This window comes from Nuphar pumila, chromosome 8 (assembly GCF_984573655.1).
Source record: "Nuphar pumila chromosome 8, dmNupPumi1.hap1.1, whole genome shotgun sequence".
Taxonomy (NCBI): Eukaryota; Viridiplantae; Streptophyta; class Magnoliopsida; order Nymphaeales; family Nymphaeaceae; genus Nuphar; species Nuphar pumila.
In genome coordinates, this window is record NC_143256.1 from 22898229 (window position 1) to 22957267 (window position 59039).

The 59039-nt window shown below is 39.0% G+C and overlaps 1 protein-coding gene across 1 annotated transcript; it reads left to right on the top strand.

The window, feature by feature from the left end:
* The first annotated feature begins 13249 nt into the window (after nucleotides 1-13249).
* On the top strand, nucleotides 13250-20218 carry LOC149829789 (two-component response regulator ORR26-like). The gene is made up of 5 exons (XM_090015626.1): nucleotides 13250-13730; nucleotides 15412-15564; nucleotides 15664-16050; nucleotides 16544-16620; nucleotides 18867-20218. Exons 1-5 carry the CDS (start codon nucleotides 13607-13609, stop codon nucleotides 19881-19883), a joined length of 1758 nt encoding a protein of 585 aa, XP_089871752.1. The 5' UTR covers nucleotides 13250-13606; the 3' UTR covers nucleotides 19884-20218.
* Nucleotides 20219-59039: the final 38821 nt, after the last annotated feature.

Here is a 59039-nt window from a genome sequence, read left to right on the forward strand (position 1 = left end):
ACCCTCCTATTTGTTTTCTAGAAAACCCTAAATTTTAAGAGTTTTAGTCAAATTAAGACTCTGTTTTAGAGTCCCAGTTGGATCAGGACTCTAATTCTGATTTCAGTTTTTACATTGTTTTCATCTGTTTTTGCGAAAAAGTTCTAAAACCTCCTTGTTTGTATAACAACCCTAACTCATACCTCTTGAAAAATATGGATTTTTTTTAAAATAAGTGTAGAAATAATCCCAGAGATATGGGGCCTTTACAGTTTCACTCTCAATTGGATAACCACACACACCACAATAGAGCTTACACTTATCATTTATACCAAACCAAACCATTATTCATTTATCTGGAAGAAAGAACGTTTAAGAAATAATTGCAAGAGACATATCAGAGTTATTTAGATGACATAAAAGTAAATAACGAAAAACTCAACCACATTGTCCCTCTGTGAACCGTCCAGCAAGAATGTGACACTTGTAACTCTTCCGAAAACTAGTCGTTTCATTGATCATCTGCAGCTGCGAAAAACCATAGAAGTAGGGTATCATAATCAAAATCCTGAGCACATGTACTTCTAATGAAACAAGTAAGTATAACAAATACAAATAAGATTTCATGCAATCATTTAGAGGGAAGTAATTATGACAACTTCATAACTTCAATTAAGTATCCATGCAATAGAGAATAATTTCTAAGTATGAAGAATCACTAAACAACAACATGAATCACAATTTAAGTAAGCAAGACATTAGAGATTAAACATCATGCATCCACCAACATGTAACAATTAAGAGAACAGGTAAAATATGCATGTTCTAATGCATAGCAGAATTATGCATGATTTATGTGCAATGCATGAACATTTCATTGTCTTTTATTAAAGTTTCTCTTTCCATATGCATGCCCTATTAAATGCATATAATTTAAGTTTCTCTTTTTAATTAATTACCATTGCCCGCGGATACGCCAAACAGGTAAAATTCTCGAGGTCAAGTTAGGTTCTCAGGGTAGCTTAGCACACAATTTGTATTTTATTAATGAGTAACAAACTTAGCCCTCAATTGATATCAGGAAACAACACCATCCATTGAAATATTAGACCTTCACATCTAATGTTGGGGACACCAGGGGCACCCCAAGTCCACAAGTGTCACTTCCTTGGTACCAAAATAACAATTGTGTCAAACACACCACCCCTAGGTAAAGTGACAGACTCTTCCTAAAATCGTGGCGAGGAGAAAGAACCTCAATATCGGGTTCAAGAGACATAAATAAAACACACAAAGTTTTTGTATCCTCACAATCTCTCAAAAGACCGGATCTGTAAGATCCCCATTCTCCAGATGGTAGATCCGAAAACGTATATTACACTGTTCTTATTCATTATCTTTTTATTAAAAGCCAATTCTTGAGTTTTATAATTCAGTATGCAAAAACAAGGCAAAAGCTCTCATCTACCTCTGCGAAAATCATCACGGGACTCCTGCCCGTGGAAACACATAGAACAGTGCAACATAGTGCAAATAAAAATAAATATGATTTTTGCGATGCATTTAAACAATTAAAGAAAGAGCAACCAAAGCTCAAGGCTCTCCAGGCCTGTGATGATTCATTTAGACCATCGATGTATCATACGCAAAAACTATAACAACTTACAATGTATGAAATGATGTCAACATGCTTCCAAATGCATATTTATATATGTCAATTTAACAATGTGCATGATATGTCACATTCATATGCATGTGTTTGTCATTCATGTGCATGTGCCTTTACAAAATCATTTCGCATGCATGCATTCACTCATGAATCATCTCAATTGGGACAAGTGAACAACTCATGCATTTATGTACATGTGAAACACACATCAATGCATGTATGCACATGCATTTAAAATAAACTTCATATAGTATGATGCTTAAGCACGTCACATCAAGTCAAAGCATATAAATAATTTCAGATCTTGACATTTCTCGAGAACTAAAAATACATGCACGCCACACATTCTGGAAAGTTTTATGCACATTCATAAATGCAAACATGTATCATGTATTTGCCACAAAAATATTCATAAGCACAAGATAAATATGATTCTTTCCTTGATTCACCTTTACCAAAATATGCATACAAGTATATAAGCATGCGAGTGCAATAACAATAAACTTTCATGATCCATGTTTTTAATACATGCACATGTTCATACATTCACATGCGTAGAAAGAAAATCTAAATCTTTAACACATGTAAACTAGGGGATAACATGAACACTTTTCATATGAGAATCTGTATATATCCATATGCAATTTGCTGAGTCAATGAACTTGGAAACAATTTTGCAAACCTAATCATCACCTAAGCATTGATCCTAACTATGCCTACAAAAGCCAGTTTTATAAGCATCGATCAAGTCATTCAAACTATATCCAGCATGAACCCAATTCAAGAACAGAAAATGCAGATTAAGGTATATATATACAGGCATAAATCTTGATCATAACAAACAGAAATAAATCTCAATCATAACCCAATATGAGTCCATTTTTGTATAAAAACCCCATACACAAAAATTTTATGTATAAAGAACCGAAAACACCCATATAAAAGATGATTTATGGATCCTCATCCATGTAATTTAGAGTGAACACATAGAATCACTCTTTAACCATAGATTTACACTAAATATTGCATGGAAATCGAATCATTATTTGATTTCTCACATGATTCAAAAGAAAAAACTCATACCTCAAAATCGATGCTTGAAGGAAAAAAACACATGGATGCTGATGGTGAGGAACGACCCAATTAGGCATAGTCGGAGGTGTCTGCCAAACATAGGGAAGAAGTCACGATAGAGAAAAGATTAAACGAAAGGAAAAGAGGAGAACATTCTTCCCAGAACACGGACCTAAGTCCACTGCCCCTGCCTAAAGTTGCTATCTTCACAGCATACGCGGGATTATCCCCTGGCCCCAAGGCAACACCACACCTCGGCTCGCACAATAAAACCATATTTTTCTGCTATTTCATTATAAAGGAGGCAACTGATTGACCATCCACACCTCATACTCTAATAAGGAAAGCTAACACCATCTAGGCCAAGAGGATAAAAATTAACTGAGAACTGCCTACGGACCAATTCCACCAACATTGATATGGATTGCATCTAAAACAAGTGCCTCCCCTGAATTAAGGAAAGGCAACATTGGTACCCTATATTTTAATGATCAACATGGTTTGAATCAATTGAAATCTAAATTTTGATGACTCTGACATATCTAAGATAAATATGGGAAACACCATTAGCTAAATTGGATTAATGCAGAAACATAACCACTGACTGATCAAACTTATTAATCAACCTAAACCTACTGCAACCCTACCCTAACAGAAGGATAATTTGCAAAAAACCAAATCAAACCTTCCTAACAACCCCGATGGAAAGAGGACTTTATCATTATACCTTAACCCCATTTCCCGTTAAGCTACGTAGCGTGAACACTCATGCCGACACTACCTTACTGTAGAAATTAATATTTGCAACAAGGTTTTGTTATTTAACTAACATAGAACTCTCATGACATAAAAAGAATTTATCTAACTAACAGACTTAACAATTTGGATCACAGAAATATTTTAACACACTTGTTTAACAACATATGATCTAAATATCGTATCAGGAGAACTAAGACCCTCTTTCATCTCATAAAACATGCAGCGTGTGATTCGTTTCTACCAACATATAAAGCGAATTTAACCATTATGTTTTTGCCCATGAAACAATAAAACACCCTTTACACTACAACCAAATCAAATTAATACTCGAACCAAATGAATAGCCAAAACCCCTTAGCATAATCTGACATAATATATATATATATATATTTTCTGATCCAGACCATCGAAAATCCCCAAATTGCTTGATTTGGGGTTTCCTGACAACCCCCCACAACCACTCCTTCTTAATGAAAATCCAAAATCCCTCCCCCAAATTGTAGATTTGGGGGTTTTCGGATTAGGGTTAACAGTACCCCTCTTAAACTTAGAAATCTGAAACCCTTAATGTCCATATGCAAAAACCCCTTTTTTCTCTCTTCGATTTGGGATTTCTTGGACTCCCACTCACTCACTGGCACACTTAATACCCAAAAAAAATCGACAACAACCCTAGATCTGAAATCTGAAATCTCAGAATCAGTCGATTCAGAATTTCCATTATGATAAGCCCCAAATCCCCTTTTCACTTAGGGATTTCCGGTCGTCTCCACAAAGCATGCGCGACTTACGGTACCTCTCAGGAAAAATAGACAGTAAAAGCTACCTGTTTCGGGGATCTGGAAGTCGCTACAACGAGAGGATGGTGGCCAGCTTCAGTTTCTTCTGCAGCCGCGCGCGAAAAAGTGAGAGATGAGAGACAAAGGGTAGGAGAGAACGAGAGAGAGATAAGGGATGAGAGGCAAAGGAGAGTGAGAGAAACGAGAGGGAGAAGGATAGCGAGAGGCAAAGAGGGCAGGTGAGGGCTCTAATTAGGGAGGGTGATCCCCTAAAAAGAAGGTGATTTCCACCCTCCACCTGACGACCTCACATCCCACCTGATTCGCATAACGTTAGGGTTTTGAAACCCTAACGCTTTCCCCTTTTCTTTTCAGTATTGGGTTCAACCTTGTACCGGAGGGATTGATCTTGGGCGTCTCATTGCTGAGACTGAATGACTTTTAAAATAGATGACCCTTTGCAAAAACAATTTAGGTTTGACCCTTACCTTGAACGGGAACTGTCTATGGTGGGACAGTGGGAAACACATGAAAGTGTGTGAATCTGAGAACCCAGGCGCTCAGATCAAAACAAGAAGGGAAGGATCTTGAAAACTCATGTTATCAAGTCCTAAAGAGGTATAAAAACAGTGTCATGATATATCAAAATAGACATCAAGCTCTCACTTCATGTCGAGATAACTTAAAAATATTGTCAATAAGATAAAAATTGTGGTTGATTCAAGATAATTGAAATGTAAGCACATTTGTTTGAAAGATATTCCCTCGAACCCCTTTAACTTGTTTCTTTTGTTTTTGTTTTTTATAAGCATGCGGGCCACAGGCCGGGTCTGAGACCCGGGTCCAGCCGCGGTTTTGGATCTGCACCAGCCACGCGATATGGATCCACGAGTTGGATCTAAATGGATCCAATCGTGGATCCCTTGATATATATATATACATTTTTCATTTATTTATTTATTTATTTTATAAGTATAGATATATAAGGTATCGTACCTATATATAGAGAGATCATATATGGATTTTGGATCCATAACTTGGATCATGCCTAAATCACACGAATTACGCCTTATTTATATAAAAATATTCAAATAGTTAACAGAAAAATACAGTTATTATAATTTGCTAAAATTTTTGAGAGTTTCAGTCGAATTAGGACTCTGTCTCAGAGTCCCAATTAGATCAGGACTCTAGTTTCAATTTCAGTCATCTTGTTTTCACTTATTTTCACTTGTTTTCATGAAAAGCTCTCAAAATCTTCTTGTCTGTTTTCAAAAAAATCAAATTTTTTAGAGTTTTAGTCGAATTAGAACTCTGTCTCAGAGTCCTGATTTCTTCTTGTAATAGTGGGGGATTGTTAAGAAAGTTTTAAAATTGGTGATTTATTTCCACCAAAAGCGCTTTAAAAGGTTTAGTCCCATATCTAAGAGAAATCAGTTTTTCTAGTGGTTTAAATACAGGCTTTGTTCTCTATTCTTTACTTTGGTAAGACTTGTGTCTTTGGGTGGCTTGCAGGCGTTTCTGCGCATCGTGCAACAACGGACGCGTCGTTCGCGCGCGCGCGTGTGTGCATAAGGGTGCTTGAGGCGCAATGTTGTATTTTGATGGCGCACTTTGCACTTCGCACGCTCTCAGAGGTGCATATGAGGCGCAAATATCTGTTTTGATTTTTCGGTTTTGAGATATCTGGCCGTTTGAAAGGTTTTAATAGCATTTATATTGAGTTTAAGGCGCTTTGTGACTGTTGGACGGTTTTGAAGGCCTTTGATTGACAGTCAAAGGTGGGTGACCGTTCAGGTACCTTTTCGTCCTATTTTTAAACTGTCAGATTTATGGCCATTAATCTCATTTATCGCAAAACGTTTTGGCCTCTCTAAAAGTCTATAAATATCTTCTATTTTCGTCTTTTGAAAACATCAGAATTTCTGACTCTCCAGTTTTCTCCTTTCTTTCTTCTCGGTTTGGCTTGCAGAGTTCATGTGTGGGAGAGGTCATTTGTTCTTGCAAAGCAGTGACTCTCTTGAGGTTCAAGCCTAGTTGTATCCTGGGAACTCAGTCGTAACAAAACCCTTTTTCGCATCTTCAGAATTTTCGGAGTGGGGCGATTGATGTTCTAAAGATAGCGATCTTAAGAACGTGCCTCTAGGCTTGGAATCTCTTTTCTGAAATCCAATTTTCACAAGGTTGGAGTAACAATTTTAGAACTTCATTATGGACTCTGGTTCGACATCCAACTCCATCAATCTGTTTAGTCGTGACCTTGAAAAACTCGATCGATTTGATGGGTCAAACTTCAAGCGATGGCAATCAAAGGTATCTTTCTTGCTGTCCGAGCTGCATATCGACTATGTCCTCAAAAAACCCTGTCCCACTGTCGTTGCTGGAGAAGTTGAGACAGAAGAACAGAAGAAAGAGCGAGAGAAGTGGCATACTGACAACTACAGATGCAAAGGGCATCAGCTGAACACTTTAGTCGATTCTCTCTTTGACCTGTATTCACCATTGGAGTCGGTTGGAGAGTTGTGGAATGCTCTCGAGATCAAGTACAATGCAGAAGATGCTGGTAACAAAAGGTTTATCGTAGATCAGTATGTTAATTTTTCTATTGTTGATGATAAGCCGATACTTGCTCAAATTCATGAGATGCAAATACTGGCCTATAAGATCAAATGAGAAGGTATGTATCTTGATGATGACTTCCAAGTTGCTGTCATCATTGGAAAACTGCCAGATTCCTGGAAAGAATATAGGAGTCACCTAAAACATAAAAATGAGAAAATCACTTTAGATGGTCTTCTTAAGGACATCCGAATTGAGAAGGAGACTCGTCTTTGTGACAAAAAGAATTCGAGTCCTAAAGAAGGTTATCCTAAAGTGAATTTTGTTAGTAACAAGGGTGGCAAAATCATGAAAACCCAGAAAATCAAAAAGAATTTCGTGAAAGGGAAAACACCAACTGATAAAAAGAAATTAGTTGCTATGTTTGTGGCAAGTTTGGCCATTTTGCTAGAGAATGCAGAGAATGGAAGAGGATTGGTCCTAAGCCAAATGAGTCAGAAGAGAGGCTTGTTGCTGTAATCTCTGAAACCTTTATGGTGGCTGCAAATAAGGATTGGTAACTGGATACTGGAAGCATTGTTCATGTGGCAAACGACAGGAACTTGTTCAAGTCGTATGAAGTAGTGGGTGAGGGATGCAATCTCTTTATGGGAAACTCTTCCTCAACTAAAGTGTTGGGAAAAGGGAGTGTGGAAATTAAGTTCACCTCCGGGAAAGTCCTAACACTTGAGAATGTCCACTATGCTCCAGAAGTTCGAAAAAATTTAATCTCTGCAGATCTATTGTCACGAAATGGCTTTAAGATTGTTATTGAGTCTGTGATTGTAACTGTGACCAAAGGAAAAATCTTTATAGGAAAAAGGTTTGCCACTGGTGGTATGTTCAAGATGATCATAAATGAAGCTACTACTTCTGTTTATATGGTTGACTCCTATTTTCTTTGGCATTCAAGATTATGACATATAAATTCTCGTTGCATTCATAATATAAATAACTTTGGTCTTCTTCCTTGTCATGTTAGAATAGAATATAAACATAAGTGTGAGACATGCATTCAAACTAAGCTAACTAGACTTCCGTTTTCTAGTGTAGAAAAGAATTATAAATTGCTTGAATTAGTGCATTCTGATGTGTGTACGATGGATAATGTTTTAAGTCGTGGTGGCAATAGGTACTTCATTACCTTTATAGATGATTACTCGAAATTTTGTTATGTTTATTTGATGAAACATAAATCTGAAGCATTTTCCAAATTTCTTCTTTATCTTGCTAAAGTACAAAATAGGTTTAAAACAAATATTATACATTTAAGAACAGATAGAGGCGGTGAATACTTAGGAGGAGAATTTGATAAATTCTGTAGAGATAATTGCATTATCCATCAAACTTCAGCACCTAGAACTCTTGAACAAAATGGAGTAGCAGAAAGGAAAAACAGAACACTTGTAGAAATGATGAATGCTATGCTTCTTAATACGGGTTTGCATTCCAACTTATGGGGAGAGGCTATACTTTCTGCTTGTTATATTCTTAACCGAGTTCCTTATTCTAAATCTGAAAAATCAGTTTATGAATTGTGTTTTGGTAAGAAACCTAATCTTAGTTATTTTCGTGTTTGGGGTTGTTTAGCATATGTTAAAATTCCAGAAAATAAAAGAAACAAGGTTGGACATAAAGCATTTAAATGTGCATTTGTTGGGTATGCTGAACATAGTAAAGCATATATATTTCTGGATATTGTTAATGATGTTATTATAGAATCTAGAGATGCATCTTTCATAGAACATAAAAATGCATTTGATTCTCTTCTTGATGGCAATCACATTATAGTTGATGAACATTCTGCTAATGACATGATTGAATATTCTAATGATTGTGCTGATGAACCAGAAACTGAAGTTAGACACAGTAAACGCATTAGAAAACCAACTAATTTTGGTTCTGACTTTTATACATTTCTAATTGAGAATGATCTTGTGTCTTTTCAAGAGGCTATGTCTTCTCAAGATGTTGCCTTTTGGATAAAAGTTATTAATGATGAAATAGAATCAATTATGTCTAATAATGTTTGAAAATTAGTGGATTTACCTGTTGGTTGCAAAACTATTGGCTGCAAATGGATTTTTAAAAAGAAATTAAAAGCTGATGGTACAATCGATAAATTTAAAGCGCGTTTGGTTGCAAAAGGCTTTAAACAAAAAAAAGGTATTAATTATTTTGATACTTTTGCTCCTGTAACCAGAATATCTACTATTAGAATTCTGTTTGCCATGACTGCCATATATAAGCTTCAAATCTATCAAATGGATGTGAAAACGGCTTTTTTGAATGGAGAATTAGATGAAGAGATATATATGGAGCAACCTGGAGGTTTTGTAGTGCTAGGACAAGAGCGCAAAGTTTGCAAACTTGAGAAATCCTTATATGGATTAAGCAAGCCCCTAAGCAATGTCATGAAAAATTTGATAGTTCTCTGGTACATAATGGTTTTAAAATTCATGATGCTGACAAATGTGTCTATAGTAAAGTAGATAGTAGTTCAATTATTATTATTTGTTTATATGTTGATGATATGCTTATTTTGGGTAATAATAGTGAATGCATAAATCAAACAATTTTTTTTTTATCTTCCTTGTTTTGTATGAAAGACTTGGGGGTTGCGGATGTTATTTTAGGAATCAAAATTATAAGAAATAAAAATGGCATTGTATTATGTCAATCACATTATATTGAGAAAATTCTTACAAAGTATGAATATCTTAATAGTTCACCAGCATGCACCCCATATGATCCAAATATGAAATTGACTCCTAATGTTGGTGCAAGTGTTCAATAATTAAAATATGTCAGTGTTGTAGGTAGCCTTATGTATGCAATGAACTGTACAAGGCCTGATATTGCCTATGCAATGAGTAAAGTGTGTAGATACACTAATAATCCTGGTCATCAACACTGAAATGCTGTGAACATGATTCTTAGATATCTAAAGCATACTTTAGACTATGGAATTCACTATACCGAGTTTCCTACTATTATTGAAGGGTATAGTGATGCAAGTTGGAATACCGACTTTGAAGATTCCAAGTCTACGAGTGGTTGGGTTTTTACCCTTGGTGGAGGAGCAGTTGCATGGGGGTCTAAGAAACAGACCTGTATAACTCATTCTACAATGGAATCTAAGTTTATTACTTTGGCATCTGCTTGTAGAGAAGCTGAATGGCTTAAGAATATGCTAGTGGATATTCCACTAGGTGAGAAGCCTATACCTGCTATTTCAATGTTTTGTGATAGCCAATCAGCTATATGTAAAACATGTAATATGAAATACAATGGAAAGTCTAGACATATTAGTCTAAGACACAATTTTATAAGACAAATGATTGATGACAATATTATTTCATTGAAATATGTGAAGTCATGTCAAAATTCGGCAGACCCATTTACGAAAGGCCTTTCAAGAGATGTCATCAATAAAACATTGAGGGGAATGAGAATTAATCCAATTAAGTCATTATCTAAGGATACCCAACCTAGAGCGTTTGAGATCCCACATGCATAGGTTCAATGAGAAACGAATTGGTGAATGACAGATATTGAGCATGTTTATGTAAGCCCATTACTGATGTATGCTCATGAGCTGTAACTAATATGAGGGTTGAGCTAATAGCTCTTAATGAGTTTGTAGGCCTTAAGGCTAGGGTGTGTGTTACAGTACACCTAGACAAACTCACATATATGAGTGTAGAAATGTGAGCCGTTTTTTATGAGAATTGACAATTCTCTAGAGCACTCATGAATCCAGGAAAGCACAAGGCTCTAAATGTGCCAACATGAAATCCACACAATCGAACTTTTGGAAACCTATGTATGATTGAAAACTCCGTTAACAATATAAGGAGCTAAGTTCAAGGAAAGTCCACTTAGCACCTTGGTTAATTTAGGTTTTCTTTCAAATAGTGGGGGTTCAAGTCATGCAGACACTCTCACTGATGCATAAGTTTCTATGCAAGCCAAATATATTTTAAAACTAGTGAGGGATTGTTAGGAAAGTTTTAAAATTGGTGATTTCTTTCCACCAAAAGTGTTTTAAAAGGTTTAGTCCCCTATCTAAGAGAAATCAGTTTTTTCAGTGGTTTAAATACAGGCTTTGTTCTCTATTCTTTACTTTGGTAAGCCTTGTGTCTTTGGGTGGCTTGCAGACGTTGTTGCGCATCGTGCAACAACAGATGCGTCGTTCGCGCGCACGCACGCACGCACGTGTGTGCAAGGGCGCTTGAGGCGCAATGTGGCGTTTTGATGGCGCACTTTGCACTTCGCACGCTCGCAGAGGTGCATATGAGGCACAAATATCTGTTTTGATTTTTCAGTTTTGAGATATCTAGCCGTTTGAAAGGTTTTAATAGCATTTATATTGAGTTTAAGGCGCTTTGTGACTGTTGAACGATTTTGAAGGCCTTTGATTGACAGTCAAAGGTGGGTGACCATTCAGGTACCTTTTTGTCCTATTTTCAAACTGTCAGATTTATGACCATTAATCTCATTTATCGCAAAACATTTTGGCCTCTCTAAAAGTCTATAAATATCTTCTATTTTCGTATTTTGAAAACATCAGAATTTTTGACTCTCCAGTTTTCTCCTTTCTTTCTTCTCGGTTTGGCTTGCAGAGTTCATGTGTGGGAGAGGTCATCTGTTCTTGCGAAGCAGTGACTCTCTTGAGGTTCAAGCCTAGTTGTATCCTGGGAACTCAGTCGTAACAAAACCCTTTTTCGCATCTTCGAAATTTCCGGAGTGGGGCGATTGAAGTTCTAAAGATAGTGATCTTAAGAACGTGCCTCTAGGCTTTAAATCTCTTTTCTGAAATCCAATTTTCACAAGGTTGGAGTAACATATCCTCCGCAAGGAATTTGCTTCTCACGAGCTCCAAGGGGAGAAGCGGCCCCCAGAAAAAGAAGAAGAAAAGGATAAGGAGCCAAATGATCTCAAGGAGGCCATTTGTAAATGCACACAGTGCTTCTTGCCTGTATATTGTTCCTACGTTTTTTTTGTCATGGTATAGTGGGGCCGATTTTGTATAAAAAATCTGATGACTAACAAGGCTTGCTGTTGCACATGAACGGTACCACTAATATATATATATATATATATATATATATATATATATATATATATATATATATATATATATATATATATATATATATATATATATATATATATATATATATATATATATATATATATATATATATGGACAATAAAGGTATAATTCTGCATATGATAAGCCTAAAGCAAATAAGTGGTACTGGAGCTAAACAACAAGGTCAAGAGGTAGTCTCAGACACCCATATTGGATCTTTGGGTAAGGGAAACTTGTCTCGGTGGAAAGGAAAAAAATTATCCTTTTGTGAGAGGGAAAAACAACATAATGTTGGGTTGAGAAGGAAAATCATTCCTACAAAAGGTCAAAAAGATGAAATAATTAGGGTTAACAATGAACAAAAAAAGGTCACTTTTCCGCTCTTGATGAGAAGTTTCTGGGTAGGTTTCCGATTCAGGTTTAGATTTAAATGTTTGAAGAATAAGCTCATAATCTTCATAAATATTCACGCATTCAAAAATCACATTTTTCATCATAAAATACATGATCCAATGGTTAATTCCTAGCAAATTCACCATGCCAAGCACATTCACATGGTTGGGTTTGCAAAATAAGCCTTAAAAATGCTCATATTTCTAGTTCTCATATTCTAGTTCTAATATTTCAGTTCTCATATTCCGGTGACTATATATATATATATATATATATATATATATATATATATATATATATATATAGAGAGAGAGAGAGAGAGAGAGAGAGATGTGTTCCTTAGGCTGCCTTTGTCGTTAGATTTTGTTAGGCCCCTTCCAAAATGTAGTTTTAAGTGTTTTTTCTCATGTTTAACACGGAAAATGTGATCTATGGTTTTGTTTAGTGGGAACCGGCTTTTGGATCAACCAAATCTAACCTGTATACAGGTTTTTTGGGTGATCCAAAAGCAATAGCTATAAAGGTATCAATTTTTCTCTGCTCATAAAAAATATTTTTTCATCAAAAAAATATGATTCAAGAGTAGATTCTCACTAAATCGTAGACCCAAAGACATCTAACGGTTCAGATCTATAGTAAAACACTTTAAACCAACATAACCGGGCAAAACTATAAATTGGGCCTAATAGGTCCAGTTCACAATATATATGGGCTTTTTTTATTACTTTTAAGCATCAAATCAGGCGTGCTACTTCCCCAAGAGAGAGTTGGGCTTACATTTTGCATTTTCTTTCTTTCTTCTTCCTTCCATAGTGGGGTGTTTGGCTTATTCATGTACGCAACACAGATTTTCACCATCATTTCAATACTAGTTTTTTATATGGTTATTCTCCACCCATTCAGACGAATACCCACATTTTAATATATATAAATAAACTATTCATTATTCAGTCGATAAGGAATAGAGTAGCAAGAGCTACGCAGAGTACCTCCTAGAAATGATGCTCCTTTCACTCTCTTTAAAGTTGGCCTCCCTCTCTAGCCACTCCCCCCTTCTGCGTAGATTCTTTTTTTCCTTCTCCTTGCTTCCCTGGTCTTCATTCTATATCTGCAACAATCCACCTACTCTTGTCAGCCTCTTTCTCGGTCTCTTTGCCTCTGTCCACAACAGACACAAAAGAAAGAAAAACACCCACTTGGGTTTTCTTCTTCTGCTGCCTGTTCTCAGATTGGTTTCTGGGCAGTATTGTTTGGTAAATGGAAAATAATGGGTTCAATCTGCAACCCCAGTTCCCAGCTGGACTACGTGTACTTGTTGTGGAGGATGATCCCACCTGGCTCAAGATCCTCCAGAAGATGCTCAGGAAGTGCTCCTATGAAGGTTGATTTTGCCCATCTCTGTTAAATTTCCACTTTGCTCTTTTAGTCAATTCGTCCTCTGCATCTCTTTCATTCTTAGTATTATTTCCTATTGATATTTTTTCTTCCATAGGGCCACTGTGTTTTAGTTGAGAAACTTTACGTGGCTAGCTATTTTTGTCAATGATGTATTCGATGGTTGACAAAAAGGATTTTATCATTTACTTTCTATGTAGTTGTAGGATGCTGCCTTGCTCTCTGTAAAAAAAAAATGAAACTTTTAATGGTTGAAGAGGATTGATTTGATGGATATTAAGGCCATTTTTCATATGCCTTTGCAGTTCTGTTTTCTGTTTCTTGCTTCATTTATGTTTGAAGTATTGTTGATGTTTACCTTATGGTGCTTAAATTGTGTGTTGCAAATTCTATCACAAATTCAATATTTGTGATCATTTATAAAAGTTCAAGATCTAAAGAATAGTCTGTTTCATTAAGGCTGTCTCATTGGTGGTGCACGTTAGTATATAGTTCTGTATTTTAGCATCACAGGAGAAGGGAAAAAAAAGAAAAATAATGCTCTATTGCTGCCAAAGTAGGGAAAAAAAATCTTGGGGTTTTGAGACATTGCAGTCTGTGCATCACTTCCTCTGGTTTTTTCTGTTCTTTGGTAAGTGGTGAAAGGATAATGCCAGTCAATAAGGCTTACAGTGTTCTTCTATTTGTATTTAGAGGGGTCTCGAATTATGTAAGAGGTGAATGTGTAGTATGAAGAGGGTAGACTGGGTAGTCTTCAGTATCAAGAATAAAAAACTAACACTTCTCATTCTCAGCTTATAGTTTTATGTTATGTAGAGACTAGGAAAAACCTTCATTTACTGATCTCACTAATAGATCTTGGAATCTTTTATGCAGCATACCGGTGGTTGTCAACACTTTTGAAGGCCCATTAATCGCTGTGGTCTCACTGTGGTCATGGTTGCTGATATATTGCATGTTTTGAAGATGACCTTAAAATTTTTAAGTCCTTTTATTGATATTGGCACACTAGGCCAATAGGAAATTGCAGTTGCTTGAGCTTTTCTGAAGAGGAACTTAAATTTTTAAGTCTTTTTTTTTTTATATTTGGCATCTCTTTTCCAAAGATTAAGGATCAGAAGAAATTATATCTCCTTTAGTTTTAACTGTAAATGTATCAATTCCGTGGGGTTCTCAAATTGTATGGTGGTCCTTTTACATATTCATGGAGTCATAAACATTCAAAGCAGTCTGAACTGTTCATAGTGGCTATTGTTTGGAGTGCTACTCTTAGCTTGTTAATCATCATTAATCTAGTGTGTGATAAATTATAGATGATCCTGGGTTTAGCCTCATGAAGGTAATTTTTTGTCTCATTTTTCTCTCCTGTATATATTTGGAACTTCTGAGACATTTTGATTTAACAAAAGCATAAAGATCCACAGCTAATTCATTTTCATTACAAATGATTTATTCGTTATTAGATTGTTTTGTGGTTTGCAATGCTTATTATGAAATGGCAAAAGAAAAGACAAGAAGTATGAATTAAATTGCTTCTTTGTGGTTTACTTTTTAAAGCCTTTATCTTATAATTCATTTTGATCTTCTTGACATGCATCAAATGTTTGTTGAAAATGACTTCTTGCTCATTTAACTATTTTCTCCCGTTTTGTATAACTAAATTGCAGTGACAACATGTGGTTTGGCCAGAGAAGCCCTGAGCATTCTTCGTGAACGAAAAGATGGATTTGACATCGTCATAAGTGATGTTAACATGCCTGACATGGACGGTTTCAAACTCCTTGAACATGTTGGACTTGAAATGGATCTACCAGTCATTAGTTAGTTGACAGGGTTTCTTTGTTGTTTATGTTTTATTGACTCAAATTTTTTGCTTCCATATTTCAGAGTATTTTCATAATGATATTTTTTTTAAGCAGTGATGTCCGTAGATGGAGAAACAAGCAGGGTAATGAAAGGAATTCATCATGGAGCATGTGATTATCTGCTTAAACCTGTAAGAATGAAGGAGCTCAGAAATATATGGCAACATGTTTTCAGAAAGAAAAGGCATGAGATGAAAGAGTTTGAAAGTCATGATAAGAGTGAAGATTCTCAGCTTGTAAGAAATGTATTAGATGATGACGATGACCATGTATCAAATGAAGGAGATACAAAAACAGTGAAGAAAAGGAAGGAGATGACAAATGAGGATGAGGATGAACATGACATTAGCGATCCTTCTGCTGTCAAGAAAGCTAGAGTTGTTTGGTTTGTTGATCTTCATCAGAAATTTGTCAATGCTGTGAACCAGATAGGACTTGACAGTGAGTATTCTTAGGATAGTGTCCAGAATGATTTTAACTACCCTTTCTTATTGAAGTCATTTGATTACCGTGGATCTCAGGTACAGGCCATAGATGTGCAATGCTTAGGAAGCAAATTGGTCAATGGAGAAGAAATGCTTAAACTTCAAACCTTGGGTTTTAGGTCCTCTGGGTGGTTGTCTTATTTAATAACCTTCAATTTTAGTTCTTTGAGGCCCAGAAATCCAATTTCTGGTTCTGACTTAAATTTATTGTTCAAGTCAAGCCTCAGAACTTGGGGTCTGATTTAAAATCCAAGAATTGCTGAAACCTTGATTTTGGTTGGACCCAAGCAAAATGCAAGGTCAAAATTGAGGTCCAAGGCAATCAAATGTCTCCATTATGTTTCAAAAAAAAAATGCTTTTAAAAGTGTTCAAGCCATTTAGTTATTTGCAATTTCCTTTTATTTACAATTTGGAAATGCAATACAATTTTTATTGTTTTCTTTTGTAGAAGTTGGCCCCAAGAAGATACTTGACTTGATGCAAGTTCCAGGCCTGACAAGGGAAAATGTTGCAAGTCATCTGCAGGTACATCTTCCATGAGTCATTAGTTACTGAACTTTAAACAAGATTTTTTTTATAGATATTAGGTGCTCTTTTCTGCCTTTATGTGATAAAATTTTCATTTTCTCTTGCCTATTGCACAATATATCATTGGATACAAAAGTTTATGTTTCTGTTTACTCACAATATGAATGATTAGATTGAATGTTCTATGTTTTCTTTCAGTAACATAGAGTTGGACAAGTTTTTTTCTTTCTGTTTAATTTCATCCTTGTGTGTTTTTTATTAATTTGATGTATGTGACTCTCGCTGTTTTGGTATAGTTTTGAATACTACTGGAGCATTTATCTTTTTTTTTTTGGAAGAGCTGCTTATCCCTTAGTCATGATCACTGTCACCGATGTATTGAAAATATCGCAATATTATATCGCTATATTTTCAAAATATCGCGATAATATCACACTATTTTTGGGAAATTTCCCTTTTTTAAGTTTGCATTTCCTATTTTTTTGTTTCATTTATATTTTAAAACCTTTAAAAATGTTTCTTTATATTTTTGAAATAAAAATAATGCAAAACTTATTATTTTCTTAGCTTTTTTGTTGTTATTTATATTTTAATTTTTTTTTAAACTCCTGAGATTTTTCTGAGATTTATCAACTTTTGAAAATCTCTCCAACAAATACCCTCGCCGAGAAATTACCTTTAACGATGCAGGTGACTATGGTCATGACTAAGGAAATGATATGGATTTCTTTGACCATCAGACTTTGTGTTTGGATTTTGCTATTCTTTCTTTCAAGTTTTGCTACAACGTGAAACTGGGCACACATGAGCCAGGTTGGAGCCAAGCTTGGGCTGGCTCAACGTAAAAATACAGGTTTGAGCCAGAGTTACCAGTCGAGGAAGCGATACGGGAAGCGGGAGCGGGAAGCGAGGCACTTTCAAAAATTTAGGAAGCGTGGGACCACTTAGAAGAAAATTCCGAACCGTCTCGAAAGCGACCTAGGAAGCGAACCGGAAGCGACCTAGGAAGCGAACCGGAAGCGAGGGGGAAGCGAACCGGAAGTGAGGGGGAAGCGAAAAAAATGAAAAAAATAGGGAAGCGAGGGGGAAGCGTGGGGGAAGCGCGCTTCCCATAAATGGGAAGCGCGTTTCCCATAAAAGGGAAGTGCGCTTCCCAAAAAAGGGGGATGCTTCCCCTCACGCTTCGGAAGCGCGACGTTTCGCGCTTCCCCTTTTGCCTAGGCGCTTCCGGTAACTCTGGTTTGAGCCAAGCTTGAAGAGCCTCTATCCACGTTCAGCTCATGCTGAATATCTTTATTTTATTTAAAAAAAGATCTTGAAATCATTTGTGGAGTGTGGGATTCGAACTCAATACTCCCCTGTAACTGCCCAACATCATACTAGTTAGTGCGAAATTGTCTTTCTTGTTTGTTTTATCAATAGAATTAAAACATATATTATACCTATGTGCATTATTAATTATATGAAGTGAGCTTAATCAGGCTAATCGAGCTTAACTGATCTCAATTTCCTGTTCGAGCTCGGCTCATTTATGTCTACCGAGCCTGAGCCTTTGTTCAGGCTTGGCTCATTCATTTTTTGGGACGAGTTTGAGAGAAGCTTAAGTGGGTCAATCCCAAGTCATTTAGTGATGAAAGTGCAAGCACTGATATGTTTAAGAATGAGCTCCATGGAAGTTTCCCTGAGTGAAATTCGGCTGCCATAGCTAGGATCAAGAATTGGGCTGGGTAACAGTATATGTACATATTGGTGCTTCATCAGTTGGGCGTACCATTTGCAAGTTCAAAAGAAATGCACAAAGTGAAGCTCAAGCGTTCATATAACCTTAAGTATGCTTGACAAATTCATTTTTGGAGAGTACATTTTAACTCTGGTTTAGGTCATGGATAACTGAAGACATTAAATTTTTTTACTGCAATAAATTGGAAGCCTTGGACACCTGTCAGTATCTTTGAAGAATTGCTTGAATTGATTATGCATAGCTGGGAATGTGTCTATTTAGCACTGATGTCCCAACTCATGTTAACCATTAAATTGATATACTTTTTCAGATAATGTATTTCATGTTTCCTGAAAAAATTACTTTCGCATGTAAGTGCATGTTTCTGGTTGTGAAACTGTGCACCCTGCAGAACAACAAAAAAGGACAGTTTATTGTGCATTAACCACTTGAATCTTGGAGCGGTTGTCTCTGTGCACTTTCAGTTTTGACAGTGTATTGACAAGCACATCTTTCTTTGCAGAAATATCGCCTGTATTTGGGAAGATTACAGAAGCAAAATAAGCCAGAACCTACTTTTAATGGAAATGTGCAACCAGACTGCATTTCAATGGAATCAGGAAGTTCTACTTGTCTGAGTTTGATTGTGGCACAGCAAACAAACGCGGCTACATCATTTGGATTCTCAGATGATGAAATCCAAAGAACTCATGAAGATGATCTGAGAAGGTTCAACTTGCCAGTCACAATTAATAATTGGTCTTTGACTAATGGCATGGCTGATACTGTGAAAGCTAGTCAAACTTCCCAGGTAAATTATATTATTTCTCCTGATAGAACAGTCCCAGACATGGATAATTCATTGCTTAAGCCCACCACGACTCAACAGTACCCAAAGAATGGGGAGACTCCAACTGTGCAATCCAGGCAACATCAGATACAAACCACAAATTCTCAGAATTCATATGCCCTTCTAGAGAATGACTATGCTGGCATGCTAATGCGCAGTCAGCTTCATGATACCCTACTTGATCAATTAAAAGGCTTTCTGACATGCAGAACTCAGGACCCCTTTTTCTGTGGGAAACCTGTCATCACTGGCATTGATGCAGAGACTTCCATTAACGAAAATGATCTTGCATGTAGTGATTGTCGAAGCACTTGTACTGTACGATTGGAATTTCCATCAGAAAGTAATCATGACAATCTTTTTCCAGTCCAAGTTAACGATGCAGTGCTCAGCCAACAGGTTCTGGGAACAGTCTCTTCCATCAGTGGCTCCACTGTGCAAGAGATCTATGAACTTGATCAGAAAAGCTTCAACATGTGGGAGCCTCCATATTTGCATGTAGTATCAAAGGATGCCATCTTGGATTCCCCGTACCACGAATTCCAATTCTATCCAATTGGAGGATATGACTGCTGCACAGATTTTGGGCTTGAGGACGTGGATATTTTTAAGATCAACGAACTCAAATCCAAGACAGAAATACAAAGCTGCCTCCACGGTGGACCAATATTTGATTGCAACAACCTGTGATCCAGAGCATCTAGTCCTGGATGAAGGATTGTCCTTGGTTGGGGATCAGTCAACAACTATATTTGCTTCTTTATAGATCAATCCTGATTTTGTCAGTCCTTGTATTTAGTATCAAGCAACTGCACCACCATGACATGAAAACTGAAAATGATAACTAGGTTGTGGTGGTTGAACTTCCATTCTGAACTTTAGAGCAGGAAACAATACCAGTCCTTTAACAGAACTCATGTAATGAGGGTGTATCAAGCACTCAAAGTGAACAGGTACTTAAGAATGTTTTCTTCAAGGATCAACTGGCAATGTGAAGCAAAATGCTTCATGTTCAGTTTGAGCCACATGAGATTTGTTTTTTTTTTCTTCTGATGGGTTTCAGGTTTCAAACACATGATGCCCCTTCAACCAATGTACAAGTCAGTCGATTGCAATTTCGGAAATACAGTTTGATCTCGTGAAATTTAGAAGTAATGAAATTCTGTGACTCTTAGAGCAGAGCTTTTAGTGGAACTTAAATTTGGTTCGCTAACATGGGCGGGCACTCATTGAGAATAATTGATGATACTTATTATTGAACCATAGTTGCCCTATCTAGGGCACAGTGTCTTTCATGTTCCCATGATGGTGATGCTAAAACTAATGGGTCAATTGTTGTCACCATATAAACGGGCGTCACTCTCTTATTAATATCTTGCCATGAATTTGTTGAAAATCAGTTTTAATACTATGAAAATACACTTGGTATCAATACCTAGGTTGATTTCATATCTAATTTGAAAAGGAAAATAATTCTTTTAACGGGCTTCAATTTTGGTATCAGATTGGCCAAAAACTTGTATGTTACCATGACCAATATGGCAGCACGTCCTACCAGTTTCTAGCCAATTTTTTTAGGTGATATCACAAATTGCTAGAGCTCATAAAGGACATGAACACTCAAGTGTACCAAAAATTTGGTAAAATAGCTGGTTGATTTTGGTTCATTTGGAAATCAATAGTAGCGTGCTATTTACACCAATAAACTTGGTAAAATAGCAAGTCCGTGATTTCACCAACAAGAGAATGTGTGATTTCTTCTCAGGAAGCTTCTAGCATGGTTCAAGAGGAAGAACAACCCTATAGCTTGGTAAGAGAGAGAAAAAATGACCTACAAGGATCCAATCCATCATGCTATAAAGATGCTATCAACTCAAATGATATTTATAAGTGGATGTTGGCCATGACAAAAAGAGATGGAGTTACTCCATAAGAATAAGACTTGAGATTTTTTGAAGTTACCCAAGAGCAAGAAAGTTATAGAATGCAACTATATTCAGAAAGAAAGAGGTTTTATCAAAAATGATAGTGAAAAGTTCAAGGCTCCATTGGTGGCAAAGAAATACACAGAGAGAATGAATCGATTATAATAAATTCTCACCAGTTATGAAATACACATTGATTTTGGGTGTTATTGGCGAAGATTGTCATGCATGATCTTGAGTTAAAGCAGCTTGACGTGAATAATGCATTCTTTTACATAGACCTAGAGGAAATCTATATACAACAACCCGAGGGTTTTAAGGAAATAGCCATGGAGAGTCTTGTTTGCAAGTTAAATAAACTACTTTACAGGTTGAAGCAATCTCTTTCGTAGTGGTGTAAGCGTTTTGACTCTTACATGATTAAGGTTGGGTATATCCAGAGTGATTATGACAATTGTGTTTACTTTTCGAGTTCTTGATAGTGATTCATATATTATTTTGATGTTATATGTGAATGATATGTTAATTTCTACCAAAAGAATTATTGAAGTTGACAAGTTAAAGTCCACCATGAATCAGGAGTTTGATATGAAAAATCTTGGTGCTGAAAAAGTTCTTTGGCATGGGATTCATAAATACAAAAGGTTCGACAAGTTATGGGTTTCACAAAATAAGTATGTTGAAAAGGTTAAAAAATTCAACATGAAAAAGAGAAACTTGTGAATACTCCTCTTGTTACTAGGGGTGACAATCGGGTCGGGTTGGCGGGTCAGCATACCCCAACACGAACCCGACCCGTTTATTAAACGGGTTAGCTGGGGCAAACACGAACCCGACCCATTTATTAAATGGGTAACCCGACACGACACAGTTAACCCTTTTAATAAACGGGTTGGGTCGAGTAAATGGGTTGGCGGGTCGGGTTCGGATTCACTATTGATGCCTGAATGGAACGTATTGAAGAAAAAAAAATGCACATTATTTTAGACGTCGTCCGTAATGTGGAATGAGATTGACGCCGTCCAAAATACACACTACGTCATTAATGTGGAATGAGATTGACGCCGTTCGGATAGCAAACCAACAATCTAGATGCGATCCAAACCATCGATCCCCCTTCTTTTAAGAATGAAGGTTGATTTGGCACATCAATCAGAGTGCTTCTGTCTCCTTTTTTAGACCCGCGGTTATTATTCAATCGTACCATTGGGCTTTTAAACCTGCAACATCCCACCACAGGGAGACATGCACTGACAACTCCTTTTTTAATGCAATCGACGCTACTGCTACTGCTACTCACTGCTTGAGCAAGACAAAGGTAGTAGTAGGTACAGACCATCAGATTTGGAAATCAAACAGTCGAGATGCAAAGTTGTCCCAATTTTTAATGGATTGTTTTACAGAAATGCAATACCTAAACGGGTTGGCGGGCAGGTTGGTGGGTCGGGTTCGGGTAAATGGGTTGACTCGCCCGCCTAACCTGTTTATTAAACGGGTCAGCCGGGTTGGCGGGTTGGCATACCTCTAACACAAACCTGACCCGTTTAATAAACGGGTTAGGCGGGTTGACCCGTTTATTAAACGGGTTAGTTTAAGCCAAACCCAAACCCGCCTAAGAGGCAGGTTGGTGGGTCGGGTTGGTGGGTCGTGTCAGGTTTTGTCACCCCTACTTGTTACACATTTCAAGTTATCTAAGTATGTGTCATAACAAAAAGGAAGAAGAAGCATACATGTCTAAGGTCTCATATATGAATGCAATTGGTTGTCTTATGTATGTCATGGTGTGTAGTAGACTTTATATTGCACATGTTATGAGTGCAATTAGTAAGCATATTGGGAATCCAAGATAAGTCTTCATATGATGTTATGTTGATACTGACTTTGTAAGGGACTTAAATAAGATAAGATCTATTAGTGGTTTTATATTTACTCTAGCAAGTGGGCCAGTGAGTTGGAAGTTTATGCTTTAATTGATGATTGTTATATCCATGATTGAGGCAGAATATATAGCAACATCAGAAGCAACAAAAGAAGGCATATGGCTTAAAGGCCTCGTTAATGAACTTGGCATTGAGCAAAGGAAGATGCAGTTGTATTGTGATAGTTAGAATGTGATTCACTTAACAGAGAATTTGGTAAGTCTCCCAGGGTCAAAGCATATTGATGTGCAGTATCATAAGATTTAAAATATGATAGAAGATGGTGAGTTGGACTTGGTAAATGTTCACATGAAGGATAATGCAACCAATACGTTGACTAAGATGCTTATAGGTGATAAGTTCAAGTATTGCTTGGACTTGGTTAATGTTTTAGGTTAGAAGCATGGGCCCCAGGGAGAGAGGGCATTGAAGGTGAGAATTTTTGTTTTTGACATGGGTGATGGCAAGCCAAACCCAATGTGGAGATTGTTGGGGTAATATGTGGCTTTGTCTTGTTACATAAGACCTGGGACCACTTAGAATTCCTCTCCTATGTTACTAAGGAAACCTCACTTAGAGTTTCTCTCCTATGTTAAAAAGGAGACCCTAATGTATGGGGGTTTTCCTCTTTGATTTAGAAATTAAGTGTTAGACTTCTACATAAGAGGTATAGAAAGTAGTTTCAAGGTATGGTTTTTCAAGAAAGGTCTTTGAGGGTTCTTGTTCGTAGGGGTAAAGGGCAACTCATTCATACTGTAATAAGGGATGAAAAAGAAGGTAGTCCATATTTTAGTTTCAACTTGTTGGGTTGCGTAATCTGCATTAAATGCATTTAGTGTATTTCTTCTTATTCTTGAGAGCCCTATAACATCATGTACTTATTGGTTTCAATAAAGATTTCTCTTGTACTCTCTTAGTGAACATAGGCGATTTTGTCAAACCATGTAAATTTGGTGTGGTGTGCTTGATTGCTTTCTTGTTCTTTTATTGCATCGTATGTTTGCATGTCTTTCATATCCATAGTAGGAACTGATTGACCTGAAATCCATCGAGTCTTGATGCAGGTTGCATATTCTAAGCTCGGTTTGATACTATAATAATGCAAGTTTTGAGTTTAAAACATCCTTATTGAGATATATTGAAATTGGAGTTACCTAAAACAAGAATTTATAGGTAATAGCTCCATCATCTACAAGTACATTCTCTAAAGCACTTTCTTTAGAACATCAACCACCCATGTTGCAGCTTTTATGGATATGAAGTTTCATGCAAATTGTATTCTCATGGTACTATTGGGCACCGAGCTCTAGAGGTTTCTGGTTCACAAACTCATAAAGCTTTTCCTACAACAAAACTATGGTTGCTAAACAAGAAATGACTTTAGAAACTCTTAAATAAGATAGAAAAATAAGAAAGAGGAGTATTCTAATATCAAATATGTTAGAACAAGGAATATATTCAAAAAATGTTGTGAACCATATTAGGGGTCTAAATTAGGATTAATAATGGTTTTCCCACCATTTTAGGTTTTCAATGAAGATGGTCTAGAATGGTTAGTCCACTTTTATGTGTTAAATGGTTGAATGACCTTAGGTTCTATTTGGAAATTGTCTCTTGGAGGGAGGATTGTTAGGGTTTGGCTCAAAGCCAATCTTAAGTTTTCTACACATTTTCCTACATTTACCTAAGTTAGTGAGTGTTTTGTCTTTCCAACAAGTTTAGTCCCACAATGAAGGTTGTGAGAACTTTTCTTCTCCTTACATAGAGGGGTGTTGCCTTAGAGGGTAGGTCCCTCAAGGGGCTTGGACAAATTTTTCAATAAACTTTAGATCTTAAACTTTGAACTTGGATTTAGATTCGAATCAATCCAGTTTGGTTTGACCTTTCTTTTTAGTACTTGGGACAGATTTAACCTCAAGTCTAAAATCGACATTTGACCACTAGACATGCCTAACAGGCATTTATGGTCAAACAGTCTAAGAGCTGCCCAAGACCATTGACCTTGATCCAGTTTGGATGTTCTTACCTTGCCAAGGTCATTTTGGATCCAAGTAATACCTTTTTGGTCATTGTTCGGCATTGTCCTTAAGCTAGCCATTTGGGCCCCATTTAAGGATTTTATGAGTGTTTATGGGATGATGAGGCCTATATAAACCCCAACCCTCTCTCATTCTTCTCACCCCTCAAGACTCTCTCTCTCTCTCTCTCTAAGAGCTTGCTAGTTTTCCTCTCTCTCTAGCTATCTGCCACTAGTGCTTCCTCTGGTGAGCCTAGACCTTGACTTGTCAAGGCTTCTTCTAAAGACAAGCCTAGAATCCTCACTCAAGCTGGACCTAGGGTCCATACTCAACTTGAGCCCAAGATCTAAACCCAATTTGACCCAAGATCCATACTCAATTTGAGCCTAAGGTCCATACCCAATTTCAGCCTAGGGTTTAAGCCATGGTAAAACTTGGGTGAACCTAACTTAATCAAGAGGATATTCATGGTGGTCTGTGTCGAGGTTATCACTCTCACTTAATGCAGGGCATGGTCCGATTTTCGTGAGAAAGCAAAAGCTCTATTGTGTCATGGGAGAGAAGTTGCACAAACACCCATTGTACCAAGGACGTGATCCTAAATGGGGCAACTATCACTTAAAAGATAGTACGTATAACACATGCCTCCATGCACACCTGGTTTAAGCTCAGTTGTCTGACCCATTGAGTTAACTATTTATCAATAATTTTCAAGTGATAGTTTTGTAAATGACAACTGTAAAGGTTGAAAACCAAGCGGTATTCAAGTTGTCTCAATTTGATAGCACAATTTTTAAAAGGTGACAACACAAAGTCTTCATCTTTCTCACAATTGCAAATATGGTGTACATTCTCACAAAAGAATGTTCAAAAGAACGAGAAGATGAGACTATTGCTGAAAACTGAAATAGATGAAATTGGATGCAGGATGACTTCATGCGTCATGACCATATACTAAAATGCACTCTCAAACACCCTGCTCGAACTCTACTCATAAGTCAGTATGACAAAGAAGTTGTAGCAAGTTCTTGAAAGCAAATATAAGATGAAGGATGTAGAAAATCATAAGTTTTTGGTTAATAAGTATATAGATTTCAAAATTTTTGATAATAAGCCACAACTACCTCAAGTCCATGAGATATGAATTTTGACTAATCATATCAAGTTAGAGGGTATAAACCTTAATAAATTAATACAAGTAGGTGCAATCATTGATAGATTGCCTCCATCTTGGAAAAATTATAGAAATGAATTAAAACATAAGAATAAAAAATTTACCTCAGAATAACTTCTTCAACATCTTAGAATCGAGGAGAAGCTCGATCTCAAGATAAAAAAGATGAAGTGAAAGAAATTTGTGCTAAGGTAAACATGATTAAGCGAAAACCAAGGTTCAAATTCTGACTTTGGAACAAGAACAAGAAATCCAAGTTCATTGCTAAGAAGTGATATTCTATTTCTTACTAGTGGTAAGCCAGGTCACTATGCAAGAGAATGTCGACATAGGAAGAAATTTTAAGACAATAAGGCTAGTAAACCCAATAACAACTTGGCAATTGCAATAAGTGAGATATTCATGATTAATTCAGATAAAAAGTGGTACGTAGATTCTGGATCAACAATTCATTCCTGCTATAACAAAAGTACATTTAAAACATACGAAACCATGAGAAAAGACTGTAAGATCTATATGAGAGATTCACTTGAAACTAAGATTTATGAAAAAGGAAGTGTAAAACTTTGCTTCACCTCTAGGAAGTGCTTAACCCTCTAAAATGTATATCGCATAACTATCATTATGAAAAATCTTGTATCTGCCTACTTGCTTACAACTTATGATTTCAAATTTGTAATGAAATCTAACTGTATTATACTATTAATGAACAACAAGTTTGTAGGCAATGGCCATTCCATCAACGTGTTGTTTAAGCTTAATTTAATCAATAAATTTGTTTTTACTTCTGTTTATATGCTCAACTTGTATGATTTATGGCATGCTAGATTATGACATGTTAATTATAAGTATTTGAGAAGCATGAGTAACCCGGGACTTATTCTTAAATATAATATTAAGCATGCTAGAAAATGTGATATTTGTATTCAAGCAAAATTTAAGAAAAAACTTTTTTCAAGTGTTGAAAGAAATTCAAAACTACTCGACTTAATACACAGTGATGCATGTGATTTGAAAAATGCTCCAACTCGTGGGATAAACAAGTACTTTATAACTTTTATTAATAATTTCGCAAAATATATTTATGTTTATCTCATGAAAACAAAAGAATAATCTTTTAAAATTTTTAAAAAGTTTAAAGCAGATGTTGAAATTTTTTATAATTGCAAAATAAAGTTTTTTAGATTTGATAGAGGTGGTGAATATCTTTCAAATGAATTCATTAAATTTTGTAAAATTCATGAGATACATAGAAAAAATACTGGTTATATATTCTTGAACATAATGATGTAGCAGAACATGAGAATATGAATCTGATAGATATGGTTAATTCAATGCTTATAAGTTCTGTAATAAAATATAATTTATGGGGTAATGCTTTGCTTAGTTCATGTCATATTTTAAATAATGTTCCATATTATAAGTTAAAAACTAAACCTTATAAACTTTAAAAAAGTATAAAATTGAATTTAAATTATTTAAAAGTTTGGAGTTGCATTGCTTATGTGAAGATTATTGAACCAAAATTAACCAAGCTTTATCCAAAAAACTGAACATGTGTCTTCATTGGATATTTCCAAAATAGCAAAACCTAAAGATTTATAGATATTGAAACCAAAATGATTTTAGAACCTATCCAAGCAAAATTCAAAAAAGATTTAACTTTGAAATCACTTGAAACTCCAAATGATGCTAAAGATCACCCAAGAAAAACAATTTGTGAACTTGAAAATCTTGAAATTTGAAAAAGTAAAAGGTTAAGAAAACCAAAATATTTTGGTCATAATTTTTGTCTCTACATAATAGATAAAGACCCATTTTTTTTTTGAAGGTTATGACCTCTCTAGATGCCCTTTCTTGGAAAAGACTATAAAAAGTGAATTAGATTCTATTGTAAAAAATAAAGCTTGATTTTAGTTGATTTTTCCTCTCATTTTAAACCCTTGGAATGCAAATGGATCTTCAAGAGAAAACTTTGAACTGATAGTTCTATTGAAAAATTTAAAGCTAGACTTGAAACTAAAGATTTTAAATAAAAACCTAGATTTGATTATTTTTACACCTATGCTCCCGTTAGTAAGATTGCATTAATGAGAACTATGGTTGCTTTGACATCGTTTTTTAAACTTGAAATTCATTAAATAGATGTTAAAACTGCATTTTTGAATAATGTCTTAGAAAAAGGTATTTATATGAAACAACCTGAAGGATAAGTTGTACTAGGTTAAGAAAATAAAGTTTATAAATTGTTAAGGTCCTTACATGGTTTAAAACAATTACCTAAACAATGACAAAATAAATTTGATAAAGCGATCATTTCATACAAATTTAGAATCCATAATTTTGATAAATGCATATATAGTAAAGTACAAAGTAATCATATTATAATTATTTATCTTTATGTGGATGATATGTTAATCATGATCAATATTGTAGAATGCATAAATAATACTAAATATTTTCTTTCATCTAAGTTGGACACGAAAGATATTGACTTAACTGATGTTATACTTGGTATTAAGTTGATTAGACATGAGAATGAATATGCATTAACTTAATCTCACTACATTGAGAAAATTAAAATATATATATAACCATTATGATTGTAATTTTGTTGCTACTCTATTAGATCCTAGTGTTAAGTTATCAATTAATATTGAAAGTAGTATATCTCAGTTAGGGTATACAAGTATTATTAATAGTCTTATGTACGCTATGAATAAAACAAGACCAGACATAGTATTTTGCATGAGTTAGTTGAGTTGATATACTAGTAATTTAAGACATGAGCATTGGGTTGTCATCTATCGAGTCCTGAAGTTATTGAGAGAAATTATAGATTATACCACCGAGGTAGTATCCCATGTGGTAAGTGGGGTCCTGTTCCAAGCTAAAGGCCTAGGTTCGAATCCCTTTGCCACATGAGGCTTAAGAGATATCTGGTAGGGGTCTGCCTAACCACAACTTGCCTTTCAAAAAAAAACTATAGATTATGTGATATTTTATGAGAAGAAACCTGTTGTACTTGAAGGGTACAATGTTGCAAATTGGAATTCGAATTCCAATGAATCATTTTCTATTAGTGGTTGATTATTTACCCTTGGATGTAGAGCGACTGCTTGGGGATCAAAGAAGTAAACTATGGTAACCCATTCTACAATAGAAGCAGAGTTGATATCACTAGCTTCAGCAAGTATAGAAGTCAAGTGGCTAAAGAATCTCTTAATAGAAATACCATTAGGAGATAAGTTAGTACATCCTAATAACTATGCATTGCGATAGTCAAACAACTATATATTAAACATGAAGTAGTATTTATGATAGAAAATCTAGACATATTAGTTTAAAACATAATTATATAAAAAATTTACTCAAACACAGAGTAATCTCAATTGAATATGTGAAATCATGTCAAAACTTCGTGAATCTATTGACAAAGAGATTTTCTCAAGAAATTGTCTTTAAGACATCAAGGGATCTGGGGATAAGATCCATAAAACAATCATCATTGATGAAAACACAACCACATGATAAGGGTCAAACCTAGTCTAGTGGTTTAATGGGAAGAACAAGTCATTGAGTGATTGAATTGATTACTTAATATATTTTCTCATTTTTTTATGTCAAGTGCTTAAAGCCTGTGTACAAACACTACAAGAAAAATTCTAAGTAGCAATAGAAATTTGTGATGGATTTTTTTCGTCGCAAATTGGCAACGGATTAGCGAGAGAAAACTATCCCTCGTTAAAATTGAAAATTAGCGACAAAATATTTTTGTCGCAAAATCAGTCACTAATTAGCTACAGATTAGCGAAGGAAAAATTCCGCCACTAATCCATCGCTAATTAATGATGGATTAGCAAAGAAAAAATTCGGGCTGAAACTCCGTCGTAATTTAGTGACGGATTAGCGGCAAAATTTTTTCGTCGCTAAATAGCGACAGAGTTTTCTGTCGCTAAGTCATCGCTACTTTTCGATATAAAATGGCCCATCTAGGGCACCAAATTATTTCCATGCTCTCTCTCTCTCCCCTCTTCCGTCGATTCATCACCTTTTCTCCACCGTCGCTCGATCCTCCTCTCCGCCAGCCATCCTTCGAGCAGAAGCCGACGACCGAAGCCGCCGAACATCACCACCGTCTCATTCTTTCATGTTGCCACCGACGACTACCGACCGTCGGTCACCCCGCATCGCTTCCTCTCTCCTGCTTCCTTTTTCAGCTAATCAAACATCGGCAGCCATACTGTCGTTGCTTTCCTCCCTCCCTTCTGCTCGTGTTTCAGCACTCGATGTTGGCGACCACAAGAACACCCTTTCTGCAGCTCGCTCTTGCGAGTTCCGACAATGAGTGTAATGTCTGAAAAAAAAAAAATGAGTCCGACATGGGTCGGACACGTGTCCTGGTCAGTTGGCGATCCCGGATCCGGACCGGACCCGGCTTCTCGAATTTTCGAGAAGCCGGTACGCACCCCTTTTAAAAGGGGGTAGGGTGCCTCGGGCGAGGGCATTTGCCCTCGCTCGACTCTCTCTCTTTCTCTCTCTCCCCCTCTCGTTCTCGGCTTGGTTTCGACGATGCACCGACCGGTGAGGGTTCGATTGGCCGTCCGACAACCACTTTGGTGGTGTCTCCCCCCCCCCCTTCGTGCTTGTTCGCCGCCGGCTTCTCCCTCTTCTCCGGCGACTTGCCGCCGGACTGCAGGAGGTAAGTGCTCTCCCCTCCTCTGCTTTCCCTGGGCTGCGGACTCGTCGGCCGGCAGGGGTTTAGTCCCCTGTCGTCGACAGTGCGTCGGCAGGAAGGGCTTCCCCCCCCCCCCCCCCCCCCCTTCTGTTGTGCGTGGGTCGGCAGGGGGCTTAGTCCCCTGTTGCCGGCCGGTTGTTGGCAGGGGGCTTCGCCCCCCTGTTGGGGTCTGTTTGGTCGGCAGGGGGTTTAGCCCCCTGTCGCCGGCGTTTTGTCGGCAGGGGGCCTTGCCCCCTGCCGTTGCCTGTTGCGTCGGTAGGGGGCCTTGCCCCCTGTCGTTTTCCGTTTGTCGGTAGGGGGCCTGGCCCCCTGCCGTTTGCTGTCGCCTCTGGTTATCGGTAGGGGGCTTGGCCCCCCTGCCGTTATCTGTTTGGCGGCAAGGGGCCTGGCCTCTTGCCTTTGTGTTTGCTGGTAGGAGCCAGAGCCCCCTGTCGCCTCTGGTTGACGGTAGGGGGGCTGGCCCCCTTGCCGTTATCTGTTTGGCGGCAAGGGGCCTGGCCCCTTGCCTTTGTGTTTGCTGGCAGAGGGCAGAGCTCCCTGTCGCCTCTGTTTGTCGGTAGGGGGGCTGGCCCCTGCCATCATCTGTTTGGCGGCAATGGGCCTGGCCCCTTGCCTTTGTTTTTGCTGGCAGGGGGTGGAGCCCCCTGTCGACTCTGCTGCCGGCAGGGGGATTCACCCCCCCCCCCCCCCTATCGTTGCTCTGTCTGCTGACAGGAGGCTTGGCCCTCTGTCACCTTTGGGTTGCCGACAGGGGGCTTGGCCCCCTGTTACCTTTGGTTGGTTGGTTGACGGGGGCTAGCCCCTGTCGTCGTTCTGTTTTCCGACAGGGGGCCGAGTCCCTGTCACTGTTTTGTTTACCGACAGGGGGAGGAGCCCCCCTGTCATGGTTTGGCATGTCGGCAGGGGGATTCACCCCCCCCCCCTGTCATCTTTCTGCTTTCTGACAGGGGGCGGGGCCCTTTGTCATTGTTCTGTTTGCCGACAGGGAGCAGGGGCCCCCAGTCGTCTCTTTTGTTTGTCAGCAGAGCTCAGCCCCTGCTGCCGCTTGCCGTTTGGGATTGTTTTGCTTTTGACTTATGCTGACCTCTTTAGCGTGTGCAGGTTGGACGACGGAGCGCCCGCGTGTCTCGTGGCCCGAGACCCTTCGAACTTACGCCCGCAGGCGTGCAGTAATCCGCGACTCCCCAAGGTAGGGGAAAGTTGCGTGAAAGGATTTGAATGAACTAAACTGAACTAAATGAAAGATAATTAAACAATCTGCTTATATACGTATATGTATGTCTTTTAAACACAAGGACGCGGTTTCGCGATCCTTGTCCTGTTTATTTTTCAGCATTTACTTTCTGCTGCCGTCGCGCTATATGTGCCTAGGCTTTCCTTTCTGTCTTTTTAACTCAAGGATGCGGTTTCGCGATCCTTGTCCTGTTTACATTTCAGTATTTTACTTTCTGCTGCCGCTGCGCTATATGTGCCCAGGCTTTCCTTTTTTGTCTTTTAAACTCAAGGACGCGGTTTCGCGATCCTTGTCCTGTTTCCTTTTACAGCATCTTACTTTCTGTTGCCCCGCGCTTTATGCGCCTTGGCTATTATATTTTCGCACCTTATTTATTGCTTTGCTTACTTATGTTGACTCATTTCTTGCTTGTGTCATATAGACTACGATTATGTTATTGTTCTGCCTTGCAGGTGCTTTTAGAAAATTGTTGTCAGCACTTGAGCTCCTTTGAGTATTCTTGGTGACTTGTGGCTATAAATTTAGCTATATCTCTTGGCAGTATTATGCGATGCTATGATGCGTAGCGCAAAATGAATGGGCCTCATGTTCGGCTTCTGAATATCTCACTAAACAATCAACATGTGCCTTCACAGGCAAGATGCTCGAGTGGGTCGAATAGACCAGGGCATATAGAGCAAGGCGATGATGATGAATAACTCTTCATCGTGCTTGTTCGGGCTGGTTCATCAAGAAAGAGGATGGATGGTACAAACCCTTCGGTGGACAGACCATTCATGGCCATTTCGGGCAAAGGCTCGGTTTCCCCAGTCATCGGAGGTAGGGGAGATGGCGTCACCATAAGTATCCTAGGTGGTAGTCGCCCGACACTTCTGCAGAAGTTGGATGCATTCGTGGGCCCTTTCTAGCCTTTGGGGACTTGCTCTCTCGACCACAGGTCGTCCCCTTAGGAGCGGACTCAATCAGTCATTCAGGGTATAATAAGATATATGGCATAATGAACCCCCTGAAAGGATCTCGGATGTTTCTACGTTATACATTGTGCATACCCACAATGTCCAGATAATAATCAGATCACACGTATGACATGCTCACAATTATTTATTCTCGTACTGTTTGCTTTTACCTTACTGTGTTTACGATAGTTGGAAGGTATGCATGATAAGCCTGTGTATGATTGTTTACAGTTGCATTGATATCACTGTACTACTAGTTTGCTTGAGTTTATGACATACCTGTTAGCTTTGTTGTTCACTTGCGTAGATTGTATCCGTTTCTGCTTGCTTCTGTTCAAGCATGTTTTAGATTAGTTCATTTTATTCCTTTTGCGTACCTACCAATTTTCAGGACTGACCCCATTTCTTTATGGGTGTAGGTGACAGGTAGCTCTTCTTATTGGCGGTGGTGCAGAAGCTATGTAGTCAAAGTTTCGCCTCTCTCGTCGACTCGCTGGCTATTTTGTTTTTGTACCTTTTTGTTGTTTTGAGGGTGGACACCCTTCTACCTTGTATAAAGTAAACTCTTTCTGTTATGAATGTACTTTTTATTCTCTGCTCACTATTTTGGCTTAAAAAGTGAACTTGTATTTGTGATGAGTCTTTTTGCTAACGTACTCAGAAGATTTGACTCATGTTTTTAAAATCCTTTGGTATCTTTGAAAATCCTTGCTGCAACTCTGATTTTTCCTTAAAGGTATTTTGATTCAATCTTTTCTTTTCTCGAGTCAAACTTTTGGGGTGTTACAACTTTTGGTATCAGAGCCAGGACGAGAACGGTTGAGCTTTGACATCGAGCTTCCCACCACACTGTAAGTAGACATTTAATTTTCTTGATTTGATAAAATTAATGCATTACTTTTACTTTGAACAGTACTTGTGTGTAATGGATCCGTCAGCTGGTCCGAGTGGCCACCATGGCAGGGGTGGGCGCCGAATGCGCGCTCGTTCGGTTAGAGGTAGGGGCCTCCATGTTGAGAGGGGAGAGCATATGGTTTCCTGTGAAGAGTGTTGGGCTAATTGCCCACCCCCACCGGTCTTCACAGATGAGACAGGTAGCCCACTGCCCCCAGAATTTCAGCTACCTTTGGCAGCAACCTGGTCTTCGGTATATGTTCGGATGGGAGGACATCTACCCTCGCAAGTCCTGGTAGGTCGGCAAGCTACGCCGGAATTTTCGGATAATAGTAGTCCCGCCCTTGTACCACTTGAGTGCGTCTTTTATGGCGATTCCGGACACACCTTAGAGTTTTGTCTCCTTAAGGAAGAACAAGATAGAGCAATCGTAGTTCAGGAGTCTGCTGAAGCTGTCATCTCTGACCTTAACGTGCCAGATTTACCCTTAGCGGTTCTCGAACCTTCGCCCCCAGTAATCTCTGAGGGCCCTGCTCTCCCAATTCCTGGTGTTGATTTTCCAATTGAAATTTCAGATTCGTCTACTAGTGGCTCGGCTTCATTGGATTATACACCTTCGACTCCGATGTATGATGTGGAAGTTCCCTCGGATGAGCCGCTCCCTTTTGTCCCTTGACGCAGGTTTAGGCGTACGGGGAATAAGAGAGAATACCTTCGCCAGTTTGAACGTCCCTAGAAGGGAGTATTTGTAAATCTTTGTTAAATTTTTGTAAGAGAGGCTGTGAACTCTCATGCGGATAAAAGTTCTTTCTTTTGGCTTGTATACCAGCATTGCTGGAATTTTTGTATATGCGGTGACTTAAGATCTATAAAATATCTTTTGTTTCTTAATTGTCTTGGTGTATTCTAACGTATTTTATGTGTTTTTAAGGATGGCTCGTCGACCAGATGAGGATTTGTCGGAGGACGGGCTCGAACGCAGGGGATTCATTATGGATTCTCTAAATGCGTTAGCCGAAGCAATTCGAAATCAAGGGACTACGCAGAGAAGTCAGGCTCTGGAGCAGGGGGTCTCTTTCGAGAAATTCTTAAAGTTGGACCCTCCTGTTTTTTCCAGTGGAGCGGACCCGGATGAGGCAGAATATTGAGTCAGTGAGATTGAGCGAGTCTTTAACGTCCTCACGGTTCCTGAGGAGAAAAAGACCCTATTTGGGTCCTTTCATTTAAAGGATGAGGCTCGTATTTGGTGGGATACCACCCGCAGGATTCGTTTCTCAAGCATTGGCACTGTGCCTTGAGAAACCTTCAGAAAGGCATTTCTCGACAATTATTTTCCCCCTCATGCAAGGGAGAAAAAGAAGATGGAGTTTTTGGAGCTGTGTCAGGGCAGCTCGACTTTGAATGAATATGCGGCCAAGTTTCAACAGCTGGAGAGGCATTGTCCCAACCTCTTCGAAGATGAGCGTGAACGGGCACGAAAGTTTATAAGAGGCTGAAAGAAGGACTCAAGCATAAAGTTCTTACTAGCATGCCTGCAACCTTAGCGGCGTCTGTCGAGACAGCTGCTTTCCTCAATGACGAATGGGAGCGTTCCAAGAGCATTCAGACCCGGAAGCCACCTTCGACTGGTGGTGATCGAAGACGGACGCAGCCGCACGGTCAGGCCAAGCAACCGTTGTTGCCCGTCAAGATTGAAGGAGGTAAGCAGCCAGTTCTGCCTGTAAAGGTGGAAGGAGAGAAACCGTCAAGTCCCCCATCAAAAGGCAGCGAAACCAGTATCGTCCGCCACGGCGACCTCCTAGTGGAGCTTGCGGTAAGTGTGGGAGATTTCACGCGGGCCAGCCTTGCCCTCGTGAGACAGGCGACTGTTTATATTGTGGCAAGATGGGCCATTTCATCCGCAATTGCCGCAAGAAGGCGGCAGACGAATTTAAGCAGGCCACTGGTGCGTCCCAGCCTCCCCTGTAGCTGCAGGCACCATCGTCAACCCAGCCAGAGCAGGCACAAACCAGCGGCGTGAAGAAAGCTCCTGCGCGAGTCTATACCACTACGGCCGAGCAGTTGACTAAGGGAGATCTCGTGCAAGGTACAATTTTAGTTGCAGATCGTGCGACTTTTGTTCTTTTCGATTGTGGTGCCACACACACGTTTATTTCTGCAAGTTTTGCTGCACAATTGAAATTGCCTATATCTCGATTAGACTCTGCTTTAGATGTTTATAATCCAATTGGGAAGAATACAGTTTGCGTCACCTACTTGCCAAATTTAGATGTGGTCGTGGCTGAGCGACATATGCCAGCCTGTGCCATTTTGCTTGAGATGTCTGAGTTTGATGTTGTCCTGGGCATGGATTGGTTACACAAATACCATGCCAAGGTTTTATGCCGTGAGGGTAGAATTTTTCTGTCTCCTCCAGGCTCTTCGAAGGTGGAATTTCGGATTCCACGATCGGTGTGGGAGACCAAAATGATTTCAGTATTTCAAGCGCAGAGCTTCTTACGAAAGGGATGTTCCGCTTTTCTCGTGAATCTCATTCAGTCAGTGGAGACACTTATCCCCATTGGCGAGTTGGATATAGTACGTGATTACCCCGATGTTTTTCCCCAAGAGTTGTCTGGTCTTCCTCCTCCCCGAGAAGTAGAGTTTTGTATCGATTTGTTGCCCGACACTGCACCCATCTCGAAGGCTCCGTATCGTATGGCGCCTGTAGAGCTTGAAGAGCTCAAAAAGCAGCTTCAGAAGCTTTTAATTCAGGGGTTTATTCGCCCTAGTGTGTCACCCTGGGGGGCTCCTGTTCTGTTCGTGAAAAAGAAGGACGGATCTTTGAGGTTGTGCATTGATTATCGAATGCTCAACCAGGTCACGATCAAGAATAAATATCCATTACCGCGTATTGAGGATTTGTTCGATCAACTGCAGAAAGCTAGGGTCTTCTCCAAGATTGATCTTAGATCCGGATATCATAAGCTTCGGATCAAGGAAGGCGATGTTTCGAAAACAGCTTTTCGTACTCGGTATGGGCATTTTGAGTTCATTGTTATGCCTTTTGGACTCACTAATGCCCCGACAGCTTTTATGGACTTTATGAACCGAGTGTTCAGGCCTTTCTTAGACACCTTTGTGATCGTATTTATCGATGACATCTTGGTCTACTCAGAGAGTTGGGAGCAGCACCGGGAGCATTTGAGCATTGTCTTGGAGACCTTGCGAAGGGAGCACTTGTTTGCTAAGTTCTCCAAGTGCAAATTTTGGCTCAAGGAAGTGATGTTTCTAGGGCACGTCATCTCGAAGGATGGGGTGTCCGTGGATCCTGCGAAGGTTGAGGCCGTGTTGAACTGGCAGCAACCAAGAAATATGCGTGACATTCGAAGCTTTCTGGGATTAGCTGGATACTACCGCCGGTTTATCCAGGATTTCTCCAAGATTGCTCAAACTATGACCAAGCTGTTGAAGAAAGAGACTAAATTTGTCTGGGACAATAGTTGTGAGGCCAGCTTTCAGTCTTTGAAGGAGCGCCTTACTTCTGCTCCTATCCTGGCCTTGCCTTCTGGCCAGGAAGGATTTGTGATTTATACCGATGCCTCAGGCACGGGCCTGAGCGGGGTTCTTATGCAGAATAGCCAAGTGATAGCATATGCCTCTCGTCAGCTCAAACCACACGAAAAGAATTATCCTACGCATGATCTTGAGTTAGCCGCGGTAGTCTTTGCATTAAAGGTATGGCGACATTACTTATATGGTGTGCAGTTCGAGGCTTTCACTGACCACCAGAGTCTCAAATACCTCTTTTCTCAAAAAGATCTCAATATGTGTCAGCGGCGATGGCTTGAGTTTCTTAAAGATTACGATTTTTCGCTTTCCTACCATCCAGGAAAGGCGAATGTTGTTGTGGACGCCCTTAGCCGCAAATCCTCTGGAGTTTTGGTCAGCACGATGGCTGCTGAGTGGAGGATGATCGAGGATTTTGTTTCGTGGAAACCTTTTCTTTCTTCAACAGGTTCGTTGCATTTATCAAACCTCATAGTCCTTCCGGAGTTGTCTACTCGAATTATTGTTGGGCAAAAGCTTGATCCACGCTATGAGGGGTTTAAGTTGAGTGCGGCTCAGGACAGTTCTTCGTTCCGTCTGAAGGAAGACGATAGTATTTGGTTTAAAGATCGCCTTTGGGTCCCTAGTGACCCTGCCCTGAAGAATGAAATTTTGTCTGAAGCGCATGGATCGAAGTATACCATCCACCCCGGAGGCACAAAGATGTTTAAAGATCTACGGAGGAGTTTTTGGTGGAACGGCATGAAGCGTGAAGTAGCTGACTTCGTGTCTAGATGTTTGACTTGCCAGCAGGTCAAGATCGAACACCAGCGACCGGGTGGAGTCACACAGCTAATGGAGATCCCGCTATGGAAGTGGGAGGATATCACTATGGACTTCGTTGTCGGGTTACCTCGAACGAAGAAAAAGCACGACGCAATTTGGGTAATAGTTGATCGACTCACTAAATCTGCGCACTTCTTGCCTTTCCGTCTCGGCCAATCGCTCGACAGCCTTGCGGATATCTATATTCGGGAGATCGTTCGTCTGCACGGAGTGCCAATTTCTATTATATCCGACCGTGATCCGAGGTTCACTTCGAGATTTTGGGGGCAGCTCCAGCAAGCCTTGGGAACTAAACTAAAGTTTAGCACAGCTTTCCACCCTCAGACTGATGGGCAGTCAGAATGCACTATTCAGACCCTGGAAGATATGCTACGTGCTTGTATGATTGATTGGCATGGAGAGTGGGATTCTCACGTTTGCTTGGCCGAATTTGCCTACAACAATAGCTACCACGCAAGTATCGGCATGGCCCCATACGAAGCTTTATATGGGCGACCGTGTCGAGCACCGATTTATTGGGAAGAGGTAGGTGAGCGAAGGCTTGAGTCGCCCATCGTACTCCAGTACTATACCCAACAAGTGCAACATATTCGGGAGCGTCTTCGTACTGCTTAGAGCCGGCAAAAGAGTTACGCCGATCGTCGTCGTCGAGAGCTTTCCTTCGCAGTTGGAGATATGGTGTTTGTAAAGATATCTCCGACAAAGGGTGTCTTCCGTTTTGGAAAGAAGGGGAAATTGAGTCCCCGATATATTGGACCTTTCGAGGTTTTAGAACGGATAGGTGGGACGGCCTATCGGGTGGCGTTACCTCCGCAATATGCTCAGATTCACAACGTTTTTCACGTGTCTATGTTGCGAAAGTACGTCCATGATCCATCCCATGTTGTTTGCTTTGGTGACGTGGTTGTTCGAAATGACCTAACCTTCGAAGAAAAACCAGTGGAGATTGTTGATCGTTGCGAGTGAGTGACGAGATCCAGGACGATACCTTTTGTTAAGGTTCGATGGCGACACCATGGCTTCGATGAGTGTACTTGGGAGCCAGAGGATGATGTAAGAGATAAATACCTTGAATTGTATGCTTGAGCCTTTTCGTAATAAAATTTCGCGGACGAAATTCTTTTAAGGAGGGAAGGATGTAATGTCTGGAAAAAAAAAAAACCGAGTCCGACATGGGTCGGACACGTGCCAGACACGTGTCCTGGTCAGTTGGCGATCCCAGACCCGGATCTCTGCCGGACCCGGCTCCTCAAATTTTCGAGAAGCCGGTACGCACCCCTTTTAAAAAGGGGTAGGGTGCCTCGGGCGAGGGCATTTGCCCTCGCTCGACTCTCTCTCTTTCTCTCTCTCCCCCTCTCGTTCTCGGCTCGGTTCCGGCGGCGTACCGACCGGTGAGGATTCAATCGGCCCTCTGACAGCCACATTGGTGGTGTCTCCCCCCCGTCCCCTTCGTGCTTGTTCGCCGCCGGCTTCTCCCTCTTCTCCGGCGACTTGCCGCCGGACTGCAGGAGGTAAGCGCTCTCCCCTCCTCTCCTTTCCCTGGGCTGCGGACTCGTCGGCCGGCAGGGGTTTAGTCCCCTGTCGCCGACAGTGCGTCGGCAGGAAGGGCTTCCCCCCCCCCCCTTCTGTTGTGCGTGGGTCGGCAGGGGGCTTAGCCCCCTATTGCCGGCGTTTTGTCGGCAGGGGGCCTGGCCCCCTATCGTTGCCTGTTGCGTCGGTAGGGGGCCTTGCCCCCTGCCGTTTTTCGTTTGTCGGTAGGGGGCCTGGCCCCCTATCGTTGCCTGTTGCGTCGGTAGGGGGCCTTGCCCCCTGCCGTTTTTCGTTTGTCGGTAGGGGGCCTGGCCCTCTGCCGTTTGCTGTCGCCTCTGGTTGTCGGTAGGGGGCCTGGCCCCCCTGCCGTTATCTGTTTGGCGGCAAGGGGCCTGGCCCCTTGCCTTTGTGTTTGCTGGTAGGGGGCGGAGCCCCCTGCCGCCTCTGGTTGTCGGTAGGGGGCCTGGCCCCTCTGCCGTTATCTGTTTGGCGGCAAGGGGCCTGGCCCCTTGCCTTTGTGTTTGCTGGCAGGGGGCGGAGCTCCCTGTCGCCTCTGTTTGTCGGTAGGGGGTCTGGCCCCTACCGTCATCTGTTTGGCGGCAATGGGCCTGGCCCCTTGCCTTTGTTTTTGCGGGCAGGGGGCGGAGCCCCCTGTCGACTCTGCTGCCGGCAGGGGGATTCACCCCCTGTGATCATCGCAAAATTTTTCCTCTCGTAATATTTCTCTCAGGGTTTTTCCTCAGAAACCCTAATCTCGGATGGCTTCCAGCCGCAACAACCTCCATTTCTCTCTTCACTCTCAATCCTCTCCATTCTCGTTGCCCAGCCGCTCATCTCCAACGATCTTCTTCCCGAATCCTCTTCCCCTCCCTTAAAAGAGCACGCAGGGCTCTCTCTTCATCCATCCGCCCTCACCCCCGCATGTTCCCTTCTTCAGCCTCTTTCAACCCGTCTTCACCCTACCATTCTTCTCTTCTTCACAATCGTCTTCTACCCATCCATCTTCTTCTTCTTGATCCGTTATCACCCCTTCGTTGCTTCACGATCATCTTTTCTCCTCAATTTTTTTTCTTTCTTTCTTCTTTCTTTCTTCCTCCCCTCTGGTTCCCTTCTCCTATGATAGCCACTGAAGAAGCCTCGCCCCTTCCAATCTCCTTTGCACGAAACAATCAGGAGCCAAAGGAGTGCTCCTTCTTTGAGATTCAAACGACAGTCAGAGGAAGCCGACCATTGCAGCAAGGTTACAATCGATCAATTTCCTGGCAATTTTCATTTGAAGATCAAGTATCACTCAGGAAGGATACAAGTGAATAATAGAAATAACAGTATTTAGAAGGAACATCCCTTTCACTCCTCAAATCAATTCACGGTAAGCATGGGCTATTTCCTCTGTTTATTTCTCTTCATTCCAGTTTTGTTTAACAGTAATATTTGTCGTCCATTGTTTTTTCCTTCACTTTGTTTTTGGTTTAGTCTTCTTTATTTCCCCTCTTTTCTCATTTTTCCGTTATTTTCTGATTTCGGTTAACTCTTCTATTTGTTAACCCATTAAAGCACCATTGTGATATCGGACTGCATGTAGCAAGCACCGAACCACACTTATGTGCAATATCAAACGAAACGTTCACGTTCCTACAGTTTCTTCTTGGTTTTACCTTACTTTATTTCTTCTTTTGTCTCCATTTATCGTCAAATTCCCTCGGTTTATCTATCGCCTATTAGATTCAACATCTTACCTTCTAACATCGTCATTTCCTCTTTTGTTTCCAATTTATTATTTTCATCGGTTTCTATTTGAGTTTGGTGGATTTTTCAATTATTGCTCTGTGCATCTCAGCCCATTCTGCCTTCACCATAATCTGAAACTGTTATATGTTGCAAGAATCTTGGAGGCAAGTAATATATGTATTACCTCATACAAAGATGATGAGATGATGCAGGTAGTAAGGTAAGGACGCCATAGGTCAAATTAACCTAAGGCATAGGCGAAACCTCAGAAGAGGTGTGATCGTGGCCAAGGAAATCAATACAGGACACTCATCGAACAGGCTCACCTTCATTTTTTTTTTCTTTCTTTTTCTCACGTCTGAATTTTGTTGCAACACTTTTTTTAGAGGACCAGTACTCTGGATGATCCCAGAAGAGCATTTGTAACATGTACCTCTCTTGCCTTTGTCCATCATCAAAAGGGAATACCGTTCTGCCCCATGAGTAAAATTTGTGGCTCAATATATATGGCTGCTTGAAGAGGCAATCAGACCCCCCCCCCCCCTTCTGCAATAAAATCACCGTGAATTCAAAAGGGGTTCAGATTTCCTATAGTTGGGTATCCAGCACTCTCATAATGAAGCTATAAGGAAAATTAGCCAATGGCAAGAGAGGTTCCTTGCTAATTTTGGTTGCATCAGAGGGAAGTCGCCTCCCACCTCTTGCAACAGTGGCCGACTCAGGTAAGTAGCCAATAATGGCAATCTCACATACCACAACTTCACACTTAGCACATATGTTCTCTACATATGCATAACATTGAACATAACCCCATCTTCTGTGTTAATAAATTTGCTTTTATCATTCACACCTCCCCACACGTTGTATATCAACTAAAAACCTATGTGTTTAGGCATTACCCTTTCTCTGCATATTAGCTCACAACCCCATTGCACCATCCAGGTTTCATATCTTCCATCGTTTTTTTTTTATTATTATGTTTTTCGTAATCTGATTTTTTATGACACTCCTCCCTGTATATCACTCACACAATCATTTCCTCGCTATTTCCACCTGTTGGGGTTGGGTCACCCTGGTACATCAAAAGGCTACAAAATGTTTCAGTTTTCTACTATTGTCTGCAATATGTTGAAGTAGCTTTAGGGGCTGAAGGCCTCCGTATTCAGGATGTTGTTGCTTGGTTAGAATATTTTTTTGATTCTAAGAATGCAGAATAGCAAGAGTATACCAATGCCCATTGTTTAAATCACATTCATAGCCCACCACTTATACATACCTGTAGCACTAACCCCATTAGGCCTCTTAACATAGCATTTTATAAAACTATTGCAATTTCTTATAAATTCCTGTATTAATATCATACACCATCCCCTTGGCTTAGTATTATGAATCAAAGGTGCTACTTTGTAATGTCACCTTCTAAACCCATGCCTACAGGTAATGCAATTTCAAATGCTCTTCATTATGGTTAGCTTGATCCAATTTCCTCAACTTCATATAGTTTATCAATTATATTTGTTCATTAAAGGATCAATACCATTTTCTTTTAGTTCATCATCTGTATATTAAGCATATATTTCTACTTTCTGTACAGTATATCATTTGTCTCCACTACAACTGTCATCATTTTTTTTATTCTCTACGAATGTCTGGCCCACTTATACTCCCCAAATCGTCAGCAACATATGTATATTTCATTACATTATTTGCCGCAAAATGTACTATTCACACACCCATTTTACTACCGTCGCCCGCTGTTATACAGCAATGTACACACCATCTGCCACCTTAATTTCCAGTTTTCTGAAAACATACCTACAACACTTCTGCTGCCTGTCATGGTCTGTGCAAATATCTGCTCACCTGCCTACTTTCTACATCTGCAGTAGCATTAGCATGTTATTCTCAATGTCATCATCTCATCCACTTCACCTCCTACATATGCACCATCATTTTTTTTTCCTTTCAATATCACGTTTGAGCACTTAGCACATGCATCCCTCCATCACCTTTTTCACTAACACCTACTCCACTTTATTCACATCATACACCTACCACTTCAGTACTAACATCCCCCAGTCGGCTACTCATTGCATCATTACCCCCTGCATTACCTCACGGCCTCTAGGCTTCTAGCTTGGATGGTTACCATTCACCTTAGATATCATTATGGCTCATTTCCTGTTATCTCATTTTCCAAAATTCGATGTCATAACACCTGCAGGGAACATCATAATTACGTGTTTTGGGTCTTGATTGGCAATGTAATCTTGTATTATTTCTGAATAGTAGGATCATGTGCATTGTAACCTCATCCTCACTTCTAAGTATCTTCCATAAACATGATTAACATTTGTGCTTTTTCATCATCTTTGTCAAGTTCTAACTCAGTTGTTTTGCAGGAAATATGTGGAAGATATCATTATTTGGGGTTGTACATTTGATTTTATCCATTGTAATAGTTAGGTTGGAATAAGAATTTACATTTTCTGCTTTAGGTAGAATGAATGAGCATTATAAAATATCATGAAATTGTTTGTTTTCATGCATTTTTTTCTTTATTTCTCAAAATTCTCACAATGGTGAAACACGAATGGCACGTGCACCATTTCATAAGAGGTAAGTTAATTCTAAGTTGATGATTTACACCAACGGCCATAGTCGGGGTGTAAACAAGACTTAGTATTTTTATCTTTTATAAAATAACACTGGATCCACACTGGATCCTTTTCAAAAATCATCATATTTTTCAAATATTTCACCTTTTATCAGAGTTTAGCTTAGAATTGATTCAATATATATACCAATGGCCATAGTCAGGGTATATTGAGGGTTAAATTTCATTTTAAATTCTATAAAAGCACTACAAAAATGTATTTTATTCTTCACTTGAATTTAAATGTAGTTACTGCATAATACATTCAATGACCATAGTCAGGGATGTATTATGTCTTCAACCTCATTTTTAATTCATTTTAAGAATGGAATAGCTTTTCAAAAATTTCAATGTCAAAATTATTTGAATTCATTCATCATATAGGATAGAATTGCATCATATTTTCAAAATGTCCTTTTCAAAATTCCAAGTGATTCTTCTTCTTCATTTCTCAGATCAAATCTTATTCAAATTTCATCTTTCAAAATTTCAATTTCAAAGTCCAATTTGACTTTGAAATTCCAAAATCATTTTATATTCAAACTTCAAATTTCCAAAATCAATTCAAAAATTCAAAATCAAAGTTCAATTCAACTTTGAAGTTATCTTCTGTCCATCCTCTTATCTTCAATCAAGGCTTGGATTTGAATCTCAAAATTTAAATTTAAATCTGGGTTTCTAAAACCCAGATCCATCTTTAAAAGGTCCTATTTTGGACTTTTCATAATCCAAATCCAAAGTTAAATCCTAGTCTCAACTTGGATCCAGATTTCCAAGTATCAACTCAATTCCCCTTTTAGGATTACAGATCCAAATTCTATTCTAGGATCCAGAATCCAATCTACTTTGGAACTCAGATTCAGATCCAAACTCTATCTTAGGACCCAGAGTTCAAAACCATTTTACATTGGATCTCAGATTACAGATCCAAAATCCATTCTAGGATCCAGAATCCAATCTACTTTGGATCTCAGATTCAGATTCAAAACTCTATTCTAGGTTCCAAGATTCCACTTCTACTTTGGATCTCATATTCAGATCCAAACTCTATCTTAAGACCCAGAGTTCAAAACATTTTACATTGGATCTCAGATTACAGATCCAAAATCCATTCTAGGATCCAGAACCCAATTCATATTTGGATCTCAAGATTTCATATCCAAATACCATCTTGGATTCCAAATCTTGAATCCAATTCCATTCAAGATTTCAAACCCAAATTCCACTTTGATTCCAATTCTTAGAAGCCAATTCCATTTCATTCCAGATTTCAAATCAAGTTCCCATTTTCAGATCCTAAATTCAAAATTCAACTTTGAACTCCATTCAGAATCCATATCTTGGATTCGGATTTCATCTTGAAATTTCAACTTTTAAATCAAATTTCTCAATGTTATTCAGATTTCCCAATTCCATCTTTTCTTCTGATTCATTTCCATTTCTATTCTAACTCAAAGTCCATTTATGACTTTGAAAATTCCTTTCTTCTCTTTTTATCTCAAAACTTCAAAATCACTTTCTAAAATCCAGATTTATTTTCCCGAGCTCTTGATTATTCTAAAAACTTAGAACTTTAATCTTAAGTTCTAAGTTAGAAAACATTTCTTTACTTTATCAGATTTACTTGGAAATTCTTCAAAACATTTTCAAAAAGAGCATACATCTTTGCATATTGCACAAGCATGATTTATTGTGCATTTAGACTTAGGATAAATACTTAGATAAATTCTTTGCAAAGCAAAAGGCATAAAATTCGACCCTTGGTTCGATTACCCCTGGTAAAGGCGCCAGGAACGGTCGAACCTCGTACCGACGAGCGGATCCCGTCTCCCAGTTTTCCCACAAATATTTCAAAAACGGAGGCGAGTTATTTCAAAAAAATTTCTAAATTAAGGTCAAGTGAGACCCGCAAAAGAGTTCATCTCCTTCTCTTCTCTTCTTTTTCTCTTCTCTCTTTTTTTTCTGTCTTTTATCTTTCTCCCTTCAAAAAGGAGGAAAATAAGAGGTTAGAAAGGAAAACAGAAAGAAGAGAGAGAAATATTACGAGAGGAAAAATTTTGCGATGATCACAGATTTGGCGACCGAGATGGGACCTCGTCTCCGTCCGGTCGAATTTTTGCCTTTTTGCTTTGCTTTGATATTATCTAAGACTTTATTCTTCGAATGTCAGCTTCATTTCCATGCAAACCTTAGGAGCCTAGACTCTGTCCTAAAGCTGACATCATTGCATATAGGATTTAAGTATGGTTTGGTAGGACCATATTGAGGAGATTATTCCATGTTCACATTAGACTTAGGTCTGAAATACAACTCTCCTCAATTCTAGGGATTGAATGCAAAACAATGTATGCAAGTGTATGCTTCTCTTCATTTTAATCTATCTCTTTAGGACTTGCATTAGAGCCATCTGATTTCTTGCATGTTGAGCATATTTTGAAAACCTCCTTACCTACATTGTCCCGGTCTTCATGTTGCTGGGTTGTCTCACTGAACCATAGTTCGGGAGAGAGCCTCACAACTGGACCACTTATTTGGGTTCACGCCCCCCTACCACGTACCTAAGGGCCATAGTCCGAGGTATATCGGTAGGTGCTCAAGGATGTTGGAAAGCCATTATCTTTGAACCAGAGGAATATTTCTATGCCACGTACTTCGAGCTTCGGCTTGGGTATATCGGCGTATCTTGATTGGAATAAGATGATCTGAACCCTAGAGTTAGGATTAAGGTCCTACAAGCTATTTTCAAAATATTGCATTTAGAGTCAGCCTCTAAGGAGTGTTGTTTGTGCATTCTTGTTTGTATATCTATGATTGTATGATATTTGATATTCCCTATATTTTTCAAAATCCTGGGTATATATTATTCAAAATTTCCTCCTTATTTTAAAACCCAGGTGTATTTTCCTTTTTCTTCTCTTGATTTCTTCTAATTCTTTTTTTGAGCCTGCCTGCAATTCTTTTCTATATTTTATTCCTTACCCTCATTTACAATAAAACATCTTTTGTCAGGATATGTCCTTTTCAAAATTTATCTTTATTCACATTTTACTTGTCTATCCTTTTTTAGAAAAACAGTGCGGTTGTCACAAATTTTTGGTGACAACCCGATCCCTCGTAATGGGATGTTTTCATTGTCAAATTATGATTTCTTCCTTTATTAAAATTTCCTTCCTAGATCTTTTCTAAAAACCCTCCATTTATTCATCAGTGAAAATGTCAACGTTTCGTCATGGTTCAAACGAGAGCGAGAAGAAGGGCAGCTCAGCAGCACAATGACAGCGAAGTGGAAGAAATAAACTCTTCCAGATTGTCTCGAAAGCATAATTCAGAGAAAGATGATGTTGACCCGGCGATGTATAAGATCTTTCAAAAAATGATGGCAAAGATGATGTCTGAGCAAGGAGGGGCAAGTTCAAAAAAGACATCTTCTAAGAGCAAGACCAAGAGAAAGCCAGTGAAGAAGCATGTCAGGATCAACAAGAAGAAGGTCCAGCAGTACAGCACATCTGAGGGCACGAAATCAGCAGATGAGGACTCCGAAGAAGAGCAGTTTGTACTCATCCCAAAACATATGCGACAGCCCAAGAAAGTGACAGAAGAACCTGAATCAATCAACAAACCTAAAGATGGAGTCCCGACAAAAGATTCAGTTCAAGCATTAACTAAAATTGTCAAAGATCTGCAGATCCGAGATAAGGGAAAGAGGGTATATACCAGGCAGGACTTCTACCTTGGTTTAGATGGGGACAACAGCTTGGAAGATCTCCCCTGAAAGTTTATTAAGTTCGATGGGTCCGGCAACCCAAAGGCCCATCTCGCAATGTTCTTTGCCGAATGTGCCAGGTTCAGTGAAGACAATCGGGCCCTCTTCTTATGCTTTCCTCGCAGTTTGGAGGGCGTAGCAGCTAAGTGGTATGCAGAGCACATCAACCTTGTCGAGCTGCGTGATTTTGATGAAGTTGTCAACCTGTTTGTAGAATGATTCATGTTCAATATTGAGGCGCCGCCAACCCTCAATCACTTATGCAATTTGAAGCAGGATGACAACGAAAAGGCCATAGATTTCATCCGTAGGTGGAGAGATACCTGCAACAAGATGAGAACCCCAATTTCAGAAGAACATGTCCTTCAACTCATCCTCAATAACTTCTCTCAACCCCTGAAAAGCCTCATTTTCCCATACCCTTCCAAGTCATTTATTGAGTTGACTGAGTGAGCTGAATGGCTCGAGATGGGAATAGATAACGGAGTCTATGACGGTACCACCTTGGCAAGGGGCAATCAAGATGCAAAGAAGAAAGCCCATTTCACTCTTTCCGCTGGTCCCTCATCCGACAACAAGGGTAACAAGGATGATCATGTTAGCAATTCAGAAGGATTCAGGGGTCAAAAAGGAAGGTCTTCAAACAACAATAAGCCTTCCCAACCTAATTCTCAGCAGCGAGAAAAGAATCAGGAAAAACCAAAGCGCAAGGATTGGGGTCCTGACCGCGAGTTCATCCCTTTGGAGCAGACACTCGATGAGGTTCTGGAATATATGCTCACAAAGAATATGATTCGTCTGCCAAAAGCTGGCGATCCTTCAGTAGTCTTGGGCAGATTCAAGGAACAGTTCTGCAAGTATCATCGAGCAATGGGGCACGACACAGAGCACTGCTTCGTTCTGAAAAATATCGTCCAGGACTGCATCGATAAACACCTTCTGATAGAAGAGAAAACTGAAGAGCAGCCCGCCGTCCAGACATAGCCTTTTTCGGATCATTCAAAAAGCTGATGACACTAAAGTCTTTTTCTGTTGTCCTCCCTTTTCTTTACCAAACCATCATGTAAGGGCAAGTCAGCCCGAGTCTTTTGTGACCTTTTGGTCAAAAATACCTGTAAATATTTTAGTCTTTGCTGTCAATTTTGCTTATAAATAAAATGTCAATTTCTTTCCTACCCTTGAGGTTCAATTCTTATTTTTGCAATATTGGGGTATCTTTTATTGTTTAAATTTTCATTCACACTCCAAAATATTCTTTTGCCATCAAATTCCTATTCTTTTCAAAATTTGGGACAATCCTGACATCATTCATGAGAGAAATGATATTACCTATGAGGGTCTTTCAAAAATCATGAAAACTTTAGTTCAAATATTTTATTGCAACCTTTTTCAAAGATCGACCCTTGTGTTGATCATATTTTTCTACAAATTGATTTTGAATCATTGCATTTCAAAGATCAACCCTTGTGTTGATCATATTGATTTCGAATTATTGCATTTCAAAGATCGACCCTTGTGTTGATCATATTTTTCTACAAATTGATTTTGAATCATTGCATTTCAAAGATCAATCCCTGTGTTGATCATATTAATTTCGAATTATTGCATTTCAAAGATCGACCTTTGTGTTGATCATATTTTCTAAAAAATTGGTTTTCAAAACATTACATTTCAAAAGATCAACCCTTGTGTTGATCATATTTTCTAAAAAGATTGATTTCGAATAAATACATTCAAAGATCAACCCTTGTGTTGATCATATTTTCTAAAAATTGATTTCAAATCATTACACTCCAAGATCAACCTGCGTGTTGATCATATTTTTCTAAAAAATTGATTTCGAACCATGGCATTCAAAGATCAACCCTTGTATTGATCATATTTTCTAAAAAAATTGATTTCAAATCATTACATTCAAATATCAACCCTCATGTTGATCATATTTTCTATAAATTGATTTTCAAATCATTGCTTCAAAAAGTAACCCTCATGATGATCTCTCATGAATGATCCCCTTTCAAAAGATCAGCTCTCACGAAAAATCTTTCTTTCCAAAGATGATTTTCTCATATTCTTCTCTCATTTTGAAGATCCCACATGCAGACAGGATCAAATCTTTTCTCAACTTTTATCAAAATTTTCATTTATCAAATCTTCTTTTCAGTCTTATCAGTTTTATTCATCTTTATCAAATTTTATTTTATTCATTCATTTTCTTGTCAAATTCTTATTTCAAAAATCATTGCCCTTTCAGGTTAAGGGATAAACCTGATGCCTCCTTTTAATGAGTTATTATTTTTTATTATTCTTCTCCTCCCCTTCAGGTTAAGGGATAAAACCTGAAACCTCATCCTACGAGGTCCTTATTTCTTCAAAACAAGGAAAAGTCTTGAATGTTTTTCCACCTCTTTTAAAGCTTCATTAATCTCTGCCAAATCTCTTCTTTATCAATTTTTCAAGCTTTGCTGATTCTTTTTATTCTTTATCAAATCTTTTATTAATTCTTGCCAAAATTTTATTTTGCCCCATTCAGGATAAGGGGTTAATCCTGAAAACCAGGCCACATACAGCTTAACTATGATGGTTTATTTCAATCCACAAGTTGAATCCTTTCTTTAGGTTGAATTCCTATAGAATCAAAAGCTCGTAGGTTGAACCCCTGTCAAACCAATATGGCTCACAGGTTAAATTCCTCTTGAACTAAAATTCCTTCTCAAAACAGTCGATCTTTAGGTTGAAGTCCTACTGATTCGCTATCCTTGGGTTGAAATCCTTTAGGACCTTTCCTTCCGATCTTTAGGTTGAACCCCTACTGATCAGCGAGTCTTAGGTTGAAGTCCTACTGATTCGCAGTGCTTAGGTTGAAATCCTTTAGGACCTTTCCTTCCGATCTTTAGGCTGAACCCCTACTGATCAGCGAGCTTTAGGTTGAAGTCCTACTGATTCGCAGTCCTTAGGTTGAAATCCTTTAGGACCATTTATTTCGATCTTTAGGCTGAACCCCTACTGATCAGCGAGCTTTAGGTTGAAGTCCTACTGATTCGCAGTCCTTAGGTTAAAATCCTTTAGGATCATTTCTTTCGATCTTTAGGCTGAACCCCTACTGATCAGCGAGCTTTAGGTTGAAGTCCTACTGATTCGCAGTCCTTAGATTGAAATCCTTTAGGACCTTTCCTTCCGATCTTTAGGCTGAACCCCTACTGATCAGCGAGCTTTAGGTTGAAGTCCTACTGATTCGCAATCCTTAGGTTGAAATCCTTTAGGACCATTTCTTTCGATCTTTAGGCTGAACCCCTACTGATCAGCGAGCTTTAGGTTGAAGTCCTACTGATTCGCAGTCCTTAGGTTGAAATCCTTTAGGTTCATTTCTTTCGATCTTTAGGCTGAACCCCTACTGATCAACGAGCTTTAGGTTGAAGTCCTACTAATTCACAGTCCTTAGGTTGAAATCTTTTAGGATCATTTCTTTCGATCTTTAGGCTGAACCCCTACTGATCAACGAGCTTTAGGTTGAAGTCCTACTGATTCGCAGTCCTTAGGTTGAAATCCTTTAGGATCATTTCTTTTGATCTTTAGGCTGAACCCCTACTGATCAGCGAGCTTTAGGTTGAAGTCCTACTGATTCGCAGTCCTTAGGTTGAAATCCTTTAGGACCTTTCCTTCCGATCTTTAGGCTGAACCCCTACTGATCAGCAAGCTTTAGGTTGAAGTCCTACTGATTCACAGTCCTTAGGTTGAAATCCTTTAGGACCTTTTCTTCCGATCCTTAGTCTGAACCCCTACTGATCAGCAAGCTTTAGGTTGAAGTCCTACTGATTCGCAGTCCTTAGGTTGAAATCCTTTAGGACCTTTTCTTTCGATCTTTAGGCTGAACCCCTACTGATCAGCGAGCTTTAGGTTGAAGTCCTATTGATTCGCAGTCCTTAGGTTGAAATCCTTTAGGACCTTTCCTTCTGATCCTTAGTCTGAACCCCTACTGATCAGCGAGCTTTAGGTTGAAGTCCTACTGATTCGCAGTCCTTAGGTTGAAATCCTTTAGGACCTTTTCTTTCGATCTTTAGGCTGAACCACTACTGATCAGCGAGCTTTAGGTTGAAGTCCTACTGATTCGCAGTCCTTAGGTTGAAATCCTTTAAGACCATTACTTCCATCAATCTTTAGGCTGAACTCCTACTGATTCGCGATCTTCAGGTCGAACTCCTACTAATTCGCAGTTCTCATTTTAAATTCCCTTCAGATCATTCATAAGTCAGTCTATAGGATGAATTCCTACTAATCCATATTCTTTTTACGGTTCTTAGGTTGAATTCCTATCAAACCACATTCATCTTTCAAGAAGTAAACCTGTAGGTTGAAAACCTACAGATCTATATTCTTTGGCGGTTCTTAGGTCGACCTACTGAACCAAAATTCATTTTTTTTCAAAATTTCAGACTGTAGGTTGAATTCCTGCCGATCTATATTCTTTTATTGTTCTTAGGTTGAACTCCTATTAAACCAGAATTCGTTTTTCCAAATTTTAATCTATAGGTTGAATTCCTACTAACCCATGTTCTTTTACGGTTCTTGGGCTGAATTCCTATCGAACCATATTCATTCTTCAAAAAGCAAATCTATAGTTTGAATTCCTACTAATGTGTATTCTTTGGCGGTTCTTAGGTTGAATCCCTATTGAACCAAAAATTCATTTTTTCAAAAGAATCAATCTGAAGGATAAAGTCCTACTGACCTATATTCTTTTTCCTATTGAACAAAATTCATTTTTTGTAGGCTGAATTCCTACTGATCTATATTCTTTTGTTGAAAGCCTATTAAACCAACATTCATTTTTCAAAAATCCAATTTGTAGGTTGAATTCCTACTGATCCATATTTCTTTTGTTGTTCTTAGGTTGAAATCCTATTGAACCATATTCATTCTTTCGAAAATTCAGTCTATAGATAAATTCTTATTAGTCACAAATTCTTTTACAAAATTCTTGGGTTGAAATTCCTATTAAATTAAAATTCATTTTTTCCAAAAATTTTTTAATCTGTAGGATTAATCCCTACGGATCCTGTGTTCTTTACGGCTCTTAGGTTGAGTCCCTGTTGAGCCAATGTTGTGTGATAAAACCAGTATTTTCATGTTATTTCCTCCAAAATTTTAGCTAAAGGATGCATCAAAATCTATATTGAGTGGTTATTTCACAAAAGAATTCTGGAGCATTATGCCAATTTGCTAAAAACAGTTGTTGACTCCAATATTCGTGCTACACAAAAAGAATTTCCTTAGATTACCTCCTGTATTTCCTTCCAAAAAGGTGAAACTCTTTGCGAAAAAGAGGTAAAATTCAAATCTTTTCCTGTAGATCAACCAAAAGGATGTAAGAAATGTCCTCGATATGATCAATGAAAGAAATCTTCAATGATGTTGAAAAGCCAGAAGCGAATTGATATTGATTTTGGCTATGGCGCGTGTTTTAAAATGACTTTCTGGCAATCAGGCAGTGGAAATATCTTGAGCCATAAAAAGAATCCACTCAATCCATATCTCCTCATTTATTCATTTAAAGCTTCAATCAAATATCCGCAAAAGAGATCTCTCGATTGTCGTCAAGATGAAGGCGAATTAAGCGAATAGATCCCCGGGGCCAAAGAAGATTTGAAACATCTCCAAGATGACGGAGTTTGTGACGGATCCTTCCAGGGAAAGTTCGGATCACTGTCGAGATGAAGGCAGATGCGATGAACCTACCGACAAACCCTAAAAGATATTTGATTCCAGGTATCATCTAAGGACCTTTTTGAGCCAATATCATATATAACCCCTGAGAAAAAGAAGGATCAGAGCATCTCCAAGATGAAGGAGTTTGTAACGTACCCTTCCCTGAAAAAGAGAGAAAAGTCAGGACATCCAAATGAAGGATGATGTGAAAAACCGAGAAAGCCCAATGACTCAAAAGAGTGCAAAAAGATCATCGTGGGAAAAACGCCCAGATATCAAACTGCCGAAGTTGCCAGAAGTCATCTTTTCTCATGCAAAATTCTTTTATCAATATCTCTTCATTTCCTGCTTTTATGAAATTAAGAATATTTCTTCTATTCTCATATCAGGGAAATGGATAGCTTCCTTGAAGAAAATCATCAGTGATAAAATTTTGAATTTGACTCTTAGAACTGAGGAGTTAACCTCATTGGAGGAAATACTCTAGGTAAAAGAGGGAATATCTTCGCACATACGTGCACATTTTCAAGTGTTTGAAACAACTACAATTTTATCTTATTGGCAGAATTTTCTAGCTATTCCAAAAATGAAATAAACATTCAATATCCATTTTTGATGCAACTTAGCGTTGCCTATATCTTCTAGAAGAGTTGCCTCATTCAGTTGAAGTATCTCTTCCTGTCCCATCGCGGTTTCTTCAGTCCAGGATTCCGTGTGGTACCCCCACTCAGGATAAGGGTTAAACCTGAACCATTTGCGAAAGATCATTAATTTCAAAAGCTATTTCAGTCTCAGCAATGAGACGCCTTATTTCTTCCCCTTTTCAAAGCTTTAGGGACTCTAAATTTTCTCCTTTCGCAAAAACCCCTCTCGGATTTGTTCGCCCAAATTCTGAAGGTCTCATCGTGCTTTCTCCATTTTTGAGAAACCCATATGGTAGATTTCCTATCCAGATTAAGAGTTAACCCGGAACCTCGCTTCGCGAGGTATCTTCCTTGCAGGTTTGGGTTAAACCTGAGTCACATTCCAATGAGATTCCTCATTTTTGATGAGGTGTTTTCTTCCAGTCCCACCATGACTCTTCCCATCAAGGAATCCATGCTTTGTATATCCATCCAGGATAGGATTCCTACTCGAGCTTCATTTCACAAGGCATTTTCCAAAATGTCCCATCAAGGTCCTCATGTATTCCTTTCCTCATTTCAAATTCATCTCGATATATTTTCGTCCCACCCAGGTTAAGGGCTAAACCTGAATCATTCCGATAAGAGTATCTGGTCTCACTCATGAGACCTGATCAAAATTCTCATTTCCCACAATTTTAGAATTTTCATCTAAAGTTCCATCACGATTTCCTCATTCTCTACTCAATCATATCATCTCAAGGATTTTGTTTCCCAAAAACCATTCAAGATAAGGTTTCAAAGCCTGAGAAGCCATGTTTTCCCAAAATAAATTCTTCCATACCCAGTTCAGACCTGCTGACTGGGGCATTTTCAAAATTTGGAGTGTTGTCTTTGCCACTAAGCTCGGCTTTCAACCGGCTTAGTAGCAAAGAGGGGCATCTGTGAACACCCCAATTTTTTTGCAAAATGACCCTTTTGCCCCTAACTCCATTTTTTGAGAAAATCAAAGCAATTTCAAAGCAAAACTTCAGATTTTCTGAATTAAATTCCATATTGATATATTCAAAACCTATTCCGGATCCGAATCCAACACTTTAAATCCATATTTCCTCAAAATCCGGATCCAAACCTATTTTCTGAAGAAATTTTCTCAAAATAGCTTTTAAATTCTCAGAAAAATTCCCTTTTGTAAATATTTTTGCAAAAACACAAAAAAAATAGTTTTAACCTTTGTTTTCTCACAAACTTTAGGATTTTATTCTAAAAATACAAAAAATTGAAAAATAAAACCAAAAACCAGAAAAAATGGAAAATTTCAAGAAAAATTAATGAGTTTAAACTTTTTAAAGTCGATTTTGCTAAAAAAATCATTTTATAACCATTTTTATGAATTTTTTTTGTTAAGGGAGCCTCTTTTTGGAAAAACTAAAAATTTTCACAAATAAACCCTTCTAAACCCTCCCTTTTTCCTCTCTCGCCCGATTTCTCTCAGGGTTTTTCCTCAGAAACCCTAATCTCGGATGGCTTCCAGCCGCAACAACCTCCATTTCTCTCTTCACCCTCAATCCTCTCCATTCTCGTCGCCCAGCCGCTCATCTCCAACGATCTTCTTCCCGAATCCTCTTCCCCTCCCTTAAAAGAGCACGCAGGGCTCTCTCTTCATCCATCCGCCCTCACCCCCGCATGTTCCCTTCTTCAGCCTCTTTCAACCCGTCTTCACCCTACCATTCTTCTCTCCTTCACAATCGTCTTCTACCCATCCATCTTCTTCTTCTTGATCCGTTATCACCCCTTCGTCGCTTCACGATCATCTTTTCTCCTCAATTTTTTTCTTTCTTTCTTCTTTCTTTCTTCCTCCCCTCTGGTTCCCTTCTCCTATGATAGCCACTGAAGAAGCCTCGCCCCTTCCAATCTCCTTTGCACGAAACAATCAGGAGCCAAAGGAGTGCTCCTTCCTTGAGATTCAAACGACAGTCAGAGGAAGCCGACCATTGCAGCAAGGTTACAATCGATCAATTTCCTGGCAATTTTCATTTGAAGATCAAGTATCACTCAAGAAGGATACAAGTGAATAATAGAAATAACAGTATTTAGAAGGAACATCCCTTTCACTCCTCAAATCAATTCACGGTAAGCATGGGCTATTTCCTCTGTTTATTTCTCTTCATTCCAGTTTTGTTTAACAGTAATATTTGTCGTCCATTGTTTTTCCCTTCACTTTGTTTTTGGTTTAGTCTTCTTTATTTCCCCTCTTTTCTCATTTTTCCGTTATTTTCTGATTTCGGTTAACTCTTCTATTTGTTAACCCATTAAAGCACCATTGTGATATCGGACTGCATGTAGCAAGCACCGAACCACACTTATGTGCAATATCAAACGAAACGTTCACGTTCCTACAGTTTCTTCTTGGTTTTACCTTACTTTATTTCTTCTTTTCTGTCCATTTATTGTCAAATTCCCTCGGTTTATCTATCGCCTATTAGATTCAATATCTTACCTTCTAACATCGTCATTTCCTCTTTTGTTTCCAATTTATTATTTTCATCGGTTTCTGTTTGAGTTTGGTGGATTTTTCAATTATTGCTCTGTGCATCTCAGCCCATTCTGCCTTCACCATAATCTAAAACTGTTATATGTTGCAAGAATCTTGGAGGCAAGTAATATATGTATTACCTCATACAAAGATGATGAGATGATGCAGGTAGTAAGGTAAGGACGCCATAGGTCAAATTAACCTAAGGCATAGGCGAAACCTCAGAAGAGGTGTGATCGTGGCCAAGGAAATCAATACAGGACACTCATCGAACAGGCTCACCTTCATTTTTTTTCTTTCTTTTTCTCACGTCTGAATTTTGTTGCAACACTTTTTTTAGAGGACCAGTACTCTGGATGATCCCAGAAGAGCATTTGTAACATGTACCTCTCTTGCCTTTGTCCATCATCAAAAGGGAATACCGTTCTGCCCCATGAGTAAAATTTGTGGCTCAATATATATGGCTGCTGAAGAGGCAATCGGACCCCCCCCCCCCATTCTGCAATAAAATCACCGTGAATTCAAAAGGGGTTCAGATTTCCTATAGTTGGGTATCCAGCACTCTCATAATGAAGCTATAAGAAAAATTAGCCAATGGCAAGAGAGGTTCCTTGCTAATTTTGGTTGCATCAGAGGGAAGTCGCCTCCCACCTCTTGCAACAGTGGCCGACTCAGGTAAGTAGCCAATAATGGCAATCTCACATACCACAACTTCACACTTAGCACATATGTTCTCTACATATGCATAACATTGAACATAACCCCATCTTCTGTGTTAATAAATTTGCTTTTATCATTCACACCTCCCCACACGTTGTATATCAACTGAAAACCTATGTGTTTAGGCATTACCCTTTCTCTGCATATTAGCTCACAGCCCCATTGCACCATCCAGGTTTCATATCTTCCATCATTTTTTTTATTATTATGTTTTTCGTAATCTGATTTTTTATGACACTCCTCCCTGTATATCACTCACACAATCATTTCCTCGCTATTTCCACCTGTTGGGGTTGGGTCACCCTGGTACATCAAAAGGCTACAAAATGTTTCAGTTTTCTACTATTGTCTGCAATATGTTGAAGTAGCTTTAAAATATCAGGCCTTCTACCTCTTTACATCTCACTTGCAGAGCATTACTTCCCAACATTGCTGTAAGCTATTCTGCTACAGCCATTGCCTCTTTGATGGAAGCATGTTCCATATGGACAAAACACCTTACGGATGCTCAAAGCTAAATTAGGGGCTGAAGGCCTCCGTATTCAGGATGTTGTTGCTTGGTTAGAATATTTTTTTGATTCTAAGAATGCAGAATAGCAAGAGTATACCAATGCCCATTGTTTAAATCACATTCATAGCCCACCACTTATACATACCTGTAGCACTAACCCCATTAGGCCTCTTAACATAGCATTTTATAAAACTATTGCAATTTCTTATAATTTCCTGTATTAATATCATACACCATCCCCTTGGCTTAGTATTATGAATCAGAGGTGCTACTTTGTAATGTCACCTTCTAAACCCATGCCTACAGGTAATGCCATTTCAAATGCTCTTCATTATGGTTAGCTTGATCCAATTTCCTCAACTTCATATAGTTTATCAATTATATTTGTTCATTAAAGGATCAATACCATTTTCTTTTAGTTGATCATCTGTATATTAAGCATATATTTCTACTTTCTGTGCAGTATATCATTTGTCTCCACTACAACTGTCATCATTTTTTTTATTCTCTACGAATGTCTGGCCCACTTATACTCCCCAAATCGTCAGCAACATATGTATATTTCATTACATTATTTGCCGCAAAATGTACTATTCACACACCCATTTTACTACCGTCGCCCACTGTTATACAGCAATGTACACACCATCTGCCACCTTAATTTCCAGTTTCCTGAAAACATACCTACAACACTTCTGCTGCCTGTCATGGTCTGTGTAAATATCTGCCCACTTGCCTACTTTCTACATATGCAGTGGCATTAGCATGTTATTCTCAATGTCATCATCTCATCCACTTCACCTCCTACATATGCACCATCATTTTTTTTTTCCTTTCAATA

Coding starts and splice junctions, on each gene's coding strand:
- LOC149829789 (XM_090015626.1), top strand. CDS start 13,607: ATGGAAAATAATGGGTTCAATCTGCAACCCCAGTTCCCAGCTGGACTA. Junction 16,051..16,543: donor GAACCAGATAGGACTTGACA/GTGAGTATTCTT, acceptor TTTCTTTTGTAG/AAGTTGGCCCCAAGAAGATA. Junction 16,621..18,866: donor ATGTTGCAAGTCATCTGCAG/GTACATCTTCCA, acceptor CTTTCTTTGCAG/AAATATCGCCTGTATTTGGG.